Source organism: Carettochelys insculpta, chromosome 1, assembly GCF_033958435.1.
Source record: "Carettochelys insculpta isolate YL-2023 chromosome 1, ASM3395843v1, whole genome shotgun sequence".
Taxonomy (NCBI): domain Eukaryota; kingdom Metazoa; phylum Chordata; order Testudines; family Carettochelyidae; genus Carettochelys; species Carettochelys insculpta.
The window spans coordinates 68952800-69024888 of NC_134137.1; the positions used below are offsets into that span (position 1 = coordinate 68952800).

Consider the following 72089-nt stretch of genomic DNA (forward strand, 5'->3'; position numbering starts at 1 on the left):
CCACACCCAGTGGGTAGGAGATCCTGGGGCCAACAGAGCTTGCGGTCTACCACCCCCGCCCTGGACTGATTCCTCCTGCCCCCTTGCTCCTGGTTAAGAGCTTATGCCTCCTCCCACGCGTACACTGTTGTTCCGCTCCCTGTACACAGTGCCCCATTCACAGTTAACAGTGTGTAGTTGAAGTTTTATTTTGCTAACACTCCCTTGTGTCATGCTCTTCGGAGAGGGAGGGTGGGTGGTGGATGTGCGGGTGTGGTGGTGGTAGTGGTGGGAATAGTGAGGGGTAGATGAGCGTGGGGGATGGGTGTGTGTGTGTGTGTGGGGGTCACTGGAGCCCATATGCAAAGCTCTATTGGAGAGGCTCCCTGATTGTGAGGCTGTCCTGATGGGCCTGGTGGATGGGGGCAGCGCCCTGTTGCTCGTACCCGGTGCAGGCCCTGCTGGCCCTCCGAGACATAAATGTCCCCCTTGCCCTCCATGATATTGTGGAGGGCACAACAGGCACCCACCACCTGGGCACATTGAGGACCCCAACCTCCAATCTCTAGGGGAGGCACCACCACTGCCTCTTGAGGCACCTGAAGGCCCACTTCACGAAGTTGCAGGCCTGGCTGAGGTGGCCATTGAATGCCTCCCAGGTGGGGTCGAGGTAGTCAGTATACACATGAGCCACATCTGTAAGGGATAGGTCACCTCCGCCATCAAGCAGAGTGCCATGGTGACATTCCCCCTGCACCAGAATCTCCTGCGGTGGGATGAAGGTGCCGGCCCCCATGCACTGGCAGAGCCCGGAGCTTCTGAAAACACAGGTGTTGTGTGTGCAGCCAGCCCAGCCCACACAGACATTGGTGAACAGGCCCTTGAAGTCCACCAGGGCCTGGAGGCCCACAGAATAGTAGCCCTTTCAGTTGACGTGGTGGCCGGCACTGTGTGCCAGGGGGTGGATGGGGATGTGTGTGCCATCCGAGGCGCCATAGCAGCTCGGGAAGCCCAGTGCAGTCACTCCTGTGATGGCAGCGTCTGGATCCTCCAGGCAGATGAGCCTGTGCAGCAGCATTGCATTCACAGCTTGGACAACACACATGGGGGGAGGGGGACATGCACTCCCATGAGGGAGTGGTGGGGCATCCCCGCCCCACCACAACTCCTGCCTGCCCTCTGCCTGCCCCTTCCTTTCCCCCTGCCTGCCCCCCACAGCCTAGGGCTTCCCTTGCCCCAGACCCTCCACCCCCCTGTGGGGGTGCGTGTGACCTAGGCCCAACTTACCTCCATGAATACGGCCCCGATGGTGGCCTTGCCCACCCCGAACTGGTGTCCCATGGAGCGGTAGGAGGCTGAGGAGGCCAGCTTTCAGATGGCTATTGAGACCTGTTTCTCCAGGGTGAGGGCTGGCCGCATGCAGGTGTCCTGGTGCTGGAGTGCCGGGGTGAGCCAGTGGCAGATCTTGTGGAAGGTCTGCCTGCTCATGCAGAAGTTCTGGATCCATCGGTCATCATCCCAGTCCCCCAGCACCAGGAGCTCCCACCAGTCAGTGCTGCTGGGGTGGCTCCAGAGGTGCCAGGACACCCGGTGGGGTGGGGAACCAGCAAGTTCCTGAGTGGGAGGGACCCCACAGACCCAGGGGGCTGCTCAGCCACCCAAGTAGATTGTGGGGTGGGGGGCAGCTGTAGCAACTGTGCACAGCACTGCCAGTAAGGTCTCCATGATGAGGGCATCCTCAGCCAGGAGCAGTGGCTGGGACTCCGTCCCAGGGCAAAAGTGAGCAATGCTTGGCTGGGGGCAGCAGGGCAGCACTCAGCTCAGGTGGGGTGGGGCGGAGTGTGGTGGGAGGGGCCCTTTAAGGGCTGGAGGGGCCAGGCAGCCATGGGACCCTGTCTGCCGCATTTCCGGCCCCCTTGTTTCGAAAGAGCTCCTGGAGCCGTGTGGCTGCTCCCTTTCGAAAGACGGCAGCGGCCCGTCGAAGGGCGGATCGACCCACTGTGCGCTCGCGCACTCGCTCGCGTTCCAATGCCATCTTCCGCGTTTCGCCATGTCGAAGGGGTTGCTACAGTGTTTGTGCCAGTTAGACAGTTAAGTTACCCCCGTCTCCAGGCTTTGCCCATCTCAACACCCAAATCCACCTTCTATCCCCAAGCTTCACCCCTTTTCTCGTGGACCTGCCCCCGACTCCAGGTTAACCCCTTCAGCCCCAAACCACCACCCCCATCCCCAGGATTTACCTGCCTCAGATGCACTGAGTGCTGCCCACCTCCCCTGGCTGCTGAGGTATGAGGATGTGGCCCGGAACGAGTGCCCACCCTGCCCCCCTCACAGCACAGGCAGATGGTGCAGTCCGAGCAGCACTAGCTCCAGGTGCTACGGGTGGGTGCTTCCATGCTGGTGGCAGGGGCAGTGGAGGCAGCAGGGAAGCGGGAGCCAAGAGCTGGCAGAAGAGTGGCTGCCTCTCTTCACCCTTTGGCTGCGGCTCCCTGCTGCAGCTGGAGTGGAGACACCTGCTCTCTCCCTCGTGGCCACTGCTGAACGCAGCACCCAGAGTGGGCAGTGCCTGCCGGGTGGGCAGGTGGGTGGGAGCAGAGTGGCAGCAGGAGGAGGATGAAGTCCCCCCCCGCCACAGACTGGGAGTGGAAGAATCAGCACGGGCTATGGCTGGGGCTGAGCTGGCTGCTTTCTTCCCCTGTCTGCCTGGTGTGGTGGTGGTGGGGGGAGGGGTGTCTGCCCACAGCTCCTGGTGGTGGCTGGTGGAAAGCACGATGCTGCGGGAGCCGGGGTCCAGCTCTGCTCCTGCACTGCCACCTCCCCCTCACCACCTCTTGCTTCTCAGCATGGCTCCACGGGGGATCCCTGCTGGCACTGACTCCACTTGGGGCTCCAGAGGCTGACACTGCTGAAGCAAAAAAATTAAATCCAGTTTTAATGGCGGGCATTGTTTAAGCAGCAGCAGCCTCCAGAGCTGCAAGAGGAGTCAACAGCAGCACTGCTCGGAGCTGCAAGTGACTCCTTAAAGAGCCACATAAGGCTCTGGAGCTGCAGGTTGCCAAGCCCTGTGACAGAGCTTTAATGCCATGAGACAAACTCCTCAGAAGCAGTAACAGAGAGGAAGCCATGCTAGTCTATACACTAGCAAAACAAAAAGCAGTCAAGGAGCACTTTAAAGACTAGCAAAATGGTTTATTAGGTGAGTTTTCGTGGGACAGCGTCTGAAGAAGTGGGTCTGTCCCACGAAGCTCACCTAATAAACCATTTTGCTGGTCTCGAAAGTGCTCCTTGACTGCTTTTTGTTTCCTCAGAAGCAGAGCGTCAGCACTTGCATGAATGGCTTGAAATCTGCTGGCAAACCATGCAGGTCTCGGTGAGCTTGTAACCCACACACCTACGTATGGGTCTCTGCCCCCTGCAGTGGCGTCTAGATCACTGAACAGCGAAAGACTGCACCTCCTCTACAGCCTTAGCTGCAAAGCAGGGGGCTTTTACTTCAAACTGTAGAGGCTCCTGCACGAAGTTCCAGGGGTTCCAACTTTGAGTCTGCCTGTGGGCAGTTACACTCTCACCCACAGGGCCATTCCCTGAGCTCCTCTGCTTCAGGAGCTGATGTTCCAAAGCTGCAGGGAAGGCATCAACACTGGCTCTTGCAGGTTTGCTATGGCTGCTCCTCAGCTCCCCTCTCTAAACCCTTGCTTGGTCTTTAGCTCAAATTTATGGAGCCGCATGGGCTCCTTTGACACTGTATGTGAAATGACCTAACTTGAGCTGCTGCTTTCACCCCTGTGGAGGATGTCTCTGTGCTCCTGGAAGGACTGGCAGCTATTCGCCTCCCACAGAAGAATGTATTTCAGTTATTGCAACCCTGTCAAATTAACTGCTCTGTCCATTGTGTACCTGCATCACCTGTGAGGCTCAGAGCACAAGATTGGATCCTGGGAGTGAGGGAGGGCTTTGTGGTGCAAGAGGAGAGGGGGGTGGTCTAATGTTTTGTGGCAGGCAATGAAAAAAGTTATGTTTGTATAATAGATGTTCAGTCACTCTCTGTTGTGTGACTCAGTCACCGGCGTGTCATCACCTTTATGAGAAGTGTCAATAAATATTACACAAGTTCCTCTGTCTAAGCACGCAGCTCCTGCTGGGGGAATTCCCAGAGCATACTATAAAAGGGCTCCCGGTGTCCTTTCTCCTTCACGTCTCTCCTGAGAAGATGAAGTGTGCAAACTTGGCTGTGCTGCTGGTCCTCCTGCAAAACGCCATTGCACAGACTACACTCAGCACCTTGCTCCAAAATGCGGTAAGATGTATATTCTGATTTTTGCAGGCTGTAATGTGTTCTTTTTTCCTCCTGCTACTCAGGCTGCTGGAAAAAAAGAAATGTTTAAAATTATGCGAGGCAAGTTAGCAGATCTCCACGTGTTCTGTGGGCTCTCTGCATGTAGCGAGTGTAAAATATTGCCTTTAACAAACTACCTTAATTCTAAATCTGAAAACAAATTACACAGTTTTAAAGACATGGAGTTAAATTCTGCCATCAGTTAGGCAAATGCAACTCCCAGAGAGAAGCTGAATAGTGTTAAAATGCAATATGCAGGTTGGAATTAATTAGCTGTGGTGCCTGCTTGAGAGGAGCTCAAGCCAAACCTCTAGATGCAAACACTTTGGGTGTTGTCAACACTTTTGGAGTGTTGAAAATCTGTCTCCTCTCAACCCCAGAGCCCTCACCAGGGGCTGGGGCTGGAGCCCTTTGCAGCAGAGCCACGGCTGAGGCCAGAACCTGTGGCAGTGGGGCTGAATCCAGAGCCAGCAGCAGGGGGCTGCAGCAGCCAGTATTGAGGCCAGAAGTAGAGGAGGAGGCTGGCTAGGGGCCAGTGGCAGGAGACCTGCCCTGGGCTGGCAAATCCCCTCATTCAGGACCGGTCAGGTCCTGAGGGTGCTGGACATGGGAGGTCCAACCCTGTAGTGCAAGTAGGATGGTACGGTACGGAACACTGCACCAGCAAGATATTTATAGCTGGTACAGCAGCCTGGGAAGACACAGGAGGTGGCACCAGGCTGGTAGCACCTCTGTGCAACTGCCCCATCCCCAAGCCCTTCCAGGGTCTCCTCCATTTGTACAGTGGCTCTGATGGACGATGGGTTGGGGTTGTAGCAATGCAGCCACACTGCTGCTGTGGGGTCAATTCAGGGCTCCCTGGGGAAGCACAGTGGGGATGGGAGCAGAACTCAGGCAGCTTCTCTGGCCTGGCTTTACTGTCCCACTCATTCCACGCTGCTGTGTCTGTCTGGGGTGTGAGCAGCAGGGAGAGGGAACCGTCCTCCTGGGAACTGCAACAGGGAAAGGAGCAGAACATGGGGCGACCAGGCAGCCACACACCAGTAGCATTTCTGGCATGGCGGTTCCTCAGCTCCGCCCCCTGCCCTGGTCTCTGGCAGGGCGGCCGTCCAGAGAGACGAGACCCTGGTGGAAGGGCTGGGGCAGTACAGCTGTGCCAGAGAAGCTGCTGGCACGGGGCCACCTGATGGCTCCCCATTCTGCTCCTCTCCCCTCTGGGGCCCAGGGGAGCCCTGAAGTTCGGGCTGTCCCAGGAACCCAGCAAGGAAAGGGGCAGAACTGTGGCAGCTCCTCCAGTGTGGCTCCCCCACCCCAGCGCTGTCCTCTGGCGGTGCTGTGGTACAGACCCCCAGTAAATACTGCTGTGCGGCAAGGCTGGGGTGGCAGAGCCACGTGGGAGGAGGTACTGGTGGTCTGCTCCATTCCCTGCTGCAGTTCTGAAGTCTCTGGGGAGTGAGAGGAGGACAGAGGGGGATGGATCATGGGGAGATGTTGTGGACATGGAGGGAACGTGTGGGCTGGGAGCAGGCTGTGGCGGTGTCACGTGGAGAGTCGCATTCCTCCTGTTAGCTGCTGCCTTCCTGTACTGGTAAGAAATGGATTCCATTTGCACCACTGGGTAGTGGACTCAGCATCAAAGGGGAAGGAATGTTTTTCACTGCAGCATCATTAAGCAGTGGCAATTCCTGGCAGTAAAAATCAAGGCTGAACTGTAAATATATAATGATAAGCTGAGGACAGGGGAATTTAGCATGTCAGAAATTTCTCCTCGTTATGCTCACCCTCGGGTAAACCATAATTTGTGCAGACATTTGTAAAATTTATGATGTTCTTTGTAACTTTGCTGTTAATCACTATCAGGCCCCCCACCCCCCCGTACAACATGACCAGTGGGCCAGACAATGGGGTGCATACATTATTTTTTTGACAAGCTGGCAGGAAAACCTTAAAATCCATTGAAACAAGTGGCCCTTTTCCCGACATCTTCCAGTTCCTCACTTCTAGGGGCTCCTCAGGGGTGGGACTTTCTGGGAGGGTGAGGAAGGAGGTGCGAGATGGAGATGAAGCAGCATGAGGAGCTGAACAGGTCCTTGGATGAAATCAGGGGAGGCCTTCAGGGAAGCTGACTAAAACTGGGGCGCAGACCTTTGTCAGAATGCAGTTCTGCTTCGTTGTGGCTTTGAAGCTGTGCAGCTGGGGATGACAGCTGCCATGCCGTACTCCTGCAGGAAGGGCCCATTGCTGTTCTAGGGCTGGCTAGTAGTTGCCTCCTTGTGCTAACCCCTTCCTCCTCCCTCCTTTAGTTTAATCACACCGTTTGATGCACAGTTTATCAAATGGTTCTGTAAGCAACAGCAATTGCCACGGTTCCCATTTGGTGGATTTGGCTGCAAACACTGGTGGGCTGTGACTCTGTGACAGGCCCCGGGGAAAAGGAGGCAGAGGCCTGCTGCTCTGTGGTATAGCATTTTCTGCAGTACCCAGGACCTTGATCACTGCAGACTCCCAGGGATACATGTTAAGATTCCAGAGTAACATTCAATCTTGGCAGTGCTTTGGATGGGTAGGACCTTATTCCATAAAATGGCAGGAACCATACATGTTACTTTAGTATGAATAATGCATCTGGTTTTGGCCAGACTGGGCATCCACGGCCTTTCATTGGTCACAAGTAGCTTTTTTCAAAGGAAGGACTCCATGAAACAACATTATACCAGAAGCAACATGAAACTGCCTCAGCAGTCAGTCAGAAATAGTAATCAGTGCTGGAGCTGCTGGACATGGTCCCTTAACAAATATCAGTCGTTCAGAATACTAGGGAATCTGGAATGCTGATTGGTTGCCAGGAGTGGGAGAAAAGGCCACGGTTTATATGGGGATGGGACATGTTCTGCATTGTATTGTAAAAGGTGTTTCTTTCCTTTCCAGACTGCACCTCATCCTACCCTGGAATATCTGACTGAACCTCCGGTCACATCCCGCAAACCTCAGTTCCTGTCAGAGGTATAACCATTATTTACTATTCCTGGCAAGTGATAGCAAATAACATGATTAAGATGAGAGAGATTGGTCCAGTATATTAAACTCAGGACTGGAAATCAGCTGGTTTAGAGATCTAATACTAGGTCTCGTGGGTTTCATGTCCTTGGTCAAGTTGCTTTGGTTGAAACTTGAGCTCAAGATTTTCAAAATTAGTTTCTTAAACTTAGTCTCCTAAATCCATATTTAGTCCCCCAAATAAATGGCCTGGTTTTAAGAGAGGCTCAGCACCTAGCATCTCTCGTTTCCATCATGAAGCTACAAATATTTGCACCACACTGAATATTTCCTTCAGACTAAGATACCTTTAGGTAATACATGGTTTAGTTTTATAAAAAATACATTTGCAATCAAATCCTAGCTATAGACTAGGACTGTTGGCTGTCTGTTACATAGTAAATGAAGACTATTTACCTTTAAAAACACACAAAGCAAACAAACAAACAAACAAGCAAACAAACAAAGCAGGGCTTCAGCATATTTTTATTTAAGGCTTGGAAAGATGTCATAACTAAAATTACTCTTGGAGGGGTCACCGTGTTAGTTTGTAGCTTCACAAAAAACAAGTAGCCCTTTAGCATCTTAAAGACTAACAAATTTATTTCTTAGGTAATCATAGAATCATATACTCATAGGGCTTGTCTACACTACCTCCCTACTTTGAAGGGAGCATGGTAAGTCGGGTATCGGGAGATTATTAATGAAGTGCTGTGCTGTGTATGCAGCACTTCATTAAGCTAATTCTCCCCTGCGGCAACTTCAAAGTGTTAAACTTTGAAGTGCTGGCTTGCGTGTAGCTGCAGCTCACCCGCCAGTAGTCTGAAGTGCCTGGGCAACTTTGAGGTCCCTTTACTCCTCAAAAGGAGTAAAGGGACTTTGAAGTTGTCCAGGCACTTCCAAGTACCCGCGGGTTAGCTGCGGCTACAGGTGAGCCGGCACTTCGAAGTTTAACACTTCAGAGTTGCCGTGGAGGAGAATTAACTTAATGAAGTGCTGCATACACAGCACAGCACTTCATTAATAATCTCCCGATACCCGACTTACCATGCTCCCTTTGAAGTAGGGAGGTAGTGTAGACACAGCCATAGAATCCTCGGGTGAGAAGGGACCTCAGGAAGTCATCAAGTCCAGCCTCCTGCCTAAAATAGTATCAACCCCAACTAAATCATCCCAGCCAGGACTTTGTCAAGCTGGGACTTAAAAACCTCTAGGGATGGAGCTTCCACCACCTCTCTCAGTAATGCATTCCAGTGCTGCAGCACCTTCCTGGTGAAATAGTCTTTCCTAATATCCAACCTACGCCTTCCCCTCTGTAACTTCAGACCATTGCTCCTTGTTCTGTCATCTGACACCACTGAGAATAGTCTCTCTCCATCCTTTTTAGAGCCCCGCTCTTCAGGAATTTGAAGGCTGCTATCAAATCGCTCCACAAAAGCTCAGTATCCAATAAATAAATTTGTTAGTCTTTAAGGTGCTACAGAAGGCTTGTTTTTTTATGACTGAAATTAATAATTCTGTTGATATTGCTGTGTGATCATAGGACCAAGGCACCCAGGAAGAGATTAATAATAATAATAATAATAATAATAATAATAATAATAATAATAATAATAATAATAAATAGTTTCAGCAATTTCATGGACCCAATGTACAATAATGTCAGTGGAAGAAATGAAACCATTTTGTCAAGGTCATGTTAAATGAGAGGAAGCTATGAACTTGATGTAATGTTAATACATACAGGCCTTGAAATCTGCACCCAGTGTTCATGCTGAATAACAGCTGAAATCTGCCCCTCTACATTCCTGCTAATGTTCTCAACTTGTAGGCTCTTACAGGAGTTATATGACCCAACCTATTGAAACCATTTATTTTTTTGGAGGATGGATACTTGTAGGGTTCAGGAATTGGCTTGGGAATTTGAGATGGTCCAGTGTTTGGGACATTGGCTGGGGCTTTGAAAACTTGGAATCAGATCACTTTCCTGCCACAGACTTCTTGTGTCACCCCCGGCAAGTAATTTGGCTCCTTTGTGCTTCAATTCTCCATCTGTACAATGTACAATAATAGCACTTGCCTACCTCACAGAGGTGTGGTGAGACAAATACATTTAAGATTCTCAGGTCCTGAGAGATGGGGGGGCAAGTAAAATAGACTTCTTGTCCCTGCCACAAATTTCTTAGGTGATCTTGGTCAAGTTACTTAATCTTTCTGGGTCAAATGCAGGCTCCCATTGAAGTCAATGGCAAAACCCCCATTGCCCTCAGCAGGGCCCCTCAGTGGTAGACAGGATTGATAATACTTCTTCCTCCCTCCCTCCCTTTATCTATCTTGTGTATTTAGACTTTAAGGCAGGGACTCTTTTTTACTGTGTATACACACATCTTCTAGCACAATGGGGATGAACCTGAGAGTGGTTAACTAGGCACTATTACAGTACAGATAATAATCTTAAAAGTAGCTGAATCCATCCATCGAAGTATGTTGGGGCTTTAATAGTTTAACCCCACCTCTAAGTGAGTTATTTAATTTATAACATAAATACAGATAAAGGGCAGTTTGTAATTTGTATCAGGAATACACTAATGTCCCCTCCTCACAGAGCCTACATCTACACTATAGTGATATGTCAACAGAAGCTACTGTTGGAAGAGATCTTCTGGCAAAACTTCTGTCGACAGATCATATCCACACACAAAAGCGGATCGAAACAGCAATCTGTTCCATTGACAGAGAGCAGCTTGACTGTCTGGCCACTCTCTCGGCAGAACGGCCAACTGGAAGCTCAGCAAACAGGGCTGTCCAGTGAACTGGAGGCCCTGTCTGTTGACAGAGGGCCCCCTGAAGCATCCACATGGCTTTTTTGTCAAGAGGAAACTTGATAAATATGTTATTTCTGAATGTGGAGAGGCACAATGCTGCTGGTGGATGTGCTGGGTTTTGTCGACAGCCTGTCGACAAAATGCATTTTGCGTGTGGTCCCTCCACGGGTTTTTTAGACAAAAGCCTGATTTTGCTGGAAAAACCCTCTCATGTAGATGTAGCTAGAACATACAAGACTAGCACAAAGAGGGGCCTTATCAAAGGTGAGTACGCTATCCATATTTGTCTGTTCACTGAGGTTATGTCTACACTAGAGAGTTTTGAAATGCTTATAATAGTATTCAGTTATATGTACAGGGGTGTGGTGGGGCTTGATGAATTAATATAGGAAAGTAATTTGAATTTGTTGGAAGAAAGTTGTAATAATCACAATGAATAAATGCTTCTAGGGTCAGTATTTTCCCCTGGCTGGGGACTGTTCTCAGTCCTTTGCTCTGGACTCCAAGTAGCACACTAACAATTTTTTATTGCTTACTGAAACAAATTTTTTCTTACAGCCATTTGCCAATGTGAGCGGCTCTTTGAATGACAAAGGAGTGTGCCAATGCTCAGTGTACCTGCCAGACACCACGTTTCCTGTGCAGAAGGTTGAAATGCTGGAAATCACAGCCCAAGTGCTTTCTGAGAAATTTGAAAAAGAACTTAGTAAAGTAAGGATTTTTGTTTTTTTCCTTTTTTAACAAATGCACTACTCCTATTTTTAGTGACTGTGAAACAGTCCTGCAGTTAGCACTTTGTCTTCAAAGCAACTGCAGCAAGGGGCATGTAAAAATCACAAGGAAAGGGGTGATTCAACCTCAAATATTCAATATTGTCGCATGTATGTGGGGTTTCCAGACTCCTTCCTGGGCCTACCGGCACATGGAGGTCTTGGAGGGATGGGGGAAGAGTTATGCTATTCTTTATGAATCTTGGAACAAGTTTGCTGGCTTATAGTTGCTGTACACAGTCAGAGGAAGCTATGACTCCTACTCCCTCCTGTGTTGTTACTTGTATGTACCCAGCTTATGGGAGGAACTGAGGGAAAAGAGCAAATGTCAGCTTGGTCCAGAGTGAAGCATGGGCAAAAATCCAGCTCCTGATCCCCACCAGTCCCTCAACAGTTGAAAAAAAATCAATTATTTTCTCTGTCAACATCTGATGCTCTAGCAATGACTACTGAATTATGCATTCTAGTTAAAGACAAATGCCTTACCCATACACTACTTTGCTTGTTTGTTACAAGAATACAGATCATTCAGATCTCTTTTTTTTTCTTCAAAAATAAGGCAAAACAAGAAGACTACTGTGCTTTCCTGAGAGAAGGAAAACCTGCATTTGATTTTTGCTGATAGATGAATATTCAGGGTTTAAATTAGGTGTCCAAGAGAAAGTATTCGACTTCTCCAGGAGCCAGACATCTTAAGCAATGAAGTGTCCTTGAATTAATCAGCAGAAAAGGCAAAGCAGTAAATTATAAATTCTAACTATAAATATTCATAACTGTCTTCTCGTATAATCAACAGATAAGATGTTATGCATGAAACCACAACAATGGGGGGCATAATTCTATAGAAAGTTTTTTCAGTTGAAATAATTTGGTTTGAAATAACTAGAGCTAATGATGATACACCTCAGTTGTCAGTATAAATATGAAGGCAAATTTGACAGGAATCTCAGTGCCTCTCAGCACAAGAGCTACCTACTCACTTTAGGAGGCATATGAAACTTGACACTTACTATCCATGAGAACACTAGGTATATAAGGACCCTGTATTTCTCTCATTGTGGCCAGTGGCAAAATTTTAATTGATTGCAAGAGGACTGAATCAGGTCTAAAATTCACATCCTGCAACATGAACTAATTCTGCAAGGCTCCCCTGAATCAGAAATAATAGAAATAAGACCCGACTGAAGCCAACCTCCTATTGAAGAGAAATTCTGCATTAGGTGTTTTTTCTGAGTAAGGACCACATACGGGTAGCAGGAGTTGGCTGATGTTTTGGCAAACCTGTCACAGTTTTCTGTTAAAAAAATAGCTGATCTTTAGTGACCAGATCCTCAGCTGATGTCATGTTCTTGAAGTCTGTGGTGCTGTGCCAGTGAATACCAGTCAGTCCTTACTTATTTTCCATTTTAATGCTAGATAGCAAGCTAACTAACTAAATCCTACCTAATCCAAGTTTCACTGAACTTTATCATGTTGAGTCTGATCAGCCAAATAATGTTATAATGCATCAAGTTAGAAAGAATGTGACAGATCCTCCAATGTCATCTCAGGCAAAGAGACATCAGGTTAGAAATGGAAATAAACAAACAGCATATTTGTTTAACTATGGGGGTGTTACAATTTTATAGCCCGTTGTTGCTTGTGTATAGAACAGGGGGTCAGCAACCTTTCCAAGGTAGAGTGCCGAAATTTGACCTTTTGCTGATGATATTTTTTAAAGTCACTAAGGTTACAACTACGCTGCAGCCCTATTTTGAAATAAGGTATCTTATTTCGAAATAACACAACTACACACAAAGGCCATGTCTACACTACTCCTCCCTTTCAGAAGGGGAATGTAAATGCCATGGATCAGAAATGCTAGCGGAGTGCTGATATGAATATTCAGTGCCTCATTTGCATAATGGCAGCCATTTGGAGCGTCGAAAGTGCTGCTTTTGAATTGAAAACTAGCTGTGTAGACGTGGTTCCTTCGAAAGGAAACCCCGATTTCAAGAGCACCCTTCTTCCCTCAAAAAATTCTTGTTCATATAATTTCTACTCCCCTTTTCCGTCCTCTCCATCCTGTTTCATTTCATGCCTTCCTCCTGCTTCCTCATTCCTCCACTTCCACCCCCCAGCTGCCCAGCAGAAAAGTGTCTGCTTGCATGCCAAGAGACTAGTGTTGATAAATACCAGTTTCAGGTAACTGACACAAAAAATGAACATTATAGATTTTCTCCCTGCCCTTTTCAGGCCCTGAGTGCGACAGTGCTTGCAAAGCAGTTAAAAACAGATAGGAATTATTTTATGCATGCCTAAAGCAGACGAATTTTATATTTAAGGGTGAAATTCACCCCATGCAGAGGTCCACAAGGCCTATGTATTGCTCATACCTCACTGCACATGGTTTCAATGCTGTCTCTGACTGGTAAATACAGTCACAAGCTGTTGAGGCAAAATGGCCCCAGCTACCAAGCAACAGAGCAGCCATCACAGCGGACATTCTCTTAGAAGGCCTACCTGGCCGACTGGGAAAAAGAAGACTGTCTGGCCATGTCTACACTACAGTGAGCTGTTGACAGAAGTTACTGTCAGAAGAGATCTTCCGGCAAAACTTCCATTGACAGATCACATCCACACACAAAAGCCGATCGAAAGAGCCATCTGCTCTGTTGACAGACGGGCCAACTGGAAGCGCAGCAAACAGGGCTGCCTGGGGAACCAGAAGCCCTGTCTGTTGACAAAAGGGCCCCTGGAGTGTCTACATGCCTTTTTTTGTGGACAGAAAACTGTCGACAAAGGCATTATACCTGAATGTGGAGAGGCACAATGCTGCTGGTGGATGTGCCAGGTTTTGTCGACAAAGCACATTTTGCCTGTTGATGGACCAGGGGTTTTTGTGACGAAAGGCCGGTTTTGTCAGAAAAACCCTCTCGTGTAGATGTAGCCTCTAAGGTATAAGAAAGACTATGTAACACTTTACAAATACAGCATAGTGCCTATGTCTTGTGCTGGGATTCCACATTTTGCCAATATTGAGAAAAACAAACCCAAATGCATCTGAAACAAGAAAACTCCTAGGCTCATGTCTGAAGTTCTTACTTGTAAGAGTAGCTTGGCCTTACACAGATCATCAGTGTGCTTCAACAAGTGGTAGATTTGGCATATTTCTGGCTAATAGCTTTTCATTTGAAACATTTGTTTTCTGTAGGCATTTTAATATTGTTAGCAGTGGCACAGATACCCACTTTTCTAAACATTTGTGCCGGCGGTATAGGTAATTGCACACATCAGTGAGTGTTTTCTCCATATGATTGCCTACTTTGTGCTCACTGATTTGCAAATGTGTTTTTGTGCACATGGTGGGGTTATGTGCAATTTTTACAGGCACAATATAAGATACCAACCTTTGGCTACGTGTACACTAGCCAAAAACTTCAAAATGGCCATGCAAATTCAGCGCTTCATTAGCATGCGGGCGGCCGCGGCACTTCGAAATTGACATGGCTCGCCACTGCGCGGCTCATCCAGACAGGGCTCCTTTTCAAAAGGACCCCGCCTACTTCGAAGTCCCCTTATTCCAATCTGCTCATAGGAATAAGGGGACTTCGAAGTAGGCGGGGTCCTTTTGAAAAGGAGCCCTGTCTGGACAAGCTCGCGGTTGTGAGCCATGTCAATTTCGAAGTGCCGCGGCTGCCCGCATGGTAATGAGGCACTGAATATGTATTTCAGTGCTTCATTAGTAGACTTCAAAATGGCCATTTGTATGGCCATTTCGAAGTTTTTGGCTAGTGTAGACATGGCCTTTAAGTCTTATCCCCTCAGAGAATACTTGGGAAATCTCCCAGCTCTCACTGGATTTTTGCAAGGCAGTCAGAATCCACCTACAACTTCTCTTCCAACAACATGGATCTTGCTGCATGGACCAGTCCATGTTGGGTTGAAGGTAGGGGATTTTAGACATGTACGGTCAATGTCCAGCAGCTAGCTCCATATATGGAGATTAAATTCAAACAGACACTCTTCATTTTGATTGCCAAATACAGTACATTTAATTATTCCTTAGCTTGAATTTAGAAGGGTGACCACGGGAGCCAGATCATCAGCTGATATAAATCAGCGTAGCTATTTTGGAGTCTATGGACTGATGACAATATACACCAACTCATGATTGTACCAATGGATGTTTGCTTTGGAAGATCAAACTGGTTTAATGGATAATCTGCAGAGACAACATAACTAGGACAAAAATCCCAAACCATGTAACTTCTGTTCAGGATCCTCTCTCAAACCATGCACTAATCTTATTCATTTGGTCCAAAAAAACCAATGGGACTGCACCATTTAGGGCTGTTTAGGACAACCTCAGAGTTACAAATTCCAGAGTTACAAACTAACTAGTCAACCATACCCCTCATTTTGAAATGAACACACACAATCAGATGGCAGCAGAGACAATGCCCCCCCCTTCCCAAATACAGTACAGTAGTGTTTTAAATGCAAGCTACAGAAAATAAAGATTTGACAAGGTAAGTGTGACAGGGTACACTCACCTCTCATGGGCACCCCATGGCTGACTGCAGTGCCTCCACTCTCTGTTTGTCTTGTGCCTTTGATAACTCAGCTCTCCAGCTGAGTTACACACAGTCGCTTACTGTGATAAAATTCAGAAAAGCCTTTCCAGGATGTAAGTCCAAAAGGAGGGTCTGTTTCAGTGCCTTCTGTCAGGTCCTTCCATCTTCAGTCCTATCCTGGGGCTCACTCTTTAATCAATCCAGCAGGGCCTATCACAGTACACTGGTCAAATTGTCTCCCATCCCCTTCTGGGTTTCCTCAGTTATCCCTGCTCTTTAAGTTGTCCCAGTTCTGGTGTGGATCCACATCCCTGAGGACTCCCCCTTTAGAGATTCTGCCTTTCTAGGCCTTTCTGGCTCCATCCCTTCAACTGGGCTACTAAAAGAGTTCAGTTCCCCCTTCTGAGGTGCATCCAAATCCAGCTCACTTTCCTAGTGAGAGGGGGAGGGTGGGGACACCAGGTTCACTCTCTATTCCTGGTCCCAGTCCAGGGACCCTATGTATAGCATAGCATGCATCACTGATAGTTACCTGGGCTACTTCCCTGTGACTCCTGCACATTCTTCACTCATGCCTCAGGATCTTGTCCTGGGGGAATTCCAGCTGCTAGCCAGATCACCGATCACTCTCCTTCACCTCTAGCAAGGAACGAATCTCAAATTGGCCCCACAGCTCTTCTTATACTAGCCTCCTAGGCACTGATTGGTTGCTTACCACACAGCCTCTCTAGGCAGCTTGGATGTCCTCTCTGCTGCCCTCTTCTGGGGTGGAGTGAAGTGTGGCGGGCCACTACTCACAAAAAGGAAACTATCTCTGTGCTTGCTTTATTTAAATTAAGATAGTTAAAAGAAGCATTTTTCTTCTTCATATTAAATTACCAAGGTGTACTAAGTCAATGTTCAAGTGTAAACTTTTGAAAGAACAATGATAATGTTTTGTTCATAGTTACAGACATTTCAGACTTACTAACATCCTCTATCCCCAAGTTGCTTGTAACTCTAAGCTTCTACTGTATGTGATATGATGTGAAATACATGCCACACACCTACTTTTGGCTGTGGCATGATATTTCTAATGTGTGGTAGGATTTACCCTGAAAATCACTGAACAGCAGCAAAGGATCATTCTTTCCCCTTGACTGATACACATGCAATATTGCTCATGCTTTTGAAAAAACCTGTTATTCTGTAGTGTTCTCCCCTTTTCATGAAAAGGGTAGGAGAAAACTATCCTCTTTTTTGCTTACCTCAAAAGTCATCTTGGGGCCAGGGGCTGGACTCAGTGACCTCTTGAGGTCCCTTCCAGCTCTGTAATTCTATGGTTCTGTGATTCATTGGGTTTAAAAGACTATCCCAAATGAATATTAATAGTCAGTACAAAAATACATTTATTCAGAGTTATGACTGACATTTTAATAGTGGTGGAAATAAAATCACTTGGGATAAATTCTGCCCTAAGGTGATAAATTCTTCTGATTTGTCTGGGCTCGCATGGTATGTATCTGAGGGCCAAATTTGGCTCAAATCACAGTTCCTATGTGCATGTGGAGTTACGGGTTGAAAAAAGCAGAATAAAGGCAATGGATTTCAAGAAGGCAGGCTTTAGCATCAGACAGAATTGGTAGGGAAGATCTTGTGGGAAGCGAGTCTAAGGGAAAAAAATTAGGAGAGTTGTCAAAATTTAAAAGAGACATTAGAGACACAAGAGCAAATGATCCTAATGCATAGCAAAGACAGAAGTATGGTAACAGACCATGCTTGCTTAACCAGATCTTCAAAAACCAGAAATTCCAATAAAGAGTCATTCAGAAGAAAAATTAGTGGAAATTATAGAGGATGAATATATAAAAAACTAACACAAGCATGAATGGACAAAATCAAAAAGACCAGCACAAAAATAAGATTAGTCTAGCTAGGGACATAAAGGCTACATCTCCGTGGGCACCTCACTTTCAAAAGGAGCATGGTGATGAGGGAGTTTGGAAGATGCTGATGAGGTGCTGCCATGAATATGCACCACATCGTTAGCATAATGGGCCACAAGCAAGTCAAAAGTGCTGCTTTCAGAATGCACACCGCCCATATAGGTAGGGATCTTTCAAAAGGACCCCCGACCTCAAAAGCTCCTTCTTTCTATTTGCTTTTGAAAGGCCCCCATCAACATGGGTGGCATGTGTTCCAAAAATGGCACTTTCAGATCTCATGTGGCTGCAATTATGCTAGTGCGGCACTGCATATTCATGTCAGCGCCTCATTTGCATCTTCCAAACTGCCTCATTAACATTCCCCTTTCGAAAGGGAGGTGCCAGTGTAGATGTGCCCAAAGAGCAAGAAGAAAACATTTTACAAATATATGAGAAGCAAGAGGAAGATCAAGGACAGGGGAGACCCATTATTCAATGAAGAAAGAAAAACAATAATAGAAAACACAATGATGCCTAAAGTCTTAATTGCCCATTTTTTATATATATTCATCAAAAAATTAACAGTGATTGAATGACTAACATAGCGAATATCTGTGTTAATGGGGTAGGATCTGAGGCTAAAATAAGGAAAGAAAACTTTAAGAATGATTTTAGACCTGTTAAATGTCCTCAAGCTGGTGAGGCTGGATGCCATACATCCTAAAATACTTAAAGAACAAGCTGAAGTAATTGCTGAGCCATTAGCAATTATCTTTGAGAACTCATGGAGGATAGGAGAAATCCCAGAGGCCTGGAAAAGGGCAAATACAGTACCTATCGATAAAAAGAAGAATAACAACAACCCAGGGAATTATAGACCAGTCAGCTTAATTTTGGTGTCTGGAATGATAATGGAGCAAATAATTTAGTAATCAATTTGTAAGCACCAAGAAAAAATTACGGCGATAAATAATAGTCAACCTGAATTTGTCAAGAACAGTTAAGTCAGCCTAATATCCTTCTTTCACAAGGTAAAATCCTTTGTGGATGGGTGTGGATACAATAGATGTGACATACCTTGATTTTAGTAAGGATTTTGTACCGTCTCACATAACCTTCTCAAAAGCAAGTGTATACAGTGTAGTAATTGTCAATAATTCACAATTGAGCTGGTAGGGCACAGTGAATGGTGTCCTGCAGTGATCTACCCTGGGTTTGGTTTTATTCACTATCTTCATAAATCTTTTGAATAACTGTATAGAGTGTATACTTCTAAAATTTGTGGATGATACCAAGCTGGGAGGGGTTGCAAGTGCTCTGGCAGACAGATCTAGAGAAGTAGTTATTCCTCTTTATTCAACACTGGTGAGGCCACATATGTAATACTGTGTCCAGTTTTGGGCCCCCCACTATAAAAAGGATGTGGATTTGCTGGAGCAGGTTCAGCGAAGGGCAACAAAAATTATTAAGGGGCTGGAGCACAAGACTTATGAGGATAGGCTGAAGGATTTGGGCTTGTTTAGTTTACAGAAGAGAAGACTTAGGGGTGGTTTAATAGCAGCCTTCAACTTCCTGAAGGGGAGCTCTAAAGAGGAGGGTGAGAAACTGTTCGCAGTGGTGTCAGATGGCGGAACAAGGTGTAATGGTCTGAAGTTGAAGAGGGAGAGGGGTAGGTTAGATATTAGGAAAAACTACTTCACCAGGCAGGTGGTGAAGCATTGGAATGTGTTGCCTAGAGAGGTGGTGGATTTTCCATCCCTTGAGGTTTTTAAGTCCCGTCTAGACAAGGTCCTGGCTGGGATGACTTAGTGGGGGTTGATCCTGCTTGAAGCAGGGGGCTGGACTAGATGACCTCCTGAGGTCCCTTCCAACCCTGTGATTCTGTGATTCTGTGATTGGAATTCAAAATGAACCTGACAAGCTGGAGAAATGGTCTGAAATAAATAGGTTGACATTCAATAAACACATATGCAAAGTACTACAGTTTGGAAAGAGTAGTTAATTTCACACATATAAAATGGATATGACTGCCTGGGAACATGTACTGCACAAAGGGATCTAGTTTCTCAAAAGCTATGTCTACACTAAAGATTGGAACACACAACTCAGCACTTTTGTCGACAGCCTTCTACCTCGGCCATGAGGCAGAATGCTTTTCTTAACAGATTCTGTTGAGAAAAAAAAAGCTGTGTGGATGCTCCAGGGGGCCTTATGTTGATAGACAGGGCTTCTGGCTCAGCAGGCAGCCCAGTCCAGCCTCTCTCTGTAGACAGAGTAGATTGACAGAGAAATCTGCTTTCATGTGTGGCTGTAATCTGTCAACAGAAGTTTTGTCGGCAGATATCTTCTGACAGTAATTTCTGTCCACAGATTGCTGTGTTGTAGATGTAGCCCTAATGTCTAACCTAAATCTCCATGACTGTAATCTCCATTGCTTCTTGTCCTATCCTCTGTGTTTAAGAACAATTTATCCCTGTCCTCTGTAAAACAACCTTTTAGGTGCCTGGAAACTGGTATTATCTCTCTGCTCAGTCTACTCTTCTCCTGACTAAACAAGTCCAATTTTTTCCATCTTTTTTTCATAGGTTCAGATAGCAATAAAAGAGTGGCTAACTGCCAGGGACTGACCTGGTCTCTGGCAGCCACCACTGCTATATTTACCCGCACCTCTACAGATATCAGGCGATTGCAGCTCTCATTGGGCACAGATCGTTGTTCATAGCCACTGGAAGTGGCAGGAAGCTATGTGAATGGGGACACTGCTTCCCAACACTCCCATTGGCCAAGAACAGTGACCCATGGGCAATAAGAGCTGTGATCACCTGATACCTGCAGAAGTGCAGGTGAATATAGAGTTGAGGATCCACCAGGGACTAACGCTGGCAGATGGGATCTGGTCCACCCTATCATAAATAATATTTTCTAGACCTTTAATCATTTTTATTACTCTCCACTGATCTTTCTTCTGTTTATCCACATCTTTCCTGAAGTGTGGCACCCAGACCAGGACACTGTGCTATATCTGAAGCCTTATTAGTGCTGAGAACAATGGAAGGATTATTTCTCACATCTTGCTTACACAGTCCTGCTAGTACAGCTTGGCAAGATGTTTGGTTTTCTGGTTTTTTGGTTTTGCAAGAATATTACATTGTTCACTCATATTTCATTTGCGTTGGTCTAATCTTTAGTGTAGACACAGCTTTTGAGAAACTTCCTAACTGTAAAGGAAGTTAAACTTTGGAGCAAATTGCCTAGAGTGTTTGTGGCATCCCCATTGCTGTTTTTAAGGCTAGTTTAGACAAACGCTTTCCAGGGATGGTCTAGATAATACTTATACCTGCCTAAGAGACTGGGCAGGGGACTGGACTAGATGACCTGTCATAGTTACTTCCAAGCATACATTTCTATGGCTTCCCTTAGATTCAAAAAGTAGTTGAGTCATAGTTGCATAGCTTTGAAAAGAGGGTCCTCTTATCTTTAGATTGCTTTCTTAAAACAAGATTCAATAGTCAGACTCTTTATATTGCGCTTAATTGGTCATCTTTGTCTTGCATGAGAACCAATGGACCATAGATTAAACTCCCAAAGACCTGCCCCAGCATGGACTGAGGTTCAGTGTATATCTTGGATAGAATTATTTGGGGAAAGTGTTTTCTCTGGTTGTTACAAAGCCCTGATCAGGAATCTGTAGGCAATATCATCAGGACAGTAGAACAGCAAAGCTATAGTCATAATCAAAAACTACTCAGGTCAAATTGTTAAAAGAACATTTTGGAGCAGTCTCCTCGATTAGAATAGGTCTGAGAAAATTTTAAGCGGTTCAAAATACTCTTAATTCCTGTTAAGATAATGCAAAAGTTACCAAATTGAATTTTAATCCAGCAAATTCATTTTAAGTCTGAGAATTTGCATGAGCAGTTTCAGTCCAGAAAGTAATATTTAGGGAAGTGATAAGCACCTGAAAATTGGAGCTTATAATGGAATTACCTTCAGAGTCCATAACCACAGTGTTGTTAATTTAATACAATAATATAATTCTATTTATTCCTGCTGAGAAATACGTCTTACTTTTTGGAATGCTGTTAAAGAAAAATGGGCACAGTTTTAGGTGGGAGGAAGATTAGATCTTTTCCAAAATGTTCCATTTATGTGAAATTCAGTAGTTTTTTCAGAGAATCATTCAAATCCACATAATATTCTTGACATTCTTCTTGACAATATTTGCACCATGACCTTTACATTAGAAAACACATGTACAAAAGTACATCTGTCCAGCCATCTGGTTATGGTCCCACATCTGAAGAGGCTTCTGCGCAACCGTTATTCTATCTAATGGCTAACATAACTGTTTCACCTCAGCTGGCTTTCATTTAAATCGGTTTCGGATGGCTGGATCACATTTGTAATAGTGCACTGTGCTAAAATAACCCTTTTCTTCAGAGGACTTAATTACTTCTGATGCAGAAAAGATTGGATACTATTTTCAGAGTGGGGGCTTGAGCATAGCCCATAGAAGTCAATGGACAGTCATCTTGGAAAAACTGGTGGATCTTCCATTACCTTTTTCAGACCCAGAGAGTACATTTACACAGCAGGTGGCAGGATGCAGCAGTGAGTCTCCAAAAGACTCCAGCTTGTGTTATCTCTTAAAAATAGCTGTTGCTGCTCAGGCTGCAGCTTATGGTCAGAGGCCTAGGGAGTGGGACCATTTTTAACATGGTAGTGAGAGCTCTCAGAGCCTGCATCTTTCACAGCTGAGGGATGTGTAGACATAGCCGCAAATTCTTTATGTACATCACTTATTTGAAAAGGTTCCTGGCAGAATCTGCCCCTGGAAATTCTCTAAAACTCTGGATGAAGTTAGTTCTTAGAGGGAACTTTAGTGAGTGTAAGTGGGTGGCTTGCCCTGTGTGGGCTGGAGGGCCTGGAGCCAGCCAACCTGAATAAGTGGAAGAGGAACACCTGAAAGGCATCAGGTGATTCCCTTATAAAGAGTAACTGGAAGTTGGTGTGAGGAGAAAGCTCGGGGGAGCAAAGGCTGCTGGGAATGAGAAGGCCCCAGTGAGGGATGCTAACTTTCTGATTGCTGAAAACTAAATGTTCTTGCCCCACTTCCTGTCCTGCCTCTTTGCCTGGGGCTCAACCTCACTTACTCCTCTATCCCTCCCTCCATTGTTCATTTCCTTGGCCTACTCACTCCACCTCCCCTGGTCCTCATCTGCTGCCCACAGAGCCAGGCTGGTAGTAGTCTGAGTGTTGTGTCAGAGATGGGATGAATCCCCACATCAAGGGGCTGGGGAGCAGTATTTCCTCTAATTTTCCCATCCCGGTGCAGAATAATTTTTATGTGCACCAAGGCAAGTGTGAATGTGCACCACCAATTGAAACACAAAAACCTAGCTTTGGACACTCTGCTAATCAGAGGCATTTGAATTTGTCCTGAATGACTGCACAAGTGCACAGCTTATAGGGAACACTGGTGGGGAGAGGCCAGGGATGGGGCAATTAGGGCGTGGCAGAAAGGAAGAGGGTATGGACAGCATCCCCCACCCCCTGTGAGTGGCAGCACCAACCTATTGGACCCTGATGTGGAAGCCTGCCACTGGTCTCTGTCAGGCATCTGCAGCTGAGCAGAGAGCAGATGCTCCATGCATGCAGCTTCTGCCTTGGCTACTTCTCTTCGAACCCCCCAGTGGTGGAGGCCAAGTACTGCAGCCACAGGGATTTTTAGCCCCCGGTTAGCTGTTCTGACCAGACACTGACAATTTGCTTTTTTGACCAGATGTTCCAGTCAAAAATGGGACAGCTGGCAACCTTAGCTCCAGCAGAGAGCTGGGATTTGTGGATCAGGGTTCACCTACCCCCTGTGGGCCCCAGCCTTGTTACACAGGAGGCCACATAAATCTAAGCACAACTTTATGTGAGCTGAGTAGATTCAACATATTTCAATAAGATTTAAAATCATCTGCACTGATTTATATTTTAAGTTCAGTTTGTTTTCTAAGTATTTAGATATGTTGCTTCAGTGCCCATGATTGCCTGTTTACATACTTGTGTTAACTAAAATGTTGCAAACAGGGCAACAAAATGTTAATGGATCAACCATTTGTGTATTTTGTTGAAGCAGGCTGTAGCCCTTACGAAATACTCTGGTGGGCCATGTATGACCTTCAAGCCGGAAGCTGGACAATCTAATCCAATGGTTCTCAATCTTCTCAGTAACGTGGCACACTTCAATGAGACAAACACCCACTTTTTTTCAGCTGAATCTATTGCTCATAAATGTCACATTTATTTCCATTTACTGTGGTTGCAGTCTTCACAGAGAAGTTTACAATGCAGTAGAGCATACAAGCTAAACAAGGATCAAATGCATTAATGTTTCAAATCCACCACAGAATACACTGTTTTCAACAACGAGCACAGACCCAGTTGCACAATCTGTTCAAGTAACTGCTGAAAGCAGGCTCCCCTCCCTGCCAGCCCATTAGAACCAGGACGTATCATTTAAACCATGTCCTGGGACAAACAGGCTCCCACCCTCCCTTTCTGCCTTCCCCCTTGCCACTTCAGGGAGTGGGGGCAGGCATCCTGGCAGTTCATTTGGACGAGGAAGCAGCATTTCAGCTGCCTTACTGTGCAAATGGGGTCCTGCGGGGTTGGCATTTCCCCTCATGGTGGCTCTGCAAAGAGCCATTATGTGGGGTGGGGGTGGGGAATTGATGAACTCCATGCCAGGTAGGACTCAGGCAGTCTTGCATGGGGTTTGTTAGTTCTCTCCCTTCCTGCTGCAGTGGCTCTGCAGAGAGCCACAGCAAGGGGAAATTGACAAAATGTTATGGCACACTTGGACAGTTGTCAATGGAACACCAATGTGTCATGGCACACTGGTTGAAAACCACTGCCCTAATCTACACTGTCCAGCTGTTTGAAATACGGGAGTGTGTCTTGCAATGAGCACCACGGTACTGCACTGTAACTCACTCATGTAGATGCTGCAGGTGCAACTCCTAAGATCCCAGCTTGCCATCATGTAATCTTCTTCATCAAATGGGACTTTGCAAAGGAAGGAACCTTTTGGTTGATTCACCCTGCATACACATGGAGGAGTTACAGAGCCGCACTTTGATGCCCCCCTGCTATTCACGCCCTGTAGTTCAAACTGCTGGACAGTACGTACATAACTTTAGATTCCAGATAGGAAGTGATAGTTGCTGAAGGAAAGAGGAGTCCCTGAGAGAGCAGGGGAAAATCAGCAAAATCTGTCAAGGGAATGAGGGTTGAGTGGGGGAAGAGAAACTTTGCCTTGCGGAACTTCAATTTGAGTTTTTTTTCAAGTTTAGGTGTTCTAACCTCAGAAAAAAGAGTGTGGAGTCTGCATAAGGGCCCCTAGAGGGGACAACAGAGGCAGGTGCTGTAGGATGGCCCCTGGCCATGATGGATAGCTCAAAAGGTAGCTGCCATGGCTCTAGAGAGGGATAAAAAGGGTGAAGCTTATGAATGCTATTCTGCCCTCAGTAATGAATATGCAGCTCTAGTGGGACTGCATAGAGGTTAACAAGGGCAGAATTTGACATACATTTCTGTATCTGTGTGTGTGTGTGTTTGTGTAAAATAAAGACAAAGGTGCCTGTTATATTTGCTAAACTGAACTTGAAGATTTGTTTTTTTATTTCAGGTGACCCAATATACCACAGCAATTGAAATGTATGAACAGAAGATCCGAAACCTAACCATCCGAGTGGAACATATGGAGGCCACCAGCATTTCTTACACAGAGTTGGACTTTCAGTTACTGAAACTGGAAATCAGAGAAATGGAGAGACTGGTCACTGAGCTGAAATCCACACTGGTTGGCAGCAATGCAATTGTTGAGCAACTCTATGTGGAGGTGGGTATGAGGGTTATTCCACCCTTCAGAAGCATGCTGTTCTGTGTTACACCAACAGAATTTGGAATATCTCCACTGTTGTCAGTGGAGTTAATCTGGATTTAAATCAGGGTAAATTAAAGCAAATCCTGGCTTTAAACACATTAACGTTCATTCATACATGGCAAACATGGCAATTTTTATCATTTGTGTGACTGAAAGCTAAAGTTATTGGTTGCTGCTATATTAAATAAATATTCTATCTAAATTATTGTAATAAATTTTAATTTATGGGAATCTATGCTCAAAAACTTTTGTGCTCTAACAAAATAATTAAAAAATTAACTTATTAGGGTAATGACACAATCAATATAAAATCAAGAATTGGAAAAGACCTGCACCTTCCCAATAGTCAGTACATCAAATTTGCAAAATTATTGTCACTTGCTCACTCAGATGGAGTGAATAATTGCTTTTGATGGTAAGTAAAATATCATCAGTTTCCTCACTGTCCTCCTCAGCATTAAATGAGTGTGTGAGTAGATTATTTATCTGGGCAGCTACATTTTCAAGACACTTATGAAGGGGTGAAATAATTTATCAGTATCAGTTAATAACTTTATAAACTTTATTTGGCATTTCTGGGTGATCTTTAGCATTTTAGAATATGAGTGAGTGGTAAAATCAAAAACATTTTCTTGAGGTGATATAGATTAGTCTCAGATCTGATGTTTGTGCTAAAACTTATTCTTGGGAATATTTCCTAAAACTTGTTCTTCAGCACCTTTTTTGAAATGATAAATTCAGCCTAAAATGTTTGTGAAATAAAGCTGACTGTGATTTAAGTCATGCTAAATTTTTATTTCTCTAGATTAAGAATCTGACTCTCATAGTAAATGATCTAGAATCACTCGACAAAAACAATATCCTTGCAATCCGCCGAGAAATTTTGACTCTTCAAAATCGTTTGAAGGAATGTGAAAAACATAGAAATCAAACTACTACACCTCCCTACTTTCCACCAGGTAAGCATTCTGCATATATATCACATGAAAAGCGATGGCAGAAGTAAGAAGAAGACTGAATTAAATAACATGACAATGAATCACGGGTCCTGGAAAATTTTCTGGACATATACTAACTTTTCAACAACAGGCTGGTATGAACAACACTTTCACATTCCCCTCCACTGAGAGGAATAAGGGGATTTCGAAAGGTGTGGGGACCTTTTGAAAAGGACCCCTGTGTAGCCGCGCCAAGCCAAGAGCGTTCGAAAGCGGTGCTTTCGAAGTGCTGTGGCCGGAAGTGTTCTAATGCTAATGAGATGCTGAATATTCAATTCAGCGCCTCATTAGTAATCTTCGAAATGGCCATTTGCATGGCCATTTTGAAATTTTGGCCAAGTGTGGCCACAGCCTTATTTGCATATTCAGCACCTCAGTTGCATATTCATATTTTGAAAGAGCTTCTTTTGAAAGAAGAAAACCAGTATAGGTGCTGCTCTTTTGAAAGTAAACCCCACCTTCGAAAGAATGGTTCTTCACATTCCCATTTTCGATTTCCCTCATTTGCATACCTCTTTCAAAAAAGGAATGCAAGTGTAGACGCACCCTTATTGTTTTTCAAGTGGAAAAAGTTGAAAGTGTGAAAATTAATTTTTTCCACTTTTTCCAAACTCTTTTTAGTGGTAAAATATAGACTTTGTGACTACTCTGATCACAGTAGACACCAACAAAAGTTATCTTTGTCTTAGTACTTTTACTCTACAGCTGCTTGGGAAATGTTAGCAGCAGCTACTGCTCTGGAGCTGTTTGTGTGGAGAGTCAAGGAGACAACAATGCATAGTTTATATTTGATTAATATGCAGAAATTTCTGACTCCAAAAAAGTTAGAAACTTAGGGTGAATGCCTGGTCCCACTGAACTCAGCAGGTGTTTTCCCATTCTCTTCAGTGGAGCCAGGATTTCATCAGCTTTCTTTTTAAGAAAGCTCAAATTCTGTAGCAACAGACAGAGTTCCTTTGGGGAAGGCCTCCCAGTCACTGATGAGAAGGCAAGAGGATTTTTTCAAGCAATGTTACAACCCTTGCATGCATTTTTATGACTTATTTTTGCCAAATTATTCCAAAGCAGACAGTAGTAAAATCTTCATAATACAATGGGGGAAGAAGGCTGATTTTTCACATATGCCTAATAATTTGGCTAACAAATCATAAGAACCTGACTAATAAAGAAAGTTTGGAGAAACCTTTGAACAAAGCTGAGCTCTTTCCACTGTACACCTAGTGTACATATATTACCTACCAGCCCTTGCCTCCTACCATCTTCAGGTCACTTATTTCCATCCTCCCATTAGAAGGGGAGAGGAATGGTTGGAAGTAAAAGTTTTCCCTCTGTGACCTCTTCAGGGCTCTCCAGCACTTCAGGCAGCCAGTGCAATTTGTCTCTGATAGGAAAATGAACAGCACCTTGTTTGTTGGGTCAGATGATGCAGGAGGAAGGAGAGGAGAATATACTCTAAAGGCCTTTCCTATTCCTTAGGAAAGACTTACCACTAGTTCAGTGGAAGGCGTAGGGTTCAAAAAGCATGAGAAGGGCATTTCTTTGATTTATTGAGGGTGATGGTGTATAGAGAGAGGCTGCTGCTTTCTTCTCAAGACTGAGAACAAGTCTTTCTTACAGGTAAAAAGTGCCAAAACCTTTAACAATAGTGCTGTGTTCAGTGGGTGCATGTGAGATGGGGAGGGGCTCATTTCAGGCTTGGTGGACCTCTTTCTGGGTGACTTGAATGTGGGCTGTCTGGCCTGTCAGCCCCAGGAATGACATGGAAGGCAACATCCTCAGCTGGCATAAGCTGTCATAGCTCCATTGGCTCAGTGATTTTTGGACAGTTTCTGGATGCAATTCACTCATAGGCAAAGAGGCAGCAGAAGGCTCCCTGTGCAGCATCAGTGGGCTTCTTGTCTGAGGGGTGTGTGCAGCTGTGGAGAGGCTATCAAGGTTCAATATGCCCTGTGCACGCAAGTTGCCACCAACTTCAAATAGCTCAAAATAAGGTTTGGTGAGAGACTGGGAGACAAGTGGGCTTGTGATGTCGGGGTCTACCCCAGGGAGTATATCATCAGTACCATGGTTCCTACTCCAACCCAGAACCAGAACAACCATGGAGAGTCTGGGAATTTGCCTGTTGGTCAGAAGTAGAGCTGATCAGCTCCCACCATGTAAATACCTAAATAGAGGCAAACATTCAGATCATCATCCTGCCATGATCTGCCCACGCGAAACCTGCTTAGTCTGACTTTGCGTGTGTGAAGGGGAGGAAGGAAGGGGAGCAGATGAATTACATTCATGGCAAAGAAAGTACAAACTTTCATTTCATCTTGTATTGTTCAAAACTGTCTACAGTGGTTGTACACAGTTCAGTCTATTTCCTTAACAGAGAAAGTGTGAGGGAAAGGCGGCTGTTTGGGAACAGGAGGTGAATAAGGGAGTTGGTTGGATTTCTTGAATGGATCCCTTTGGATTATGCAAATGGTTGCTCACACTAGAGTTCTACAAAACACCCCAACACCCTTTAATTTGCTAAGCACAGACTTCCATATGTTTTCTGCACAACTTTGACTTATTTGAAACCACTTCCTCTGCTTTTGGCTCAGTTATATTTATAATATGTGCATTACACTGGCCTTTTATCCTGTTTTCAGATCTGTTTCCTGCTCTGCCTTCATATTTTGGATGGGTAAAGTGGTCTTGGTAGAGCCAGAAAAATCCCTAACCTGTCTAAGGAGGATTAATTGAAGTTGCTTGGTCTTGCAGTATTTGGGCACACGACTCCTCAAATGCTGCATCCCGAGGTGCTGTTCACTGATGCTCTGTGTAGAGAGAGCAGGCCTATTCTCAAGCAACCTATCAGAAAGTCCTGTTCTCCAGCTGGCCTGCTCTCTGACTGCAGTTTTCTAGTGCATGGCCCGGCCAAGATGGGATTGAGTAAATCTGTTGATAATAGAAACTCATTACTTTTACCATGCCTGCAGCTGTTTCCAGCCTTGTCGCTATTTACTTCCCCATTTCACAGAAATGTGTCCCATCTCTTCCATCCCTGGGACAAACTGAGTGGCTGTCTCACTTTTCTGCTGAATTCAGCTGAGTGTATCAGGAGAAGAGTACAGAGACCAGGTTCTGCGGGGGCTCAGCAGCTGGCTCTTTGCTGCACTGGACTAAAATTCTCTGGTTCTCAGCCCAGAGTGATGAGCCAAACGAGACAGTAACAGGCAAATGGAAAAGCAAAGCTGTTCCCCCTCCCCCACCCCATTTTACCCTCAGGGACTAATACACCAGTTCTAGTTACTGACAAACAGCCCTTACCGAGGTGGGATGTGGCGTTAGCCTCCCGAGGAAGTGGTGGCATCTCTGTGAGAGTGTCGCTGATTTCATATCGCCCTATCTAAGTAAAGCTGGGAGGTAGGAAGAGAAATGGCAACACTCTGTTTTTTTTTGGGTAATGTAGTGGTGTCAGTTATCACTTGGAATGTCAAAGCCTCAGTTGGGTCTGTACTAACTTACAGCTGGTCATTTCTGTGGTGCTTGTATGAAACCAGGGCCATTCCAGCCACTGACCCAGGTTGGATAGGTCCCTGTGCCTCTGGTATCGGTGGGAATCAATGTGAGAGAAAGGGTTTGCCAGCATGGAGCAGATCACAGGAGTGGGGTGGGAATGAACGCATCCCCTTCCCCAGGGCACTGACAATTTCTGCATGGGGCGGTGTGGCAGCCCTTAGGAAGAGGGACTCATTGCTGTGCTGCTCTGAGGGCAGCCCAGAAGAATTGTGGTTCATGGAGCCACCTTTTCCCCTTTCTGCCTTGTTCTTCATGGGGCAAAGGGAAATCAATTCACTGCCGACACAACGCCTGGCCTGCCAGCTTAGCTGTGGGGTTATGGAGTCACGGCATCCCACTTTCCCACCATTCCCAAGCTCACTCCTTTTCCTCTCAGAAATGAGTCAGCAAGCAAATGTGCAGCGCCACTTCCCCCTGCGTGCCCCTGCCCAGAGTCTGTGCAGCCTGTCGGGGGAGGAGAAAAAAGCGTGTGTGTTTTCTTACCCACTTTACCTTATTCCCCTGCATGACCATGCAGCCTGCCTCTGAAAAAGAGACAAGACCCAGCATTAACCCTGGGATTTCAATGATCAGAGACCTAACACAGTAAGGTTGGGTCTGCACAGCAAAGTTATTTCAAAAGAACAGCAATCATTTCAAAATAACTATCCTAGCGTCTACACAATGCAACCGCTGTTTAGAAATAATATTAAAAGAGCAGTTGGCTTATTTAAAAATTGGTAAACCTCATTCTGTGAGGAATAGCACCTATTTTGAAATAGGGGCTGTTAAGACAGGGAATAGAGCATATTTCAAAATAAGCTATGGCGCATCCAACAGCTCTGTTTCAAAATAGGCTCTATGTGTGCATACGCTGTATTTCAAAATAGCGAAGTGATATTTTGAAATGCATTTTTGTATGTAGCAGTGCTATTCTGAAATCAGCTACTCTGGATTATTTCAAAATAAGGTTGCTCTGTAGACATACCCTAAAAGAGTTAAAATGTTAAAGTCCGAATATTTCATATGGATTATTTCAAGCACCTCCCAATATTTACAAAACAACACTGTTTTCTTTTGTGTATTTTTTCCATAAAATCCAGACAGAAAAGCAAGTTGATTAAATAAAGAGCAGTGAATTTCTCCGAACTTGTGCAGAAGACAGATAAACTGCCCTGACTGCCACAGAGGTTTTTTTAAAAACCTGTTTCTGGGAGAGTTTTCAAAAATCAAATTCAAATATCCACTGTTTGGAGCCTCAAACAATTTCTCATGTCATTAAATTGAACATGCTCCTAACTTTATTTTAATAATTCATGCATGGTTTCATAAATAAAAAACAAACAAGTGTTCAGCCGAGAGATCTCTTTAAGGGAAGAAATAATAATTTATTATTTCTTTTGTAAGAAAAGGTCTCTCTGCTGAACACAGGTTTGTTTTTTATTTATGAAATGGCACATGAATTATTAAAATAAAGCTGGAATGGGTTCAGTTTAATGACATGAAAAATTATTTGAGGTTGCATATATATGAGTTTAGTAGTATCTCACTACCAGCAATATTTTTGGACCAAAATGCAGATTTATAGACATACTTAATAATCATTTAATTTTGAAATAAGATTGCTGTGAGTTAAGTTCAGTAATAGATTCAATATGTCAACAGTTAAGAACAAACCATAATGCTGGAGGTAAAGATACAAAATAGATATATAAGACAAATGACTCCACTTGATTTACGGAGTTAGCAGTCTGAAAGCTACTTTGCATCATTGTCTGCATTATCTTGCATTGCTTTAACTGAGGTCTGATCACCTTCAAATATCAGTCTGCGTGCTGGGTACTAAGGCCATGCTATTAGCCATGCTAGTGCCATTTGCAGAGCTATAGCCCAAATGGCCATACAGTGCCTGAACTGTGTGCTATATCTGGAAAAAGGGCCTCAGGTCTCAGCGGTCCACTCCCAGTCAGTAAAGCACATAAGCATGTGTTTAAATGCTTTGCTGAATCCAATCTTAGAATGCTAGCGTTGCAGAATACTAAAACTGGAAGGGACCTTAAGAGGTCATCAAATCCAGTCCAAGTGGATGGTTCAAGACCAAGCACCATCTAGATCATCATTGGCAGATATTTATTTAGCCTGCTCTTAAATAGCTGCAGTGATGGGGATTCCACAGTTTCCCTGGGCAATTTATTCCAGTGTTTAACCACCCTGATGTTTAGGAAGTTTTTCATAACATTCAGCCTAAACCTCCCTTGCCACAATTTAAGCCCATTTCTTCTTATTCTTTCATCGGAGGCCAAGGAGAACAAATTTTCTCCCTCCGCTTTGTAACACCCTTTTATGTACTTGAAAATTGCTATCATGTCCCCTCTCAGTCCCTTCTTTTCTAAACAAACCACAGGTCTCCTTCCTAGGCAGCCATTTCTGTTGTTGAATGCGAGCAGCTGATTGTTCCTTCCTAAGTGGACAACTTTGCATTTGTCCATATTGAATATCATCCTATTTACCTCAGACCATTTCTTCAGTTTGTCCAGATCATTTTCAATTCTAATCCTATCCTCCAAAGCACTGCAACCCCTCCCAGCTTGGCACTGACTGCAAACTTTATGGCTGTGTCTACGCTGAGCCCTAGTGCTGACAGTTTGATGCAAAGAAGTAGTCTGGAAAATGCAAAACGGTGACTCATTTGCATATTCATACAGCTAATGTGCATATTGATGAAGCCAGTTTTCATTTCACAGCAGAACTCAAGCAGGGTAGATGTGGCTGTGCCGGCAAAATCCCCCTCTGCTGACAGCCCCTCATGCCTAATCGGTTATGCTGCAAATATACAAAATAGACTCATGAATATGCACATCAGCTGTATGACTATACAAATGAGCCGCCATTTTGCATTTTCAAGACTATTTATTTGCTTCAAACTGTCCACACTAGGGCTCAGTGTAGACACAGCCTATATGTGTACTCTCTATGCCATGATCTAAATCACTGATGAAGATATTGAACAGCACTAGACCCAAAACTGATTCCTGTGAGGCCCTTCTTGTTATGCCCTTCCAGCATGACAGGGAACCATTGATAATGACTCTCTGGGAATGGATTTTCAGCATTTGTGATCTCTGCACTGATTTATGATTTCATCGGCTGTTGTCCTGAACTGGTTGATAGGAATATGAAGCTCAGGTCTGGTTGGGTAAAATTTATGTCCCAGGTAGTTGTGAATGCTGTCTAGTGGTTAAAGCACCTGACTTTGAATTAAGCACTGTTGGTTCTAGGTCTGGTAATGCACTCACTTGTGGTGTGGGTAGTGCAGGTCTCTGTGTGTCAAATGACCATGTTTTTAAAGAACCAGTACATGTGCACAGTGACATTTTTAGGGCTGCACAGAGCCAGACAAGGGCACACTTTTATGTTAAGGTGTGCCGGTTTCACCACTGCCAGCTTCTAACTCAGAGAGACATGAGTAATTTGGAGTGGAGGATTCTTCCCTAGTAATGCAGTGTTCAGCATTTGTTGTGAAACATTGAACAAGTGGCACTAACGGGTACTCTGAGCAAAGGAAAAACTTTGATAGTGTCAACGTTCCTTCATGTTCTCTTCTTTCCAGATCTTATTCTGAATGCTCATTCCACTGGGCTGTTTGTTCTCAGTAAGCAGTGCAAATTCTATCCAGCATAGCAACACATCTACAAGAAGCGTGGGGTAGCTATAAAAAGCCAAACATTTTGGCTGATGAAATGAAAAAGAACCAGGATATTTCAATTATCCTGAAGCTTCTGGGACACTGTAAGAAAAACCAGGACTGTCCTAGTTAGACCTAGCTTGCATGGACACCTTATAACTATGTCCCATGTAAACTGGCGATATTTAGCTGCATGTGACAGCGCTGTTGTAGGGCTATGCTAATTAATGTCTGAATTGCTTTGAGAGCCTCAGAGGGAAGGCATTGTGAAGTATTGTTTTAAAGTGGTGATTTTGACTGCAGCATGCTATTCTGAAATGATTCTCTAGAATTAGTGCTGTTAATTCTCATTCTACCTTCTGGAACTTGCTGAGGTTCAGAGAGACCACTTGTTCCTTCTTGTTTCCCACATTTCCAGAACTGTGCTCCATTGCAGCAGCAAATGATGCACAACGCTTCGGTAACTGTATGTTCTGTGTGATTTCCCCACCCATTGGGTTGGAAAGCACAGAACAGGTGGAAATAGAAAACTGATCACTTATTTACAGCCAGTAAGTACTGACAGACAACTGAGGTCCCTGACATTTGTTGCTGGTTTGTTGGCTGTTTTTTCAGTGAGACCCCAGTTGTAGCGACAAGACCCCTGTATTTCAGACTTACCTGAAATATCCACATACCTGAAATCCACATGCTGCTTACATGGGGCAAAGCAAATGATTGAGAAAGATCTGTATTTCTGTTCTTGCAACAAAGCTGATTCTAATAAAGTGCTGTGAATCCTTTCTCCTAATCACGCCATTTGAGAAGTCTGCATTGTCTCTTTGCTTACAGGCAGCTGTGGCCATGGTGGAATTATGAATATCAGCCAGCCCTATGTTGTACAGCTGAACTGGAGGGGATTTGCCTTCAAGTATGGCGCCTGGGGCAGGGATTTCTTTCTTCAGACCCCTCAAAAGGACCTATACTGGGTTGCACCTTTGAACACAGATGGAAGATACTTAGAATATTACAGACTTCATAATTCCTATGACGATTTGCTGCTATTCAAAAATCCTAGAGAAAATAGAATTGCATACGGGGAAGGCAGCGGCACTACAGTTTACAATAATTCAATGTATTACAATATCCATAGTTCAAGAGATATGGGCAAGCTTGATTTAAACACAAATACATTGACTGTGAGGAAAACTCTGCCCAATGCTGCTTATGGTAACCGTTTCTCTTATGCTGGTGTTCAATGGCAAGATATGGACTTTGCTGTGGATGAAAGTGGATTGTGGGTAATTTATTCAACAGAGGAAAGCACAGGTAACGTTGTGATTAGCAAACTCAATGCAACCACCCTGGACGTGCTACAGACTTGGAAAACAAGGCAGTACAAACCAGCTATTTCTAATGCTTTCATTGTGTGCGGTGTTCTGTATGCCACAAGACCTGTCAACACTAGGAAAGAGGAAATATTTTACACGTATGACACAACCACTGAACAGGAAGGTAAAATCAGCATAATTATGGACAAAATGTTAGAAACAATTCAAAGTATCAACTATAACCCCTCAGACCAAACCCTGTATGTTTACAACGATGGCTACCTTGTTAAATACAGTCTGATTTTTCAACCTATGTGACACTGATGTGAACATGCACAGCAGCTAGAGATCACAGAAGGTCAGATTGTATAACCCTTTGGTCAAAGTTAATGTTAGATTAGGATCTAACCCTACTAAGAATAACTACTGGGCACAGGGTGTATTACTGTGAGCAGTCCCACGGAAGGGATCCCTTGCAGTAATCAGCTCTGTCCTTGGTAATATCAGGTTGCAAGATTGGGTTCTTAGCTTTTTAATTGGTGTTTAGGTACAATGGTGGAAGGTGGCTAGAAATGCCTTTGCCTTAAAGATAGATTCAATAGATGACTTATTGATGGGTAGAACATGCATAGCAACAGGGAAATTGCTCACTCACTGGTGTATTCCTATATTTGGATGACACAAGGAAACCGAACTGCTGATTTGTCTCCATTCCTCAAGGTATGGATGGCCATCAATATCACATTGAATCCTGGCCTCAAATAATTACCAAAAGATTAAAATCAGAGGGGCATTAGGACTTCATCTTTGAAGAGTGGCCCATCAGTTAAGCTGAAGCTGTGGAAGTGGTTGCCATGGCTCTTTCCTTGCAACCCACCAGTGTATTTTAGGTGCCTGAACTCCACTGTACTACTTTCCTAAAGTTACACTTCAGGGGAAAAAGCCCAACTCTAGAGACATTAACCACCTTTGGATGGTTGCATTTTCTTAGCACTGCGTCCTGGGGGCTGATCCAGCCCTGAAAGCAGTCTCTTGCTGTGTGTCAGACGCATCAGCAGAACAGAAGCGATGCCATCCTACATGCTTTCATTTAGCCATTTTGGCATTCTGCAATTCACTGTGACTTCCATCAGCGTCTTTCAATAACACTCCGAAAACAAGGAGCCAAATACTTTGCTTCAGTTATCTTACAGCAGATGTCCACCTGGCACATGAGAGGTATTCATTACAGAATACTGCAGAAGGGACAAGATCTGTCATATTATCTTTGTTTTTAAACACTACCTATGCTTGTATCAATAGTTATATTTTGCTCATGTCAGAAATAATGAGATGTATAATTATGAAGATGCATTGAAAGTTTGCTGGTTTTCTTTTATCAATGCTATCTTTGTTTCAAAAATGATTAATTTTTGTTTAATAAAGTATTATAGAAGTCCTAACCCTTTAGTTATTGAACTCACTGTGCCATGGCTGGAAAACTTTTGGGATCAGCAAGAAGCCAGCTTGGCCAATGACACTGGAAGCAGAAATCAATACGCTTCTTTGGCTTAGAGTGTTTAAGAGCTCCTGGAACAAGAAAAAGATGTGAATCAATGTCAGTAACTAGAAAAGAGATTTAATTTCCATTCATTGAAATACAGTGGACTCTCAATTTATGCGAGAGTTCTATTCCCACTCAAGTCAGGGGGAGGCTTTTACCCTGTCAGATCACACATTCTGTAGCTGGGGAAGCAGCAGAAGCACCTGGAGCTCCTTTTGCAAGGAAAGACCTGGGGCTGGAGGATCAGCTGGGGAAGGTTAAGCCTGGCAGTAGGTTGGGAATTTAAGCCTGGGATGGGTTAGGTCTGCAGGGGGGCAGGGATGGAGTTGTGCCAGAGCCCCATAGGAGTGGGGCCAGATGAGCTGGTGCAGGGGGGCTTAAGCCAGAGCCACACATGGGGTTAGTGAGCTGGAGCCTTGCTCGGGTGGAGCACTGAGCTGTGGGGGGTTGAACTGGAGCTGCATGTGAGGCGTTTGAACTGTGGCAGGAGGATGGAACTGAAGCTATGCACGGGTGGGGGGGGGGTGTTGAACCAGGATGGGAGGATGAACCGAAGCTGCATGAGGGGTGGGTTGAATGGAGGCAGGAGGATGGAACTGGAGCTGCCGGCGGGGGTGTTGAATGGTGGCGAGTTTGAGCTGGAGCAGTTTGGGGGGTGGTGAGCTGGAGCTGTGTTGAGGTGGTGAGCTGGCAGGGGGGTTGAACCATGGCCAGGAGGGGTTGAACCAGAGCCACGCATGAGGGTTGTTGAGCTGGAGCCAGAGGGATGGGGGTGGGGTGTGAGCCAGAGTCATTTGCAAATGGTGAGCAAGCCTGACAGGGGGCTGAACTGGGGCTGGGTGGTCAGGTTGGGGGGTTGAGTCAGGGCCAGAGGACTGGGGTTTTGAGTTGCACTTAGTTTGCCTTAATGAGAGTTAAGTGCAACTCGAAATTGCGTGTTTCGAGGGTTTACTGTACACCAGCTGATGACACATCTTTCAGTCGGGTGCTGCCACTTACTCGGTATCTACCTCTGTTTCCTGAAAATGCGTGAAACGAATTTGAAAGCCGACCATCACTGGCCAGTCATCTGATCCATGAGTGTGACCTTCAAGGAATTCACAGAAGCCCAACTGAAGGTGTGTTTAAAAATGAAAAGCTAAACGACAGCAGAGTATTTCTCGCTTCACATTTTTGTGGTGGTGCCCAGCGTTCCCTGTAAGCCGGGTGCTTGTGCAGTCTCTCAGGAGAGATTCAAATGCCACCCAGCTCAGCAGCAGAGCACCCACAGTCAGGCAGCTTTTTAACTGATTGTGCACATGCACATGTCTTGGTGCCCAGAAAAAACGTTTTCTGCACATGGATGGAAAAGATTAGCAGGAACATTTGGGTGGTGTCCCAAATCCCAATAATTCCCAAGAGCTGCACTAATCACAGGTGTACATGGCATCACATTGAGAGGAGCAATCTGAGGCTAAATCCATCATGATGATGTAGGTTCAGTGTTGCAACACGTAACTTTAGGTTCCCCATCACTTTCCGGACTCATCAGCCCTGATTCAGGCACACGGGAGCTCTGTCAATGTTTGTGGAGAGTAAGACACTTAAAAACAGCACTCACCAAAGCTGAGAAGGGAAGGTCCCCAGGGTAGTCAGAAGCAAGCAGTGAATAGAGGGTTGTGTTTAAATCCACTTAATACCACTTGTACTTCACAGCTTGGAACCCTGTCCCGGAATTAGATGCTGAATTCAGATCAGTCCTTATTGGAAGCTCCAAGGAAGATGTGTAGGCTGGCCAAAGTGACTTGTTATACCCTGTATTTAAAGCATTCAGCTGGGCTGTGGGAGATCAGGGATCAAATCCTGCCTCCTTTTGTATCAGAGCAAGTGTCTGAACCCAAATCTTTACCAGCCGAACAGGTATGCTAAGCACTTGGCTACAGGGAGTTCTGAAATGGGTGTGGGAGGAGAGGGCTTTCTCAGTCTCACATATTAAAGTCGTTTCACTTTGCCTGGAACACTTACATATCCTGTGAGCCAAAGGGCAAGTCAGAATGACCCTACAGCAGAGTGAGATGAGTGCCTGCCTTATGCTATGTCTACGTAGGAGCATTACTTCAAAATAAGCTTTCTCCTGAAGAGATTTTCTGGAAGAGCCTATTTTGAAATAGAGCGACTACACACAAATATGCATTTTGAAATAGCACCCGGCTATTGTGAAATAGAGCATCCTGACACATAGAGCCTATTTTGGATTAGAACCCTTGGACGCACAACAGCTTATTTCGAAATAGCCCCTATTCCCTGGCTACACAGCCCTTATTCCTCGTAGAATGAGGTTTACCAAATTCGGAATAAGCCATCGATTATTTCAAAATTATTTTGAAATAGCAGTTGTGTCAAGTAAATTGCTCTGAAAGTTATTTTGGAATAGTGACTGTTATTCCGAAATAACTGCTGCTTGGACACAACCTTACAGACCCCATGATAGTTCTACTTCAATGGCCATTTAAACCTGGACCCCTCCTAAATGCTAATACTAATTTGTTACTGCTTCCTATTATTGTCACTACAAGAAATCCTGCACAGACCAAGAAACTTGCTAGTAGGAAGCAGGGCCAAACCAGTCTGCTTTCTTTTGACCCAAAAAAAGAGTGCCGGTTATGGAACTGGAAACGTGGTACTCCCCAATTTTATTTTTCTAAAGGAACACAATATCAGCTGAGGCTTGCCAGGCTGAATGACAATGCAATGTGAAAGCAAGCAAGCGCCTTCCACTGGGAAAAGAGACAAAGGTTTTATCTTAATTCAACGGGAGCAGGATTACAATGCCAAACCATGGACACAAAGACAGAGATTCAGTTGTTTGGAGATCCATAGCTGATGTGAGTCCTCTCCACAGTCTTTTATTTTGGCTTGTCTCTCTGTCATCTCCTTATGCATATTTTGCTATCTATTCGTTGTAGCTTGGTTAATAAAGCAAGGTTGCGACATTCGCAAGTGCCATATTCGCGAATTTAATTATTCGTGAGTGGCCTCGTTTCCCCAGGGCTCCCAGCCAGGGAATGCCAGTGGCTGCCGCTGCTTCTCCGGGGCCCTGGGCTATTCACTCTATTCGTGAAATTCAACATTTGCGAGGGTTCTCAATGTGGAACCCTCGCGAATGTTGTGACCCTACTGTATTGAGCTCTTTTCATTCCTCTCAAGACCTGCACTGCATTCGTAGTCACTGCTGAAAGTCTGACACACTTCCTGTCATTCAGTCACCATGAAAGTGCTCTTTGAGTCTTCAGCTTCTCAAGATCCATGCATTCAAGCTATAGCCAAGTCTTGCCCCATCTTTCTCCACAGTCTTTCTATTATTGGGCCCTTTCCCTCAGATCACAGCACTAAATCACTCTCTGGGGCTTATCTGCATTCTCTCTCACCTTCCTGGCACCCACCTCTCTCTCCTCTCCTCACTCTGGAAAGTCAATTTTTTGAGCTGTCACAGCAACTGTACCAGTTTTTTTCTTGAGTCTCATTCAACATGTTGTAGGCAAACTTTTTTTTCCTACCTTCACGGCCTTTCACAGACTAAACCTCCCCTGCTTGTCTGTTCTTCTATCCATCCCTGTTCCCTCTGCTCAGCCAACGTTGCCAGTATCCATCATCCATTAGTACAGCACTACAGAATTCACAGTCCGGTTTGGCAATTTCATGGCCACAGGATTAAAAAAAAATCATGACTTCACTTATTTAAATCTGAAATTTCCTCGTGTTATAAGTGTGGGGGCCCTGGTGGAAAAGGGAATTTTGTGTGTAGCGGGTGCCACAAGATTATTTTAGAGGGAGTTGCAGTATTGCTACATTTACTTCTGCACTGCTGTCTGCAGAGCTGGGCCCTCTGTCAGCAGCTGCTACTCTTTGACTACCCAGCTCTGAAGGCAGCAGGGGAGAAGTAAGGGTCACATGCTATGGTATGGCCATCCTTACTTCTACTCTGCCATCAGAGGTGATGCCCGGCCAACAGCTGCTGTTTTCTGCCTGCACACCTATTAAGAGAGTGCAGAAGTAAGGGTGGCAATACCTTTTCCCCCAAAAAATAACCTTGAAACCCACTGCCACTCGCTTTGGGATTAGGACCACCACTTTTTGTGCTTGTCAGATTTATTTATATTAAGATATTAACTATCTAAAAATTATAGAATCATAGGGCTGGAAGGGACCTCAGGAGGTCATCTAGTCCAGCCCCCTGCTTCAAACAGGATCAACCCCCACTAAGTCATCCCAGCCAGGATCTTGTCAACCTGGGACTTAAAAACCTCAAGGGATGGAGAATCCACCACCTCTCAAGGCACCGCATTCTAACGCTTCACTACCCTCCTTGTGAAGTAGTTTTTCCTAATATCTAATTTACACCTCTCCCTTTTCAACTTCAGACCATTACTCCTTGTTCTGCCATCTGACACCACTGAGAACAGTTTCTCACCCTCCTCTTTAGAACTCCCCTTCAAGAAGTTGAAGGCTGCTATTAAACCACCCCTAAGTCTTCTCTTCTGTAAACTAAACAAGCCCAAATCCCTCAGCCTATCCTCATAGGTCTTGTGCTCCAGCCCCTTAATTATTTTTGTTGCCCTCCACTGAACCTGCTCCAGCACATCCATATCTTTTTTATACTGCTGGGCCTAAAACTGGACACAGTATTCCAGATGTGGCCTCACCAGTGCCCAATAGAGGGGAACAACTACTTCTCTAGATCTGCTCAAAATGCACCTCCTAATGCACCCTAGTATGCCGTTAGCCTTTGTGGCTACAAGGGCACACTGTTTACTCATATCCAGCCTTTCATTCACCATAACCCCTAGGTCCCTTTCCACTGTACTGCTGCTTACCCAGTCAGTCCCCAGCCTATAACAATGCTTGGGTTTCTTCTGCCCCAGGTGCAGGACTCTACACTTCTCCTTGTTGAACCGCATAGATTTCTTTTGGCCCAGTCCTCCAATTTATCCATGTCACTATGGATTCTCTCTCTACTCTCCAATGTATCTACTTCTCCCCCTAGTTTTGTGTCATTCGCAAACTTGCTGAGGATACAATCCAGCCCCTCATCCAGGTCATTAATAAAGATGTTGAACAACACTGGCCCCAGAACCGAGCCTTGCGACACTCTGCTTGAAACTGACCTCCCTCCAGGTATTGAGCCATTGACAACTACCCGTTGGGCCTGACCATCAAGCCAGCTTTCTATCCATCTTGTAGTCCAAGGATCCAATCCATATTTCCTTAGCTTATGGGCAAGAATGTTGTGGGAGACCTTATCAAAAGCTCTGCTGAACTCAAAGTACATCACATCCACTAACTTCCCCATGTCCAGAGAGCCTGTTACCACTTCATAGAAGCTAATCAGATTGGTCAGACAGGACTTTCCCCTGGTGAATCCATGTTGGCTACTTTTGATCCTTTTCCCCTCTTCCAAGTGCTCCAAAATGAATTCCTTGAGGATCCCCTCCATTATTTTCCCAGGGATTGAGGTAAGACTGACTGGTCTGTAGTTCCCTGCATTGTCTTTCTTTCCTTTTTCAAAGATGGGCACTACATTTGTCTTTTTCCAGCCATCCGTGACCTCTCCAGATCTCCAAGGGTCTTCAAAGATAGTGGCCAAAGGTTCGGCAATGACCTCTGCCAATTCCCTCAGTACCCTTGGGTGCATTAAATTCAGACCCATGCATTTGTGCACATCTAGTTTTTCTAGATTGATCAGAACTTGTTCCCTCCCCACAGATGGCTGCTCTCCACCTTCCCATACTGCATTGTCTAGGACCATTGTGTGAGGGTTGACTTTGTCCATGAAGACTGAGGCAAAAAAAGCATTGAGTACTTCAGCTTTTCCGACGTCATCTGTCACTAGATTACCTCTCACATCCGGTAAAGGCCCCACACCTTCTCTGATAACCCGTTCATTGTTAACATGCCCGTAGAAACCCTTCTTGTTACTCTTCACATCCCTTGCCAGCTGCAGTTCCAATTGTGCATTCGCTTTCCTGATTACTGCCTGGCATTCTCCATCCACATTTTTATATTCCTCCTTAGCCAACTGTCCACGTTTCCATTTCTTGTATGCATCCTTTTTGAGTTTAAGCTAACTAAGGATTTCCCTGTTAAGCCAAGCTGGTTCCCTACCATGTTTTCATTTCTTACTATGCAGCAGGATGGGTTGTTCCTGTGCCCTCAGTAAGACTTCTTTAAAATACTGCCAGTTCTCTTGAACTCTTTTGCCCTTCATCTTTGTTTCCCAGGGGATCCTGCTCATCAGTTCTCTCAGGGAGTCGAAGTCTGCTTTTTTGAAATCAAGGGTCTGTATGTTACTGCTCACCCTTCTTCCTTTTGTTCGGATCCTGAAATCTACGATCTCATGGTCATTGAAACCCAGGTTTCCACCCACTTCTACATCTCCTTCTAGTTCTTCCCTGTTTGTGAGCAGCAGGTCAAATTGTGCACGGCCCCTGGTTGGTTCCTTCAGCACTTGTACCAAGAAGTTAACCCCAACATTCTGCAAAATCTTCCTGGATTGTCTGTGTGCTGCTGTATTGGTCTCCCAACAAATGTCTGGATGATTGAAGTCTCTCATGAGAACCAGGACCTGAGATTTGGAAGCTGCACTAAGCTGTCTCAAGAAATCCTCATCAACCTTATTTCCCTGATCTGGTGGTCTATAGCAGACACCAACTACAACATCACCTCTGTTACTTCCTCCTCTAAGCTTAACCCAAAGACACTCAACTGGTTTTTCTCCCTCCTTATACTGGAGCTCTGAGCAATCATACTGCTCCCCCACATACAGCACAACTCCTCCTTTCCTCCCGTCTGTCCTTCCTAAACAATTTATAGCCTTCTATGACCGTGCTCCAATTATGCGAATCGTCCCACCAATTCTCTGTTATTCCAACCACCTCATACTTCTTTGACTGGGCCTCCAATTCTTCTTGTTTGTTCCCTGTGCATACATCTGGCAGCTGATCCTCATTGTTATTATCTGCATTGTTACAATTACTTGTTGCACCTTATCTTAAATTCTGTGGCACTGATTGAATCTCTCTAGTCTGGCACCCTTGGGACCCAGCTGGTGCCAAACCAGAGAATTTGCCAAACCACAGGAAGTCAATACTTGATTTATGTTTGCCATATTTATTTATATTAAGATATTAACCATCTAAAAATCATAGAATCATAGGGCTGGAAGGGACGTCAGGAGGTCATCTAGTCCAGCCCCTCTCCAGCAGCATTTCCAACACTGGAAGTGAAAGCAGTGGAATGCCTACTGGGCTCTTAGAAGACATTTGGGGTAAATTGGAGCTAAATAACAGCACCGTATGAGGGTCTGTTTACAGTAGCTCTCTTCTGTGGTGCTACAGATGTGCTTCCTCTGTTATTCTCCCTCTGTCCATTCTCCTGGAACAATGGCCATTTCTACTGCCTCAGAACAAGGTTTTAAAGAGACTATGTTCTTTAAACCCCAGGGGCATTTCACTGGTAAATAACCAACAGAAGAGTGTTAAGTAATTAACACTAGAACTGTTCGTCAGAGCTCAAAAATAGGCTGAGAACAAATAGGAACAGTATTCCTCAAAAATCTTCAGCAATAACTACAATTCATGATTTTTCAATCTCTTTTCCAGAGACAGGCTGTTGTTTTTTATGACTGTGTCCCACCAACAGTATGAAAAAGGCTACCCCTTGGTTTTGCGCTTTGTGATCACCTCCAACTCATTTTGTCAGTCTCTAACTTTCAGGAGCACTAATGTTCAATCACCACAAAAAGGCAACACAATATCAGCTCCCATCTTACGTACACCTTACAAATGTAGGACAAATTCATGGAAATGTGTATGTCATTATGTGAAAGCCTGGGAGGGACAAAATGACTGACTGCGGCCACCCCAGGACAGGTATCAGGAGAAGGTCTGGGCCACGTCAGGTGAGAAGGACAACCCAGACCTGAGCCAGACATGCATGGAGCGGTGAGTACTGCAGTTTGTGACTTTGCACTGGGAATAAAGAGAGTCTGCAGCCAGTGAAGCGTGGAGGTTGACATCGGTTCTCTGTAATTTGAATGCTTGCGTGACTGATTAAGACAGATTCTGGCGCTGCCCAGCTGATTAGTAAAGTGGTCACAGCACCCCCAGCCAGCAGCATGTATTTCTAATGGTGGTGTACCCTCTCATGTGCTCTGGTGCTCCGAACACAATTTATTCTGGCCCTGGATGGAGAAAGTTAGAGGGAAGCCTGGCTGATACTCTGTGCAGCTTTGAAGAACATAATATAACTGCCTACAGGCAACCTTGAAGCTGGAACCTCTGGAGCTTAAAGCAGGGGCCGCTACATGTTTAGCTAACCACCAGCTCCTTCTCAGTGAAGGTTGTGGAGGAGATTCACTCTTACTTTCTGTAAGTGGTCTAAATGCCACTATGGGGGCACAGAACCACACCCCTAGGGCTATGCCCAGACTGCAGGGATTTGTCGGCATGAGTTTGTGTCAGAAGAGATCTTCCGACACAACCTGTTGACAGATCACCTCCACACACAAAAGTGGATTGAAAAAGTGATCCACTCTGTTAACAGCAAGTGGACAGACTGCCCAGCCACACTTTTGACAAAGCTGCCACCTGTAACAACAGCAGCCAGCGGTGCAGGTCACCCATTCCTTCTGGGAGCTGGTGCCAGAGCCCTGCAGAGATGGATGCTTAAAGGGACCCTCCAGACAGCCAGTCCCTGACCCTGCCGTGGGTTTGCCTACCCCTGTGAGGGACAGCAGACGTCTCCAAGTGCCTGCTGTGCTTGCCCTGCATTTTGGGGTGACACAGAAGGTCCCTGAGTGCCATGACACTTCAGCTGCTCCTGGGCTTGCAATGGTCCCACATGGACATACTGCAGCTGGGGCTGAACTATCTAGCAGCTGTCTTTCTGTTCCCCACTGAGAGTGAGGCCAGGAGCACCTTCGGGGCAGGCACCCTGGCTGCAGGATGGTCACACCCGCACCCTCCCTGATGGGTGCACAGGCAGCTCTGGAGGCACCACGTCAGTTTGGACTGGTGGGACTGGCTGCTCATGGAGCAGTGGGATGAGCAGCAGTGGCTCCAGAACTTCTCCATGCAGAAGGACACCTTCTTAAAGCTCTGTGCCTGGCTCACCCCTGACCTCCAGAGACAAGACACCCAGCTGTGGCGAGCCATCCCCATGGAGAAGCAGATCGCTATTGCCCTCCAGAAGCTCACCACCCTGACAGCTTGGTGGGCAACCAGTTTGGCACGGGGAAGTCCACTGTCGGGGGGGTTCTCCTCACAGAGGTAATGCACTTTTGAGCGGCAGTCTCTCCCCCCTCTCCCCTCGACAGGGGGACAGTGTCCCAGCAAAGGGGGACCCTTAAGAAGCAGGGTTGGAAGGCGTGTGTGAAGGGTAGCGGCTGGGGTGCAGGGAAGCCCCATTCCTGGGGGACCATGCTTTTCCACCCTCACACAACCCTGCTGTTGGGGAGGGGCAGCCTCACAAGGAGGCAATCCTGGAGAGCTCCGGGGGGAGTGGGGAGCAGATGGGAAGGGGCCAGGGACTCCCCAAGGGCACAGGCAGTCCCTCCTTCAGTCCTTGTTGTGTGTGTTTGATCACCTTCTCTCACAGACCCTTGGGCCAACAGCCCTACCCCATCCCCACCACAACCCCTCCCTTCCCCCTCTCACCCCTCTCTGAGCCCTGCACAGCAACCATGGACACACGTGTGGTGAACAATGAAGTGGGGTTTACCGAACAAAATAAAAATTGTGCAAAACAAAACCAGAGTGATTCAAAACTATTTACAGGAAACGCTGGCGTACAAACCCCAGTACAACGCCTCGCTAGGGATAAAGAAGTGCCATGCCGCCATAAGCATTTACAGTGGGGGGGGCATGGGATGGGGCGGAGGTCCTCAGAAAATGGAGGGTGTGGGGGGCTGTGAATCAGACAGGGAGTGGAGTTGGCCCTGGGATCTCCTCCCACTGTGGGTTTGGGGCCCTCATCGAGGCTAGGCTTGGGCTAGGACCATGGGGAAGTATGGCTGGGGAAGGGCCGCAGCATGGTCTGGGAGGGCAGGGGAAATGGGGCGGGGGGCTGGGGGCCAGGGGGAGTGGCCATAGCTCTTGCTCATTAGAGCAGGTGGAGGTCTAGGGCACTGTGCGGGAAGGCTGGCGAGTGCAGGGCAGCAGGGGCAGCCATGGGGTGGCGCTGATGACAGCATCAGAGCAGGACATCAACTGGTCGCAAGCCTGTGACTGCCACTGCACATCAACCCTGAGGTGGCACTCCGTGGTCCTGTGGATGTCTCTCAGGGCAGCGATATGCTGCCGCGGGAGCTCCTCGTGGATGCTCTGGCTGCGGGGGCAGACTGGTTGTGCTGTGGGGATGGCTTGGCTCTCGACTGGTGTGGTCCAGCTGTGCAGAAGACAAGGATGAGAGATAGTGAGTCATTCATGCAGTGCAGCCCCTAAGGCCGTGCCCCCCCCCTGTGAGCAGCAACCAACTTCCCCCGGGCCAAGGGACAGGGATGTCCTGGGAGCAAAGCCACGTGTGGCCAGCACAGTGGGCCCTGCTGCACAGGGGCTCCGCTTTGCCTCAGGGACTGTGCTGACCAGTGCGGTGCCCCTCCCTGCTTGAAGGGCTAGTGGACAAGGGGCATCTGGCCACAAAGAGGTCCCCTGAGGGGTGGCGTGTGAACTGGGAGCAGCCTAGTGCTCCCCAGAGCACACTCACACACCTGCTGCTTGCCACACTGCCTCGAGAGTGGGTGCTCCTCTTGCCTGTGGGCACGACCGTGTGCCGCACTCCTCAGTGTGTCTGGGGTCAGGCTGACACCCTTGTGGCTAGCCCAATTCCAGCCATGGAGGGTGCTGGGAGGACTGCTGGCTGGGGCCTGGGGCTCTTTCGGCCTCCCTTGAGCCTGGCAGGAGGAAGCCCGGGGGCGTTGGGGGGTTGTACTTTGGGTCCAGGTGGTGCACACTCTTGCTGCACTTGATTTTACATGATGGGACTGCAGCGTGAGGTCCCACCCAAGATGGCTGAGTGGTGCTTGCAGTCTGCCCCATCTGTGCCTGCCTCTCATGCCCTGGGGTATGTAATGGGCTGGGTACTCTCCAGGGCGACCCTCGCCCAGCTCAGAGGATGCCCAGGACGTGGCTTGGCTGCCAGGGACCAGGACCAGGACCAGGACCAGGACCAGGACGAGGATGCTGGTCTTGGAATCTGGCTTTGGCAGGGGTTGGGCCTCGGCCACCTCCTCCTCCAGGGGCTTCTGTTGTACTAGGAGGTTGTGGGGGGGAGCTCAAGCCCTGTTTCAAGGCTCAGGCAAGGCATTGAGGTGTACTCCCCCCTCCCTGGGTGTGCTGCAGCTCCCTGTAGTAGGGGCAGGAGAGTGGTCCTGTCCCCAAGCACCATACAGCATCCTGGGCCCACACAACCCCCTGCCACAACTCCTTGACCTTTGCCCTGACCTTCTCAAGGGTATGGTGGGGTGTCCCTGTTTGGCCAGGGTAGCAGCCAGGCAGCTGTTGATTTCAGCATTTAGCCAACTGACCTGAGGGGTCTTGGAGGCTTTCTCCCTCTGCCCAGAGATCCAGGAGGGCCTGGATCTCTGGGCTGGGCCAGAAAGGGGCCCACTTCTTCAAGCCCCTGGGGATGGTCCCACGATCCATGAGGCTGCTCACTGAGGGGGATGGGAGCCTCGGGCTCCCTCCAGCTGAGCTATGGGGGCAACGGTGTTGGAAAGATGCAGCTGGGAGGGTGTTGGACACAGCAGTTGGCAGCTTTGCTGCTCGCAAGCTCACAGCTTCCTGCCAGGGGGTTCCCCAGGCTGCCTGTGGCTTTAAGAATGGCTGGAGGCAGGAACCATAGAGTGCTGATTGCTGTGGACAGGGCACCCGCTGGGGCCCCTGTGAGGCACCCTGGACCTTTTCTGTCAACAGAAGGCCCCCCGAACATCCACACCTTTGTTTTGTCAACAGGGCTCTCTCACCAGCGGCGTTCTTCCTTGCGGCAAGTGGGGTACAGCTGCTGCCAAAAGCGCTACATTCTGTCAATTTACCGTCGACAGAATGTGCTTTGCAATGTGGACGTTCTGCGAGTTTTGTCAACAAAATAGCCAATTTCTCAACAAAGCCCTTCAATCCAGGCATAGCCGAGGGCTACGGTTACTGTGATGTGAACTGCTGGCAGCAGTATGCAAATGGGAGGTCTCAAAAATGCAAAAAGATGCTCATTTGCATATCTGTTCACCAGTAGACGCTGCTGTCAGCACAAAAAGGCCATGGAAATCTGGTTCTGCTGGCGAACCTGCTCCCTTTGTCGGCAGCCTATTATATCTGACTTCCTCCTGGCATAAGAGGCCGCCAACGAAGTGGGGGTTTTGCTGGCAGACCCACGTTTATGCAGCCTTTTTGTGCCGGCAGCAGCATCCCATTTGCATATTCGAGACCACACATTTGCCTAGTGCTGTTGGTGGTTCAGGTCAGTGTAACTATAGTCCTAGTGTAAATAATACGTCATAACCTCTTAAAAGTGAGCGGACAGCAAATGTGTATGGAATGAAGTGCAGGCAGTCCTTTGCAATGAGGGGCGTTTTGGAATCTCAGATCAGAGTCTTGATGCTCTGGTTCTCAGCTGATTTCTGAGTCCATAGGTTTGTCTTTAGGAGAATTCCAATTTCCAGTTAATCAGAGTAGGGCCTTGGTTCTGATTTGGACTCAGGACTGATTGGCTCAATTTTGCACAATTCTTGCTTTGGCCCATCATTGTGTAAGAGCATATCGTCCACAGCAGTGTTGAAGACTGAGATTTAAGACTCACAGCTTCCTATGAATGCCAAATGCATAACTTAATCCACAGAGCTTGTTACCATCCACATTCCAAACAGAACCAAAGCCTTAACAGTTCTATTTGTTGTATACTAATGGAAATACTGTTTACAGCAGAAAAATAGAGATGCAAAGCCTTTTTATGCATAATGGAGCACTTTTTGTATATTCAGTAGTAAGACAATTTGTGACATTTTGACTGGAAGCATTGTTTGCTTCTTCTTATTGTGATAACCTGGAAGAAAGAGCAGAGTTAAAGGCTCAGACTTCTTGGAGCTCCATGAAGTCCTGAGTTATACAACTGCTCTCAGATTTAACACTTTCTGATTCTCCATTATGGGAATATTCTACAAGGCAGGTACCATTAGAAGGTCCCAGAGCTCAAGCTCCAACCTGAGCCCATAATCTTATACACCCATTTCTCAGCTCCAGAGCCCAAGACCTGCAAGTTTGAATCAGCTGATTCAGGTCAGCCTTGGTTTTTTCCTCCCCATGTAGCTATAATTCAGAGTGAGAAAGGGATGAAAAACGGTGTGAATCTACTAATGTCACTCTCGTCCATGCTGGGTGTGAATTCTCTTCCTTCTAAACAGATGGGGATAAAGGGGTGTGGGACCCAACCAGAGGCGTTGGCCGAGTATTTTTCGGTAAGTGTGCGTGAGAAAAGAGATCTCACAGAAACTGAGGCCAGTCGGAGAGAGAGAGCTGCTCCTTCAGGCTGCCTAAGTGCATGTGGCTGACCCTTGAAGAACCCCAGGAAGAGCTTTGGGTTCGGATGGAAGCTGAAAAGAAGAATCTTGGTGCTGTGATCCAAAGAAGCTATTTCCTGTTATCTGATTCCTTCCCCACTCACTGGCAGCTGAACTTTGTACATTCTTTGTAAATAAAATTATATCAAAGAAATACCTGAGCATCACCAGTTTCTGCTCTGCACTGGGGAACCCACAAACAGATTAGACGATCAGGTCGAAAAGGGTCAACAATATATACAGTATGGAAGAGAAGGGTTGTGACCCTCATTACTCTTGAGGAGTACAATGGCACAGGAGTAGGGTGCATAAATTGCAGGGGGTTGCTGGTAGATAAGTAGGATGGGGCAGAGTTTAGGATGTTTGTGGAATCTTAACTGTGGGAATTCTAACTTGCAGATTAAGAGAAATAAGTTGTGTTGAAGATCTCCTGCCATTCAAATGTTTTTTCTAAACAGGCTTGTGAGAATTCATTGGTTTTCCATAATTTTGGCAATACCAATGTTTAGTTTAAAGCATTCTTAAAGATTTGTTAGTGCTTCAATTTTTCACAGTCAGGGGAAATTACAGAGGCACATAGTGGGGATGGGAGCATCTGATAATTATTTAATGACAGTAGATGTTGAGACTCAAAACAAGTCAGCTTTATAACAATTAAAACAAATTGTTATCACCTTGTGACTAAATACAAAATAAATACCCTTAAATCAAATTCCAGGAAGTTTGCAAATAACATTTTTCTTACTTTGCGTATCTGTACATTTTGATTCGAAAAGTAGAATATTGGTGTTCAAAAGGAGTAGTTATAGAAAGATTCTGAGAATAGGATGGATGCAGAAGGTCACCAATGAGGAATTATATAGGAAGATACAGCTGAAAGAAAACCTGCTGCAGAAGGTTATAAAACGGAAGCTACAACTATTTGGACATATTTGCAGAATGAACGACAAACGAAAAATCAAGACCTTAGTATTCGGCATAATGGATGATTTGAATAGGAGAGGCAGACCCCACAGAGAATGGATAGATGATATAGTAGATTGGTGTGGAGCTAGTCTACAGAAACTAAGCCACTCTGCACTGGGCAGGGAAAGATGGAAGGAAATAGTGAGAGAGGCATCAGACACCAACAGGCACTGAGCCCATGGTTATTGATGATGATGAAATTTTGATTATTATTGATGAAAATACTTTTTCATTGGTTTTCTATGTGTTTGATGAAATTGATGTTTGCCAATATTTACCAGTAAAAACCTAATCCTTGCAAGCCTATTTATAGGTGCTACAATTTAACACATTTTTTAAAATTAAGTGATGCATGTTCAGAACTATAAAACTCTTGGGTATTTTTGTTCTGAAATTTTGCATTTGTAAAGTCAGGTACTTTAAATATCTTTTAACCAAAAGTAGTGCAGTAGAATAGACTTTGAGGGCTAAATTGCAAATGCATTCCTAAAATTTAATCTTGTATGTATGTTACTATTTTCTCACCAAGAATCTGTGACAGGATTAGAGCAAGTGCATCAACACAGGGAGTGCTGTATAATGTACCTAGCATGTAGGGCAAACACAGATCTGGTTTTGCGCTTGTACTGTCAGCTATGTCACCAAGGATCCAGCATTGCAGTGAAATTCTGGCATATCAAAGAGCATGGTCTCAGCACAGAAGCTGGCTAACAAACTGGAAAGCAGACTATGGGTAAAGCAAGCAAAAATTGCCATTTCGTACCTGACTCATTCACCATCCATCATTCATTCGCAGCTATATTGTGCTATCAATCCATGTGCCTTCCATGGGGTTTCAGCAGCACAACTCCCATTAACTTTCGTAGGAGTCAGGAAAATATAATGCTGAGCTAAGCACTTTGAAAATGCACCCTTTCATTCTTAAAAATATATGGCTCTGCTTTGTGCAATGGGGAATCTGTCAGAAAGAGAGCTGAATGTCTCAGCATGTCAGTGTTCTTTATGCCTCATATTAACCGTGTGGTTCATTGCCTGCACTGTACCTCAGCTGACGTTAGACTTTACTACCCAAATGGCCAAATGGGTAACTTAGAATTTACCTACATGAAGCAAAGAAAAATTCTCGGTGAGATAACAATGAAGTGCGTGTGTGTACACGTCGGTTATGCAGGAATGACAGACTGTTTAGGAAAACTCACTGCTGCTGCCTTTTTTTACAAAAGCCTGTTGCCAGGATACAGTCAAGGCCAATAGTGAAACTGTAGCTGTGGCAATTCTGGTGCTAAATGAAAACACAAAAACTCCAAGAGCATCCAGATAAAAGACTCTCAGAGCCAAATATTTAAACCCTAGGCCAGAGGACCAGGGCTTATATTTTTCCTGGGGCTGAGCTGGCACACCTCAGGGCTTGCTGCATTACTATGAATGTCAAAAAAAATTGCTTGACTCCAGCATCTAATTGCCTGAGTCCTAGCAAGATCTCCTATTACCAGTTAAGCACTGCGGAGGACCATGGACAAGGGAGGCAAGTAGCCCAATGCCCCCCTCCTCTTATGTACAATTACAGTAAATGCGTGTGTGTAACCCACACACCTTTGAGCGGTTAAGTGTCCCATGTAGTGGTACCTAGACCACTTCACGGAGAAAGAATAAATCTCCTCAGCTGTGTCTACACCAGCTCCCTACTTCGAAGGGAGCATGGTAAGTAGGGTGTTGGGAGATTATTAATGAAGTGCTGCGCTGCATATGCAGCACTTCATGAAGCTAATTCTCCCCCTGTGGCAGCTACGAAGTGTTAAACTTCAACGTGCTGCCTCACATGTAACTGCGGCTAACCCACCGGTACTTCAAAGTCCCTGGGCAACTTCAAAGTACCCGTGGGTTAGCTGCAGTTACATGCGAGCCAGCACTTCGAAGTTTAACACCTCGAAATTGCCATGGGGGAGAATTAGCTTAATGAAGTCTTGCATGTGCACCACAGCAACTCATTAATAAACTCCCAATACTCTACTTACCATCCTCCCTTTGACGTAGGGTGGTAGTGTAGGCATGGCCCTCTACAGTCAAAGTTGAGTGTCATCTGTCCTTTAGCTCCAGTTGTAGAGGCACCTGCACTAAGCTCCAGAGATCTCAAGTTCAAGACTACATGTGCATCTCAGAAGACTGCATGTGCCACTAACTGCTGAGATACCACAAAGCCAAATCATTATCTATCACTAACTTTAGTGAACAGGAGTTATGGGTACTGAGCATCACACGGGAGTCGCTCAGCACCTCCCAGGATTGGGTTCTAACTGCTTGCTCCTCTACTTTGATTCCTGTTTTTATGCACAGTTGCAAAGATTCTGACAAAAAATGATCCATTCTTATGCACGGAACAACATTCTGAGTCATTTCTTGATACATCATCGACTTTTGACGTGCCCCGTAAAGTGAAGTTAAAAACAGTGGAGATTTCCTGTGGAAACTTACAAAAAATAATACCCATAAATGCCTTTGTAAGAGGGATACAAACTGTCTTCTTAGTCGCATAGGGAGTCGTATTTCTTCTTCAGCAAGACATTTTTTGCACAGTTTTGCTGCTTTAGGAATGTGAAAATGCAGATGGCGTTTTAACTGCATTGAGATCAGTAGACATGATCAGCCCTGAAGACTGTTCTCTTGTCCAGATACACAGACATTCTTCACAATGATTTCTGAAGTGTACCATGTTCCTATTTACTTAGACACGCAGTGCATACAGTGGGAACCATTGAAAAGAGTTGTCCTGCATTATTTAAGGGATTCAGAAGGAAATTGAGGAAATCTGCATTACAATATATTTTTCCTGAGAAGGGGGATCTCACAAAATCTAATCTTTTCTCATTCATTTTTTAACATAGCCTGCACAACAGAGGCAGCTTTTTAGGATAATTTACATGATAATGGTATTGTTCCTCTCCAAATATGGTACACATCTCAAGGACCTCCTAAGGGGTAATTGTTCATCCCAGACAAGGGGGATGCAATAGTAGGTGGAAATGTCCAAATCCAACACCATGAATATATTCTTCCATTTTCAGCATGAAAAATTAACATTACCCTTCCCCAATTCCAGCAAAAACTAATCCCGGTCAGATCAGATGTTGGATTCTCAGGGGTTTGCTGCCAGGCCCAGGTCAAGGTGAACTGATGGATCCTCCTGCTCCCTTAGAAACTGCAAGCTAATCCCTAACAATGTTCTTTACAGGTGAAGGCTTGGAATGAAGAGGCCAAGATTTTATTGTTAGTTCTGGTGTCAATTCTCTGTATGACCTTGGGTAAATCATTGTTTGTGATTCGGTTTCCTCATTTATAGTGTGAGGACAATAGTGTAGGGGTACTGTGAGTCTTGATGTGGGTAGGCCCGCATCTTGAATCCTGTGCGCACGTGTGATTTCCCCATCTCCCTCTCTTTCTCTCTTTCCAGTACCTGGAAAAGGTGTAAAGAAGGACAACCATAATGATTAGGGCTAAGAAACAGCTTCTGAATGAGTAGAGATTAATAAGATTGAGGCAAGTCAGCTGGGAAACGTGTTCATTAAAGGGTGATATGTTAGAGGTCTATAAAATCTTGACCAGTGTGGGGACTGTTAATTACTTCTCTATATAACACAAGAATCAGGCATCAGCCAATTAAATTAATAGGTGTCAGGTTTAAAACAAACAATCAGAAGTATTTCTGCACACAATGCACAGGCAATCTGTGGAACTGCTTGCCAGGAGATGATGTGAAGAGCTATGACAGGGTTCAAAAAACAACTGGATAATTTCCGGGAGGATAGGTCCATCAATGTCAATTAATCAGTCTGGGCAGGAACAAAACAGCACGCTTTGAGTATCCCTAGCCTCCATTTCAGTGTCTGTGTTGTTCATTCCCTCTGGCATTGGCCACAGACAGAAGAATGAACAAAATAGACTAGATGGATCATTAGCATGACTGAGTATGGCCATTCTTATGCTCCAAATTCATTGGTGTGATAATTGCAAAGTGTGGTGAGATCAGCAAATGGAAGGCAGACAATAGAATTGCAAGTAAACCATCATGACTGTAACATTACTCATTTATTGCTGTTTTGCATTCACTACAAACCACATTCAGAGTAGACACAACAGACAGGAAAAGAAGTTAGTTTTTCAACATAAAAATATGCAAAGTTAAGGAAAAAAGAGGAAGGAGATGAATAGCATTCCTAGTACTAAATAAGGGCATTGTGTTTTCTTATTTGTTACTGTGGTTTGTAATATTTGCAGTGATTCTCTGAAGCAGAACAAGATGTGGAGAAAAGAATATGACAGAATTCTGTGTGCTCTTGTGAGGACTTAATAGACCTAGAGAACGAGATATATGGCTTTCATTTGAACGTGACCCCTAGGCCATCCCTTCAGGTCAGCGAGATACAACCTGGGGTAGCGTGTCTCTCTTGTTGTTACAGTTCATGCTGTACAATTTCTGTGGCTAAGCAGAAGATTTAACTTTTCAGGTTTTGCACTCTTGCACTTTTCATAAGTGATAAATTCCCTTTTGAAATAGAGAGGACATGGAACCAAATCTTCAGAGCTAGACACTCCACTCTGGGGGAGGAAGTGATGTGGCATTGGAACCTGAACCTATATTGTGTAGCTGCCTATAAAGTAGACCAGAACAAAATCCTGTCTATAAACACCCCTCAACCAGGGACGCTGCAAACTTGGATTCACATCTGAATTTGGTGTCTTGAGCCATCGCTGCTTAACACACACAAACATACAAGGGCAAATCCTCAGCTGCTGTAAGCTGTATTAGCTTCCTTGCAGTCAGGACAATTGGACCTGCCCTGTGCTGTTGTTGTTTGTTTTGTTGCTCCCCAGGGTGAATGAATGGTAGAGGGAAGAAGCCAAAGAAAAAGAAAGACAATGTGGAGGGCTGAAGGCTGGGTGAAGGGTTAAATAAATGGAGAAAGGAAGCCTCAGAACCTACCTCCAGGGCTCAGATACAAACTATTTTGTGCACCCTCTCCACCCTCTTAGAGGTTGAAAAAGACAATGGGCAGAAATGGCATCACATTAACTACAAAAATACAGCACTATTATTTTAAATAGCGAATTGAGTTTGGCTTGGTATCTGTGTTCCTTCTGACACACTAGGAGCTTAGCCCTCACTAAAAAGCAGCCTCCCCCAACAACAAAAGGGATTGCTAAGAAAATTGAAAACAGACTCCTAACAATGGAGGCTTCAGTTCTACTGCACAAGTGTTGGGAAATCATGTCTCAAGATTTCCATAGGGCTGCTCTGAATACATTTGAAAAGCAATTAAGCCTGGCAAATAGTTACTGAAGTTTTGCATCACCAGTCTGGAGAGTGCTGTGGTAATGGTGTGACTTACTTAATTCAATGTTAGCTTGAAAACAAACACCTTGGGCTCAAAATTGCTGTTGTGTAGACCACTTCAAGGGGATTGTCACTACATCTCCATGGCAATTGATCTAGTGAGCTGAGACACTTTCAGGGAGCAGCCACATTATAAAGACTGCATGGCACATACTGGTGAGTGTGTGTATATGTGTGTGAGGGAGTTTGTGGAAGACACAGCAGAACTACTTATGTTGTGTAGTGACAGAGAGGTAGCTGTGTTAGTCTGTATTTTATCAAAACAAAAACACAGCCATGTAGCACTTCAAGGACTCACACAATAATTTCTTAGGGGATGAGTTTTCGTGAGACAGACCCAATTCTTCAGGTCATAGCCTTACCAGAATAGACTCAATACATACATAGTAGGGGTATGAGCTGAAGATGTGGGTCTGACCCACAAAAGTTCATCACCTAATAAATTATGTTGTTTGTCTTTAAAGGGCTACATCACTGCTTTTTTGTTTTGACAGACCTACTTATGTTTCTAAACTATTGGTGTTTTCATGGTGAGGGGCTGTATAGAGCTATTCCTGTGCTTCAAGTGGATACATTCACAGAAGTCAGGCCCGGTTTGTGAATTACTCGTCAGCAGTGAAAAAAGGGCTAAATACATCAGATAAAATACTCACTAACTAATTTAACTATTTGAGACTGTTTAAGCCATTAAGTTTGATGTAGACAAGACAGAGCTCTTAATATTTTCCCCCAGCCCTGCCTTCTTTCTTGTTTATTATGCATGACACAGTAGGGCCCTTCCTCTCAGCCCACATAGCTAAAACTGTCATGTAGGGCTTCCCCGTGAGCACTGCAAGATGCTCCTTTCTGATCTTGCCAAGCGCAGTCTTGCTGCCCTTAGATCCATTTAAAATGCTGCTGCAAAGCTTATTGTCTTAGCTTGGTTTTGACAACGTCACATCCCTCTTTGCATCTCTCCATTAGCTTTCCCTTTTCCGTCACAACACATACAAACTATTCATCTTCATTCTTTTAAGGCTGATGGCCACTCTACTTGTAGAAATTAGAAGAGGTTAACTCCCTTTTATGCTCTGGTGGTCACCATCCATTTGTCAAATTTTCTAAAATGTGCTTTTCCACCTTCTCCCCTGCTATGCCTCACACATCTTTGGAAAATCATGGGAGACAGGAGAGATTCCAGAAGACTGGAAAAAGGCAAATATAGTGGCCATCTATAAAAAGGGGAATAAGAACAATGCAGGAAACTACAGACCAGTCAGCTTAACTTTTGCGCCAGGAAAGATAATGGAACAAGCAATTAAGGAAATCATCTGCAAACACTCGGAAGTTGGTAAGCTGATAGGGAACAGTCAGCATGGATTTGCGAAGAACGAATCATGTCAAACTAGTCTGATAGCTTTCTTTGATAGGATAATGAGCCTTGTGGATAAGGGAGAAGCAGTGGATGTGGTATACCTAGACTTTAGTAAGGCATTTTATATTGTCTTGCACGATATTCTTATCAATAAACTAGGCAAATACAACTTATATGGGGCTACTATAAGGTGGGTGCAAAACTGGCTGGATAACTATACTCAGAGAGTAGTTATTAATGATTCTCAATCCTGCTGGAAAGGTATAACAAGTGGGGTTCCGCAGGGGTCTGCATTGGGACTGGTTCTGTTCAATATTTTCATCAATGATTTAGATATTGACATAGAAAGTATGCTTATTGAGTTTGCAGATGATACCAAGCTGGGAGGGGTTGCAACTGCTTTGGAGGATAGGGTCAAAATCAAAATGATCTGGACAAATTGGAGAAATGGTCTTAAGTAGACAGGATGAAGTTTATAAAGACAAATGCAAAGTGCTCCACTTAGGAAGGAACAATTAGTTTCACACATAGAGAATGGGAAACAACTGTCTAGGAAGGACTCTGGCAGAAAGGGATCTAGGGGTTATAGTGGCCCACAAGTTAAATATGAGTCAACAGTGTGATGCTGTTGCAAAAAAAGCAAACATGATCCTGGGATGCATTAACAGGTGTGTTGTGAACAAGGCACGAGAAGTCATTCTTCTGCTCTACTCTGTGCTGGTTAGGCCTCAGTTGGAGTATTGTGTCCAGTTCTGGGCACAGCAGTTAAAGAAAGACGTGGAGAAATTGGAAAGGGTCCAGAAAAGAGCAACAAGAATGATCAAAGGTCAAGAGAACATGACCCATGAAGAAAGGCTGAAAGACTTGGGCTTGTTTAGTTTGGAAAAAAGAAGACTGCGGGGGAGGGGGACATGATGGTGGTTTTCAGGTGTCTATAAAGGTGTCATAAGGAGGATGGAGAAAACTTGTTCTTCTTGACCTCTGAGGATAGAACGAGAAGCAATGGGCTTAAGCTGCAGCATGGGAGGTTTAGGCTGGATGTTAGGACATGTTCCTAACAGTCAGGGTGGTCAAACACTGGAATAAGTTGCCTAGGAGGGTTGTGGAATCTCCATCTCTGGCGATATTTAAGAACAGGTTAGAGAAATGTCTGTCAGGGATGGTTTAGACAGTACTTGGTCCTGCCATGAGGGCAGGTGGCTGGACTCGATGACCTCTTGAGGTCCCTTCCAGTCCTAGCATTTTATGATTCCATGGAAAGCACCTCTCAAATGTCTACCAAACTAACTTATTGTCAAATCTCTCCTTAACTCGCCTCTCGTGTGATAGCTACCAAACACTTGACAATGGTTAGGCAGTTGGTGTGCTGTGGTCACTGCCTATCACACTGATCAGAGAATTCTCACTATTACCTTTTGCTTCCCAAACTGACCTGTTGGAGCAACCTGTTGTCACTTATCTTATAGCTAGACTGCAGAGACACTAGGGCAGAGACTAAGGTATTATGTTAGGTGCATTATATTATATACATGGTGCCTAGCTCTACAGGGCTACGGTTTGTAAGTGCTCCCACAGTACAAATAATCACAATAATTTAAAAAACAATTGTCAGTTTTAGGCTTCTTCGTCTTCTTGTAGCATTAACCTCTGCATTCTGCCCCCTCTTTGCCAAGACTAGCTATTTTTTTGATCCTGCTGTTGGTATCCCTTCCTGAGCTGTCCATGGGCATGCCTTGGACACCAAGTGCTATGGGGCAAACCTCAGCAGAGGCTACAGTTGGGCATAAACTAACTGGAGAGGTGCCTGGGATGAGCCAGCACTGCTTCAGTAAGGGTTGTCTCTGTTGTGCTAGATGTCTTTTGGGATGGCTCAGAAGTGACTTTATCTTGTGTCTGGCAGTGGGACTTCCCTACACCACAGCATTGGCTTTGGTGCCCTTAACCGTTCTTTGTATCACACTTACCTTCCTTTTGGCCACTAATGTGTGATGCTGACAGCCATTTAGCCTTTTTACATCACCACAAGTTTGTGGGGCTTCACTATTCATATTTTTCATCCAGTAACACCCTTTGTGTATCTAAGATGCACCAGTCTAAGTGGTTAAGATGCCTTTCCTGCTGGCCTTTTATGGAGTGTGCCTCCATGGGTCAGAACGTAGAATATCAGTTCAGAAATGGGGCAGGCGCGTGCGTGCTCGCACACACACACATACACACACTCAAATTTGTGGCTAGTCTTTTTTAAGACATACCAACCAGCAACAAAAGTAAACTTGTTTCACCACACTAGCTAACAAAAAGTGAAAAAAAGCACTTTCCCTCGGCATCACAAGCATTATGTTACCAGCAAACACACTGAACTTAATAATCAGTGGTTCTTTAAAGCCAAAGAGTTCCATGTCCAGGTCAATATAACACTCAGATCTTTCTGCAAAATCATGTTGTCACCAGTCTTTTAGTGTCTAAAATCTAAAGGTTGATTTGCAAAAAGAAAAAAAAGGTGAGAGTTAAAATGGGTGAAAGGAATCAAATGCATACAATAATTGCAAAGTTCTTGGGTTCAACCTTGTAGCAGTGATCATATTAATTGCTGGCTTAAGTAAAGTCTCTGCTTCCAAAGGTTCCCAGTCCCTTGATTAGAATGCTTCCATTCGTACAAGGTCATAATCCAAAGTTCTGAGCAGGGAAGAGGCTGGGGCAAGAAAGAGGTAAAATGGAGATGTTTTCAGCATCTTTTACAGCTTCTGGCACACAGAGAGAAATCTATTGCGTCAAACTAAGCCCTCAGCATAGTTAGTGGAAAATCACAGATAAAAGATGGAATTTGGAGTCACACGCGCAAGTCACATGTCCCTGCCTGGTTTTGCTTAGTCACAGCAGAAGTCATTATCTACAGTTCAGGTGGAATGATCACAGGGAAGTCCATTTGGTGTAGACGGGAAACTTCCATTTTGAGTTAAGTGTCCTTTCAATGGGCCACTTAATTTGAATAGTCCCTCATCAATATGTAGGCTAAGTACCTTGCAGGCATTACCACAAGAGCCAACACATTTGAAATACGTGTATAGAGCCAATAGTTATAACTCCAAATAAAATAGCACATGCATATAAAGAGCATAATTATGTTCAGCAAACCATAACCTTCCTATAGACACCTTACCTGTTATATTTTGTACAAGATTGGCTGCAATTACAAAAAAGACCTACATGGTCCTACTTTAAACAAATAACATCACAGAGGCTAATCCCCCTTTCTGGGCCTTGTCTCCTATGTCCATTATAGTTAGCTTTTAAGATCTGGTTTTCCAAGGCTTTGGAGACTATTTCAAAATCTGACCCAGGCAGTTAAACGTGTTGCCTACACCCGGATTCTTAACAGTGTATCAGCAGCTGAAAGGCAACAGCCTTTCCTTGGTGACCAAAAAGAAAATCTTGGAGAAAAGGATCCCCAAAACAATGTGCAAAATCCTACAAGACAACAGTGTCCTTCCTTTTATTTAACCTTGTATGGGCACGTGACTTTGCATTCAGTAGCAGAAAGACGAGAGGAATTTATGTTTCTGTAGGTGGTATTTCAGATGAGCCTCAACTGGAGTAATTCAATTTCTCCTCTTTCTCCACCGTGACTCACTTGAAAACTTCCCTTCTGTAGCCTGTAGAACCATTCAGCTCACGATTCATTTGCTGCCTTTGATTTGTTTAATTTCTGTTGTCATAGCCAAAGCCTTTTCAGAATCAGCAGGGAATTTACTCCTTTTAGGACCTGACACAGAGCTCTAACTTCTGCACTAGGAACTATGCTATTATAGCCAGTGGAGTTTTAGAGTTAATTTCTTTTAATATTTCAGATTCTCATATAGTCTAGAAATCTCAATGACTCCCAAAGGCTTTCTGGAGGTCTATTATCTCACTATGCTGAATATGGGGACTGCAGTCATCAGTACTACTGAGAGAACATTTATAGGCTTTTCAAATCCCACGACTGCCTTAAAAGATGACAAGTGTGCAGGCATGTGGATGTGTGGGGGGACTGGGACTTTTTTGTTACACTTTCAACCACTACTTCCCTCTAAAGGAAGCAAGGCACTATCAGAAATGAAAATCTTATACTACAAGTGCTCCATTGCCAATAATGAACATAGAGTGCAAAAGCAAATTAAAAAATCCTGTGCCAGGAGAGACCATTAAGAGCAATTTGACATTTATTGAACAACAGATGGTGATTAAAAACATAAAAGCTAGATTGTCTTGCTAAAAAGAGGGCAATTCCATGTAAAAATGTCTAACATTTCAATTAAGCCACCTCTCGATGTCAATTAAATCATGTGAAGATAGAAGCTGTTATGAGGTTATCTGCACTATAATCAATAGTGCAGTTACAATCAGCCATCTAAAACCAGCACAATTTTTAGCTTGATAATTTGCCTAAGAGATTTTCCAAAGCTTGAAGGAATCTTCCCTCCCAGGCAGAGCTCATTATGTAAACACTGAACAAGAACTGTCGTTTACATTAAACAAGGGGAACCAATTGCACTTCCCCTTCCTCTTCCTCACCCTATTCTCCTTATCTAGCCTGGTGTTCAGAGGGTCAAATCCTGATGTTCTTCTCCTCTCAGTGGGATTGTTTCATTTTGCCGGAAACTGTACAAACGCACAGTGAGAAACAATCACAGCCCTGACGAGCTTACTTTCTAAAAAGACAATACAGGAAAAGGAAATAAGGGACAGAGAGGTTAAATGACTTGCCCCAGATCACAGGCAGAGCTTGGAGTAGGACCGAATTCTTCATATTGATGTCCATTCCAATGCTCTAGCTGAAGGGTTGGTTTCCTGCAGCCAGGAACAGTAGAACTGTGGCCATGGGAGCCTGGGGGTGCCTGCGGGCCATGCCTCAGGATGCTCAACGTAAACAGTCTTGTGGCCAGCCAATGACTTACCCTGATGTAGGGTTGCCAGATGTCCCGCATTTCAATCAGAAGTCCTGCATCCAGCATTTACCCAAAAACTTCTCACAAATTTATTGAATTGTCATATGGCACCTGCAGACCACCAGCTTGCCCTTGTCCTCATCGCCCGCTGGGCCCCCGTTGCCACAGTCACCTTGTTGTTAGGCGGCTGTGTGGCCCACCCACTGTTTGGCATGGGGCAAGTTGAGGCGCCCTTCTCAGACATGGTTGCTGCTGCTGCCAGAGGCTCCTTTCCTCCTCCCTGGCAGTGTTCACATGAGGCAGCAGGAGAATGCTCAATGCCTCCTCCTCCGCCTGACTGGAAAATACCACAGCTGCACCCAGGTGGCGGCCCTGGCTCCCCGCTCCCTCACCAGTCTGTGACGCCCGCCCCCAGTAGTGGCCATTCTCAAGCCTGCCCTCGTGTCTGGAGCTACATTTCCTGACATGCAGCACAAGTGTTCTCTGAGAGGTGCTGCACAGAGCTTGTGCAATGTCCTGCAAAAGCATTCAGAAAATCTGGCAACACTACTCCCATGGGCCACGTGCCAAAGGTTACTAATCCGTGTTCTAACCACTGGACCACACTGCCTTTCATTTACCTTCTTTTCTGGGTTCTCACATGCTCTCCAGCATCCTGACAACTTTTCCACCCACATTGGGTCAGAGGCTGGGGAGGCAAAACTGAATCCTGGAAACGGCCAATTGGCCAGTCAGCCAAATGCAGATATAAATAGCACCTGAGGCTTTGGGGAGAGACATCAGGCAAAGCAGCATGGGTTGGGTATGACAAGTGACAGTAGCGCCCCAGAGCTGGCAGTTGGAGACAGAAATGTCAGCCAAGTCAGACACGCCCGTTAGGATAAGCCCTCACTAGGCCGATGGCAGTCACAGCTCCTTTTTACCTCCCATGCCTGCTGTTAGAATTGCCTCAGCCCTGCCCCATAATCCATTGTGTTGAGCAACTATCTTTGTATTTTGGAAACAAACAAAGACAATGATGATCTGCTCCTGAGGGAGACCTCTAAGAGCTACATAAAAAAGTGCAGGATAACTCTGCTTATTTAAAAACAACAAGAAGTCCTGTGGCACTTTATAGACTAACAGATATTTTGGAGCATAAGCTTTTGTGGGCAAAGACCTGCTTCATCAGATGCTTGAGAGAGAGAGAGAGAGAGAGAGAGAGAGAGTGTGTGTGTGTGTGTGTGTGTGTGGCAGGGGGGTTGGCTTCAGAGGAAGATTTAAAGAGTACTGTGTTTTATTATCCACTTCTTCAGTCCTCACCTCACTGCCAAGTCACAACTTCTAAGCCATCAGCTACCTGGCATATCCTCCATCCTCACCCATTGGAAACTCAGCCCAGTTATTATGTTTACTCTTCCTTTTCTCTCATGCTAACACCCTCTCTCTGCATTAGCATCTCTTTTCTCCTCCTCTGTCCCTTTTATCTTCCTTCTTCCCCAACTTCTGTGTTTTGTCCTTGTTTCTACCTTCCTCTCATATTGCACCTAGGTTAGCCAATGAATTTTGAATGAGATTTTGAATTAGTAATTGCTGGTATTTGCACTGAAAGCCCAGTGAGCAGAAACTTGCAATGCGACCCTATGGAAGGCCACTGCAGCTCCTGTTAGGGTAGCAACTGTAGAAACTCTTGTGTATATAAAGGTGCTGGTTGTTACTATCATTTTAACCACTGTGCTGTCTGGAATGATCAGCCTGGAGCCCTGATGTTCCTACTGCTGCTGCTATCAGTGGAGTTGCATTTACGTAAGAGTTGGAAATTTCTAGCAAAGGAGCTTGAGACAGGCCCAGCCAGTCTGCAGACAAAACAACTTGAATTCTGAATATGTGTAGCAAGCAGCTTGTGAACAGGCTAGAGATGATGCATTATTCACCAAAGGTATGCAGTGAATAACTTAGAATAATGAATACAAGAGAAAAAAATAATCACAATCTGCTCACAAAGCTTGCAAACAGAGGGGGAAAAAAGGGGCAACATTTGTCAAATAAATTATTCATGCAGTTTTCACTCAGGTCTAAGAAAGAACAATGACACGCTCTTTGCTAGGCTTCTATGTCACCTCTGGCCTCCCAAAATAAAATAAAATAATAATAATAACACCCTCTTGTTTAAACGGAGCAATAAATTTGCTCATTATAGTTGGCAAAAGGGTGAAGAACCTATAAAACAATTCAAAACTGGGTAACATTAAATCTGGAAACAAGAAAGGAAAAAAATTATGAGGCTGGGTGCACCCCGAGAGACATAGTTTGATCTGGATGCCCAGTCTACAGAAGGAAATGGAAGTGTGAGGCATTGAAACCACAGTTCCCATGAGGGAGCATGGCAGCATTTCAGAAGTAAAATGGTTTGTTTTTTGCCAAAATATTTCAGATGTTGATGATTTCCCCAAGAAGTTCACAATATTCTACAGGAAAACACAAACAAAAACAAGCAACCCACCTGTTTGATGACTGACTCAATACAGCTTGAGACGTGAGTACAAGAGTAAGAAGGGGCTAGAGGTACAGTTGTTAAGATCAATCTTTGATGGCATCGCAAACGATCGCACGTGGCTACTGTGACTTTGTTCTAAATGTAGGCATGAAAAATTGCACGAAGCCCAAGGCACCCCAGCTAATTAATGAAGCTACATTTTACAGTTCATGCTGCCTGAAGATCAGGCCTTATGAGCAGCTAGGCAGGGCAATAAAAAAAGAACAGAATGAGAGAGATGGTGGCAGTGGAAGGGCAGAGAGGAGGCTGTGATGCAGGGAGATTTCCGAAGGGCTTTGAAATTGAAGATGAGTTTGAAATAGATGCGGATGTCTTGGGACAGCCAGTGAAAGGAGTCAGAAAGGAGAGGCAAATTACACGGCTTGAGGGGCAGGAGAAGAAAGAAATCTAAATACTGTTTTTTATGTTCCATGATAATGTACAGGTTTTTCTGGTCCAAACTTCAGTGAAAGAAGGTCAGGGTTTTAACAAATTTGGCTAGCAATCACAAACAAACGGAAGAATTTCCTTTCATTGATACCTGCTGGCTCTTGGAGTCCCAGTAGCACCACCACAGATTCAGCTACACCCAATGCTATTGCATATTTTGTATATGTTCCTATATGAACCAAAACCAAAGAAAACTTTAATGACCGGTGTAGGTTTACAAAAGTTAACATTCGCGCACTGCAGCAAAAGGAGGGAGACGCACACATGGGAGAGGAAGAAAGCAAACATTTTCTTTCTGCTTATGCCTGCAGTACGTGATAACAATATCAGCAGTAATGAACTATTAAAGTGCCACAAATTAGTATCTGATTGGCTTTTACAAATATGTTCATTAAGAGTATTTGTTGAAGTTTAAGACGTAGGAGACAAAAATATCTCATTTGCAAGTGATTGATACAGAATTACTTAAGTAATACAATTTCACACTCAAATGAAATACTTATATTTGACTTACTTTTAATCCACTTGAAAAAGATGCTTAGATGTTTAAGCATCAGATAAATTAGACATGTTTTGGTAATTACCTATCAATCACTATTCCACTTCAATAGCCATATTACTCTGGCCAAGAACAAGCTTTATCATTATATGGTCTTCCCTGTTTCATTTTATTTGCACAGCTATTACACAGAGAGGTTTTATAGTTACCCAGTTCAGGTATTCAATAATTCAGGGGGAAATATTATTTTTGGTTCCCCACTACTGAAAGCAAATTCCCAAGGAGGCTTGGTTTTTACTCCTATAGAGGCCAAACCTCTCTTGATTTCAGTGGGAGTTTGGTCTGCCGAGACTTGAGGAATGATCATATATATACCGTAATAAATTCCGATTAAGTCACCTTTGGCTTTACTTTCTAATTTAGATCCTGATGCTGATCTCAGTGGTTTTACAGCTGGGTAAATCTATTGATGTAATGGACCCAGGTCCCTGCCTGAGGCATTTACAGCCCAAGGGACTGCTCTGGAAAGGTTTGGAGATCAATGTGTGCTAAAAGCACTCAGCAGCTTTCAGGGTTCACCCTTATCTTAGAGCAATAAAACCACAGCCAGATATTAGGCTTTGCTGTGCTGGAGGAAAATGGGAAAAAGTGAAATGACAAGAAGAAGGAGAAAGTACGTGAGGAGTTTTAATTTTTCACAGCATGACCAGTACGGCATTTTTAAAATGCTTTCTTAAAAATAAATCTGCTTATTTAAAAGGCCAAGTAAAAGAAAGCAAGAGAAAGATTAATATACACCAACATCAGGCACAGCAGCCTAACCCTTACCAAGAGCCCCAAAACTGGGACCCCTGAATGCTGGACACAAAGCACAACGGAGAGAATGCAGATGGTCCTGTGTGCCCCAGAAACCTCTTTTCAAATGACAGCAATGTGTTAGGTCTATACCAACACTAAGTGCCTAGGTTTTCTCTGCTACTAGCAGTAATTTCTTGGGGTGTGTAGTCACCTTGGCATTCAGAAGGAACTGCAGTTGTACATAGAACCAGTACACAGACCCTGTGGGGCAGAAGGCTCCTCTCTTACCCTGCTCATGCACCTGGATCCAGGGCACAATCTGATCTTCTATATTAAAAATGGTTAAGCCTATTTCTTTATATAATGCCCAAGAAGGAATTCAGTTTGAAGGTGACTATATCCCTCATTTGTAAGACAGAATCAGATGTGAGAAGCACTAGGAAAAAAAAATAGGGGTTAACAATGGAGTGCTGACACGACCTTAGCTACGTCTACACTGGGATGCTACATCGAAATAGCTTATTTCGATGTAGTGAAATCGAAATAAGCTATTTCAACGAATAGCATCTACACGTCCTCCAGGGCTGGTGCCGTCGGTTGGGCAGCACTACATCGAAATAGGTGCTGCAGGGGAGCGTCTGCACACCAAAGCGGCCCAAATCGAAATAAGGGTGCCAGGACCAGCTGCAGACAGGGTCACAGGGCGGACTAGCACTTCTGGGGCAACAGCTAGCTGCTCCCTTAAAGGGCCCCTCCCAGACACACTCAGCCTGCACAGCACGCGGTCTGCAGAGCCACAGGCACGCATACCCCGTGAAACACCATGGAACCCCAGCAGCAGCAGCAGCAGCAGCCAGAGGCCCATGCACCCGCTCCTGGAGGAGCAGTGGCTGCCCTGCTCAGTGCCATGCAGGAGGCAGCTGACCATCTTTTATTTGAGGAAGATGAGCTGTCCTCAGGGGATGAGGAAGCAGCCCCAGACCTTGCTGCCCTTCAGCGCTCCCCCCTGCCCCGCTGCACACGGCGGGGCTGTGGAGATACCCCACGAGCACGGACTGGTGGGCGCGGCTGGTGCTCAGCAAGTGTGACAATGACCACTGGCTCCGGACCTTCCGGATGAGCCGGCAGACATTCCTGGAGCTCTGCCAGTGGCTCACCCCTCCCTTATGGCACCAGGACACCCCCATGCGATGTGCCCTCACTGTAGAGAAATGGGTCGGCACCGCTGTCTGGAAGCTGGCCACTCCAGACAGCTACCGATCCGTAGGGCAGCAGTTTGGTGTGGGCAAGGCCACCATCGGGGCCGTCCTCATGGAGGTAATAGGACCCGGGGGGGGGAAGTCCAGGGGGGAGCCCTGGGGGGAGGGGGAGAGCCCGGAGGGGAGGGCCAGACACACCCTGCACACCCCTTACCGGTGCTCTCTCATGTCCTTCCCCTGCAGGTCATCCACACAATCAACGCCCTGCTCCTCCACAGGCTTGTGCGGCTTGGGGACCTGGATGCTGCCATCGTGGGGTTTGCCAGCCTGGGCTTCCCAAATTACTTTGGGGCTCTGGATGGGACCCATATCCCCATCCGTGCCCCGGAGCACAGCGGAGGACGCTTCCTCAGTAGGAAGGGATACCATTCCGTGGTCCTGCAGGCCTTGGTGGACAGCCGGGGCCGCCTCTTGGACATTTATGTTGGTTGGCCTGGCAGCACCCACGATGCCCGGGTGTTCAGAAATTCAGGCCTGTGCTGCCAGCTGGAGGTGGGGACCTACATCCCCCAGCAGGAAATCCCTGTGGGGGACACCACCATGCCCCTCTGCCTCGTCGCAGATGCGGCGTACCCCCTCCAGCCCTGGCTCATGCACCCTTACACAGGCCATATCACAGCCAGCCAGGTGCAGTTCAACACGTGCTTGAACCATGCACACCAGGTGGTCGAGCGCACTTTCAGCCGCCTCAAAGGGCGCTGGAGGTGTCTCCTCACCCGCCTGGATGCAGGCCTCACCAACATCCCCCAGGTTGTGGGCGCGTGCAGAGCACTCCACAACCTGGTGGAGAGCAAGGGAGAGGCCTTCTTCCAGGGCTGGGCTGTGGAGGCTGGCAGGGCCGACATCCAGCCACCTGCTGCCCCCAATCGCCAGGTCGACCCTGAGGGGATCCGGGTCTGGGAGGCCCTGCGGCCCATTTTGACCAGGCTGCGGGGTGAACGCTGGCTGGGCCAGCTGCAGGTGAGCCACCCACTGCACTCCCCGCATCCTCCACAACACTCCCTGCCCCCACGCCCACATCAGAGAGAGCCCGAGAGCACCCCCCCCCCACTTCTGTGCAATAAATGGAATTTTTTTTAAACAAAACCGTGCAACCTTGTATTAATTATTAACAGAAGAAGAAGGGGGGAACTATGTACATGGGGGGGCAGGTACAAAACAGGGGTAGAACAAACACTATTTACAAAGATGGGGGAATATATCCAAAGGAGGGGGTCTTGGGGGGCAATGTCCTTGGCCACGCACCCCTATTGTCCTGTGCCTGGTGTTGGGGGGCGCGACCCACATCTCGGCCAGAGGCCCAGTCGAGGCTGCATGGGGGCCGGGAGAACTGGCAGATAGGGCCGGGCGGAGTCCGGAGGCCCATGGTCCCCCTCGGTGGTAGGCCCCAGGACGGCTCATGGTGGAGGGATGGCAGGCAGAGTGGCGGGTAGAGCGGCAGGTGGAGTGGCGGGCGGAGCGGCAGGGGGGGCCAAGTGCCGCGCAATGTCCTCGAAAGTGCGCATGAAGGCCCCCCAAGCCTCCTGGAGCCAGGCCAGCGCTCACTCCTGGAGATGGAGCCACCGCTTCTCCACCTGCAGGCACCGCTCGGACACCTCCAGCTGACGCAGGAGGGTGGTGAGCAGCTGGGGGTCCGTGGATGCCCGCAGATGGCTCCGCCGCTGTCGGGCTCATCCTGGGGCTTGTCCATGCTCTGCTGAGGGGCTGGCCTGGTGGGATGGCCCCGGTGGGCAGTCCGAGACCACAGACGCCGCACCGGTGCTCTCCGGGCCCTCCGATGGTGCAGCTGCAGAACAGAGGGGGAAAGAAGAGTGGAGACAGCCGTTAGTCTGGGCCCTGACCCGTGGCCCTTGTCCCTCCACCACTCTGCTGCTGGTTCCCCATCCCCGTCCCCTGGAGATGCTGCTGCTGCTGCTGATGGGTGTCCAACCCCCCGCCCCGGAGGACCCTAGGTTCTGCTCCCCCCATCCCCAGGGATGGGGCATGGCACTGTCCTGCTGGGGGGCAGGGGCTGATGGACTCTTCTGAGGGACATGCCACTGCTGTCCTTGGGGCCATGGTCATCTAGGTGTGTGGAGGGCCCTGGTCATGTCACTTGTCCCCGCCCCTTAACCCCAGGGGTGTGCACCGGGGGGTACATACCTGACGGTCTGCTCCCGTGGTCGGGGGACACCCATTGGGTGGATGCCCTGCTGGAGCTGTGGGAGGCGAGGTTGATTTGGAGCCCCCCATTGCTGGAGGCCCTCTCCTCCTCCTCCGGTGTCCCAGGGGTGGGCTCCTGGGGGGGGCCCTGGGGTGCAGGGCTGGCCTCCGGGGCGGACTCCGTCTCCGGGGCCTGCTGGGGCTCGTCGGCCGATGTGTCAAGGGTGGCTGGGGGGAGGAGGTGTACCAGGGGCCCAGAATGGCCCTGAGCTCCCTGTAAAAGGGGCAAGTGGTGGGGGTGGCCCCAGATTGGCTGGCTGTGTCCCAGGCCTGGGAGTAACCCTGCCGCAGCTCCTTTACCTTACTCCTGACATGGTCAGGAGTGCGGGCAGGGTGACCTCGGGCAGCCAGGCCCTCAGCCAGCTGAGCGAATGCATCCACGTTCCGCCTCTTGCTCCCCATTACCTGGAGCACCTCCTCCTCGCCCCAGAGCCCCAGCAGGTCCCGGATCTCGGCCTCCATCCAGGAGGGGCCCCGCTGCCTTTTCCCCCGCTGGCTCGCAGGCTGGGAGCCCTGGGTCCCCTTGGGGGGGTGCCCTGTGGGCGCTTGGGGGGCTGGCTGGATGCCATGGGGTGCAGGGTGGTGGGTTGGGGCTGCTGAGAGACGTGCAGGCTGGGAACGTGGCTGTGCTGCTGCCTGCACGAGCTCTCAGCTTCCTGCACAGGAAATAAGGGGGCGGGGAGCTTTAAGGGGCTGCTGCACACAGTGACCATAGAGCTCAGGGGCTGCAGAGAGTGTCTCTCAATCCCTCAGCTGATGGCCACCATGGAGGACCCCGCTATTTCGATGTTGCAGGACGCGGATCGCCTACACGTGCCCTACTTCGACGTTCAACGTTGAAGTAGGGCGCTATTCCCATCTCCTGATGAGGATAGCGACTTCGACATCTCACCACCGTACATCAATTTCAACTTCAAAATAGTGCTCGGCACGTGTAGACGCGGCGGGCGCTATTTCGAAGTTGGCACAGCTACTTTGAAATAGCCGGCTAGTGTAGATGCGGCTCTTATCTCCAGCACTTTTAGCAGCTCTCCATAATAAAAAGAGTAAGGTTCAATAAAGAGCAACACAGAACTAGTAAATAATATTAGATGTGGCATATTAGCCATAAGACCTTTTTTAGAGCACAGTAGAAAAATTTAGGATGAGGGTATGGTAGTGCATTTCTACCCACATTATGCGAAAGGTCTTCTACCCACAGCATTCCCTCAAAGCTTAGTTTCTATTTCTAGCGTGTGTTTCATGAACTTGTATTTTTTGTATTTTGCAGGCTAGACACACAGCACCAACCTTAATGTCAAATTAGATAATGAACGGCAATATTCATTTTAAAGAAAAAATAATTCAAAGAACTGTCATGTTGCCTCATAGCTTTTGCTTCTAGCAAAAGCTTTAATTAAGTCGCAGAATGGTTTCTGCTCTAACCCTCTGTTTGTAGATGCTTATAATTTCCTAAGCAATTTTCTGTTAGGGCTGCATCTTTATAGGCTCAGAAATAATCCTATGTATGGTGCAAAGAGAATGACATTTTGTGGGGCTTCCATGAAGTTTGAACATTTAGTAAGTTGTAAGAGAAAGGTGAAAGTCTTAATTGGAAGTTGTCAGATTTAATTTAGAAAACTGTAACATTCAGAAATATATTAAATGGTATTAACAAGATAAACTGGGAAAGGGAACACTACCATGAACCAGACCTTGACCTCTTAATATTGCTCCTTTGTGCTCCCATAACACT

At 45.9% G+C, this 72089-nt stretch overlaps 1 protein-coding gene across 2 annotated transcripts; it reads left to right on the plus strand.

The window, feature by feature from the left end:
• The first annotated feature begins 4189 nt into the window (after positions 1–4189).
• Positions 4190–36295, plus strand: OLFM4 (olfactomedin 4). Of its 2 annotated transcripts, XM_074982852.1 has the most exons (7): positions 4190–4276; positions 4806–4808; positions 7244–7318; positions 10735–10887; positions 25085–25297; positions 26148–26301; positions 34388–36295. In XM_074982852.1, the coding sequence occupies exons 1-7, from the start codon at positions 4190–4192 to the stop codon at positions 35182–35184; spliced, it is 1482 nt and encodes a 493-aa protein (XP_074838953.1). In that variant the 3' UTR covers positions 35185–36295. The 2 variants fall into 2 exon arrangements, with proteins under 2 accessions (XP_074838953.1, XP_074838954.1); XM_074982853.1 differs by lacking the exons at positions 4806–4808; positions 7244–7318.
• Positions 36296–72089: the final 35794 nt, after the last annotated feature.

Bases quoted from the DNA above. Each gene is read 5' to 3' on its own strand.
- OLFM4 (XM_074982852.1), top strand. From the start codon at position 4,190: ATGAAGTGTGCAAACTTGGCTGTGCTGCTGGTCCTCCTGCAAAACGCC. The intron at 10,888-25,084 runs GTAAGGATTTTT...TTTTTATTTCAG, and splicing joins TTGAAAAAGAACTTAGTAAA to GTGACCCAATATACCACAGC. The intron at 26,302-34,387 runs GTAAGCATTCTG...CTTTGCTTACAG, and splicing joins ACCTCCCTACTTTCCACCAG to GCAGCTGTGGCCATGGTGGA.